The sequence below is a fragment of the Anas acuta genome, chromosome 3 (genome assembly GCF_963932015.1).
Source record: "Anas acuta chromosome 3, bAnaAcu1.1, whole genome shotgun sequence".
In the NCBI taxonomy this organism is placed as follows: domain Eukaryota; kingdom Metazoa; phylum Chordata; class Aves; order Anseriformes; family Anatidae; genus Anas; species Anas acuta.
The window spans coordinates 59,304,772-59,376,860 of record NC_088981.1 but is presented as its reverse complement, the minus strand read 5'-3'; the positions used below and the strand labels follow the sequence as shown (position 1 = coordinate 59,376,860).

General features: G+C 39.2%; 1 long non-coding RNA gene across 1 annotated transcript; it reads right to left on the bottom strand.

Annotated features, from left to right (window-relative positions):
* Positions 1-20,515: 20,515 nt before the first annotated feature.
* On the bottom strand, positions 20,516-64,223 carry LOC137854217 (uncharacterized). Its single transcript, XR_011095020.1, has 4 exons — positions 64,084-64,223; positions 42,785-43,276; positions 22,246-22,322; positions 20,516-21,849 (listed from the first exon to the last, which is right to left on the bottom strand). It is a non-coding gene; the product is annotated as an uncharacterized lncRNA (long non-coding RNA).
* Between the last annotated feature and the right edge of the window lie 7,866 nt (positions 64,224-72,089).

Below are 72,089 nucleotides of genomic sequence, written 5' to 3'. Positions count from 1 at the left end.
ATAACTAACAGAAAACACTAAGGAGAGAACAGCACATCTTTCTTCAGCTCTGCATTAGCTACGATAAATGCTTTATAGTCAGGCTGCATGCTTCCATGTACAGCTACCCACATGAGCTTCAGAGGTGATACTCTCCCTGCTGGTGTTGAAAGAGGCTGAGGCAAAGGCTGGATAAGGAGGCAGAAAGGGAAGGTAACTGCAGAATTAGTAAACACTACTCTTAAGTAAATTTTTGGATGCTGTTCTGTTGTAGGAGCAGATTGGGACTGGCTAGTATGTGACCCACCAGACACAAAGGTATACCTCAAAGGGGAGCAGATATTACAGAGCTTTCTCTCTGCCTGTTTGCTGCAGTTGTAAACCTTGTAATTGTAAGCCACACAATCAAGTGTCTACATTGCTTAAGTGTTACTGTGGTTTGGATCACTGCAACTGGCCTTCCTGAAGATAATTTCCTAGCACAGTTTGAGTGACAGATCACTCAACGGACCACTCTCAAAGCTTTTATGGATCCTCTATGGATTCTCTAGAGTTGGGTCCCTCTGCATTACATAGTCCTCTAATATGCTTCCGTCCCTTTCTATGACTCCACATGACCTCTAGCCTCAAAACACAGCTTGCAATGTACATCCTCAGTTTGAGGACACAAGAAGACCATCTAGGTGGGCTGTAAAGCAATCCTGTCATTATTTCAATAATTTTAAAATTAAATATTTAAAATAATTTAAAATTAAAATTAAAATTATTTAAAATAATTTAAAATAATTTTAAAATTAAAAATTAAATTAAAATTAAACAACAACACAGACAGGATAATCATTATATCATAAAGGCTAAGAGATCCCCATGGGACCCAGAGAGACCCAGGGACAACAGCTACAAAGTATGAATGTAGCCAGCATGCTCTAGAAGCACTAGAACAGGACTGCATGGATGAAGGACATTCTGCCAGCTTTTGTATTTTTGGTTAAGAACCACTTCTTTTAGTCTGCAATAGAGTGGTAGACAAATAGACCCCAGTCTTGACATCACACTGTAGTATGCAGTTCTCATTGTGCTCTGATCATTACTAAATTTGAAAACTGTTGACAAGAAGGGCCAGTATCACAAATGAAAGAAATTAGATAGAAAATGGGTGATGGACTTGCTCAGAATCAAGAACAGAACTTCTGGATTTAATGCTTAGCTAAGTTGTTCTGCTTATGTTGCCTAAGACACTGACAGTAGATATGGACTTCAGGAAGGGAATTTACAGGGAAGAGAGAGACCTGCTTAAAGAGGGAGTTCATGTGTTAGACTGTGCAAGAAATAACAGATTTGTGCAATGTAAATAGAAGGTGGTGAAGTCAAAGGTCAAAGTGTTGACGGTGATGAGACAAAGAAGGTAGGAGCTTTAAGTTAATTTCATCACAGAAATAAAAAAGTTGAGAAGGTTTCCTGAGGTAAAGACAAGAAGCCTGAATTTGATTCAGTAGGTCTCTGTACTGATTTGTATTCCTAAAAATAACCATCATTTCAGAACATAGATTTGGCCTGCTGGGTGAAGCTATTAGTCAATCCTGTCTGGTATTCAGCCTGGGTAGTAACAAGTAGCACGTGGTGATCAAATGGAATTACAGACAAAACGTGCTGTCCTTACCCAATTAGGCATTGCTACACATGGAGTGAAGCATTTTTTTTCCAGCTCTCACTGCTGACAACTTTATGCCTTCAAGTATGAGGCTGAATTAGCCTTATCTCCTGCAAAACTATATACAGTATTTTGTTGTAAAATCTGAAATTAAAGTTTGTGGGTTTTGTTTGGTTGGTTGGTCGGTTGGTTGGCCTTTTTTTTGTTTTGTACTTGTTAATCTTAGTTTGCTTGCAGTGGTTAGGACTACTGGACTTTATAATACTGTGATATTCTAAAAATATCATGGAAAGCCTTGACTGTCCATGTGGAAAGCAACAATCTCTCAGAAACTCTTGGAACAAGGTGTGGAGTTTACTTCCAGGTAACTTATGGTGTCATGATTGCAGCAAGTCAACTGGGAAAAAAGCTGAGCAAATAGAGCTTGTGGGAGATTTATTGATCAGATGAGATGAATGAAAATGTGCCAGACATCCTGCACATCTCTACAGACAGATACTGACATCTCCACTGTGTGTGGTCAAGAGAGTTGTTGCCCTGTGTCATGGGTCAGAGCAAACTGAGAGGCATCAGTGCCAAATATAGACTACAGTTCCCCTTTGTTGTGCCAAATAGATTTCTACCAGAACAGAAAAGCTGGACTCCTGCACTGCTAAATCTGTATTTGTCCTAAGCGAACATCAATAACATACAGTTCTTCCATGTTTTTCCTTGACAACACAAACTGTCCAGAAACAAAGCGAAGTGCCTTGAAGGCAGGAATGGATAGCATTTACTGTGAGGAAACAACACCTTAGTTTATTCCCTGGAACATAATCATCTCTTTAAGATTTCAAATGTTTTTAATGCCCGAGCAGTATAAATAACCTTAGCAGTGGCTGCCAATTGACCGTGTTCCCAAATGGCAACTAGGGAAGGACAATCCATGCAACGTCACAGCTGCTGTGTGTCCAGAATGTGCATCTTAGAAGCAAATGGAAGAGACAGAAAAGAGGCAATAATTCAGACAAAAGAACTTTTTTGCAGTTTATCAACAGAAATGCTGAATAAGGAAGCTACAAGAAATATTGATGTCATCAGAATGCCATTGGGTGGGGAAGAAAGGGAATACACAGCCAAGAAATTGGTAGCTATCAAGCTCATTTGGTCAGTGATTTTCAGCCTTTTTTTTTTTCTTTTTTCTTTTTTTCTCTTTCCTATTTTAACTAAGGATTTCTATCATTTCCATCTTCTCCTATCATCAGCTCTGTGAATCTTCTTAGACTGAAATTACCTTGAAGTTACTTTCAACTTGCAGGCTAGGAACAGCGACAAAAGTACATAAATTTTCTCAGCAAGTCACTTTCCCTGGCAGCCTGGTATGAAGCTACCCATATTTATCACCATCTGACTGAAGAGTTGTACTGCTCCCAAAGGAGCTCTTTGTGTTTTTGTCTGTGTTTTTGTTTTTGTTTTTTTTTTGCAACACAGCTGTCATTCCTTCATTATCCAAAGTGAGCAGCTAATATCACCTGACGGTGGTTCCAGGAGGCCTACATTAATGCCTTTTTCCAGAATTAGGAGAAGGTCTTGCTACTGTAGTTAGCCAAAGAATTCCTTTCCTGGAGTTGCTTCCAAGTTGTTTATTATTATTATTATTACTAATATTTTAATTATTTAGCTTCTTTTTGCCTTTAGTATCACCTTTGGCACCAGGGCTAAAACAGACCACTGTCAGCTACATAGGTCAATGTAGTCTGATACCTAACTGTGAATGTAGACAGACATGGATGGGGGAGTCATCAAAGCACATCATGGTGCAGCTCACAAATCAGTGGGAGTAAAGCACTGCTAGGGGTGCAAAGTTTAGATATTTAACTTCTTCTTAACCCTTATTTTGGTGTTCTTAAATACAATCCCATAAGTCTCAAAAGCTCCAGCCTGCTACCACCTCTAGGAGTGAGCAGCAAATTTCCCCAGGCTATCAGAGAGAGGATCAGAAGCAGCTCCCTTGTGACACAGCTGACAGAACGAAGACATTTTTTCTTGCTGGTACCCTTCCCTTGGCCTTCACACAGCTCAGTTCAGGGATGTAGCATGACCAGACCACTATAAATAAGTAGCCATCATACTAATTATGGTGACATCTTGTACTGGGTCTGGCCACACATCTTAAGCTTTTCATGGTTTTTGTGCATTGCCATTTTATTCTATCCACGTTATTATTTCTGTGCTTCCAAAGACACCTAAATGCAACTAAAAATCTTGTCCCACTAGCAAGTGAGAGATTTCTTTTTCATTTGCACTTGCTTAAAAGCTCAAAATCCACTTCCAACTACAGCTTTGTAATGGATTATAGTATAAAATATGAATTTTATGCAACAATATGTGCAAATTGCAGTCATGGGCTGTCCTAACTACTCTGAAAAAGGACAGCTCTTCCAGCCACAGAATTTTTCACTGTTGTATGTTGTTACAGTATTATAGTTATCTCAAGGTGTACCCAAGAACTAGTGGGTACATCCAAGGCTGTTTGTCAAATCCCTAACTATTAAACTGACCCATCATAGCCAATGAAATGATAATCATTGGCGCTCTTCAGGCTGCTCTGACATAAGTTAAGAAGTACCCATCACAAATTGGATTGTAACAAGGGAACACAGTTATGGATTTATTCTTTTCTCTCTTGTTAAACTGTGCAAACATTTGTAGATCAGACCTATAAGTGAACTGAGGATTTCATTTACGGATACCTAGAGTTTCTCTGTGCCATGCATTTTTTGAGGATATCCCATTTCCTTCATGTCAGCTGTTAATAGTATATCATTCTTTCTGCATGACCATATGGCATACTCCAGGAGCCACAGACGATATATCTGCACTGATTACTGTGCCCATGTGTCACAAGCTATCATCTCCCCTGCCTCCAAAGAAACAGCACAACATCCTTGTGAAAGTGGGTTAATCATAGCCATGGGCCAAATGTGTTCTTGAGGTAGCCACTAAATTAGTGACTTAGTCCAGGCATAGATTTGGCCTTATTTGTCACCAGGTCTTTCAAAAACTCTCTTTCCCTCTGACTGGTGGAGGCTGGTGGAAACATGCCATCAGCAGCTGACTAGCAAGACACTTTGTCCAGAAACAGGGTGAATGAGGTTATCAGGAGATAACTCAGCATCATTGTCACCATCCACTCATCATCTTCCCTGGCTGAGTTGCCATAGAGTTATGGCATATGCTACACAAAATAACAATGTTATTTTAGGAGAACTATGTGATGAACTTCTGTCCTTAGTCCACCAGGTTCCCTACATACTGATTGCCAGGATGCTGACTGGAGCTTGCAGGGTTGCCATTGATGGAAAAGTTGCAATTTTATGTTTTACTAAATGATATGATACACCTCTACAGCACTGGCACAGGACATAGTTATGTATGACAGATATTAGCTGAATGCTCTTAGGCTATATTTGTGGAAAATAAGCATTTCCCTCTGATGTGTTTGACTGACTTCACGTCATTCCTCTGGCAAGGGGGACAGAATTACAAAAGCTTTTTTTTTTTTTCTCTCTCTCTCTCTCTCTCTTTTTTTTTTTTTTTTTTTTTTTTTCCATGTGCCATAGCCAACAATGTTGTACGGTATTAGCCTGTAGCACAATTTCTAAAATTGGAATTTCCATTGCTTGGAAGACAGTCCAAATGCTTGCTTTTTTTGAAAGCCTCTATCTGTTTCTCTCACTGCTGCCTTTCTCTTGTACCCCTTCAAAACATATGTTTTCAATCTTTTTCATTTATATGTAAGAAATCACTGCTGGCAGACATTTTTTTCTTTGCAGTTTATCTCCTACTGACCTCCTGAAGGAAAAAAAAAAAAAAGAGAGAGAGAGAGAGAGAAAAGAAGAGAAGCCAGGCATGGATTTACTGGTATAACGGAAGAGAAAGAGAGGGAAAAAAAAAATAAAGAAGAAATAAATACCTCAGTTCAAATGTGAGCCTGCCAGAGTGAAAATCAAGGCATTACTGAAATCCGGAAATGTTCAGATCATTTTTCCTTTTCCTTTTTTGTGCTTCAAGGTTCCATCTGGGAGCCGTGGTGCCAACCCATTGTGAGAAAGATGGCTGTTCCCAGTATCTTCAGTTGGCACCGGAAGGACCAGTTCTAGGAAGTCTCCCAGGGAAGCTGCTTTTTATACCTCTGCTCTAATTTTAGAGACAAGAGGTTTAGATAATGTGAACATGCATCCACCTTACAAGAGGTTTCTATAAACTGAACTTGACTGGAGCATTTCAAGGGTCATGTTTGTCTCACTGAAGGTCTGGATTTCAAATGAAGGGCTTTATAAATATCAGTCATTCCTGATTTCCCCCATTTAAAGTGGCTGTGACAGAATCAGGGTCCAAATTGCCAGTTATGGGGAAGTTTTTACAAATTAGGAAAGCCTGTGAATATGAACAGAAAAGAAGGACAAGAGTATCTCAGTTTTTCTTTCCACCAAAGCTAGGAGCTGAGTCCCACGTGATTAAGTGACTTGATCGCTCCAAACAGTACTTATTAACTACAACCAACAAAAAATGGCTGCATTTTGTGAATCAGTCTCCACATCTGTAATTACCAAGGACTTTGTTAGCTGGGTCTCCCAGTGTAGCTCCCCTGTGACCAGAAATCTTTGTCATGAGCCTGGCTGGCCTCCCAGCACCACCTACTTCCATCTGAGCTGGATGCCACGAGATCCCACCCAAAGGAGTCCAGCCTCCCTTGGAACAATGAGCAATTCTTGGGAGACGCCACTGGAACGCGGCTGCTGTGGCACAGGAAGGTTGATAACATCTCCCGAGCCACAGCGGCCCTTTGTGTCGGCAGACACAAGTGGGATGTTCCTTCTTAAGCTTTCCAGAGCCAGGAGGAAGTGGGCCTTGAAACACAATGCTCATTGAAATTGGCTTTCATCTGGGGGCTTTCGCGGCGTAAGCGCCGCATGGTGATGTGCTTTCCATCTGCGGCTAAGGTCTCCTGATGCATTTCCTCTGTTTGTTCCAGAGGGATGGATGGCAGCACCTTGAAGCAGACACACATTGTACTAACTGGTGGGCATTATTCTGGACATCGGAAATCAGTAGTCCTGAGCAACAGCAGTATCCTCAGGAGCCTCTGATAAGTGGATGACATTTGGAGGTACCTCCTCCTTCTCCTTCCCTCTCCACATGAATAGTGTGCTTGTTATAGAAGGGTTTAAAAGCATTTCACATCTAACAGTGAACACGGTATGCGCTTTGTTTGTCAGAGTTTCTCTCAATGAGGAAAGGCAACGTACACTTAAAACGCTAGAGTTTAAACTCTGGAAAGCTGTATAGTAAATGGGAACTGTTACACACCAATGCTTCACCATATTTGTTGGATATTGGGTTAAACAAGAAATAGAGTTGAAGACATTGTCACTAAGAGATTGTCACTTCAGCCATGCACTAAGATGCTGTGAAAGCAAGCCACAGAGCCCAACAGTGTCATATGGCTATGAATTGGACTTCTACTTCAGGATGTCTTTTTGCAGGACTCTTTGTGGTTTGAAAAGTCTTGCAATTAACCTGAAGAGAGGCTCTTCAGCAGAGATGTAGGCCAAGGCTGGTTGCAAGTACAAGTATCATATGAGACTGCCGTGTTGGCAAGGAGAAAATTAAGCATGGTATTATGCGGATGAAATGTAGCCTTTTCTGAAGAGTAAATGTTCTCACCAATCCCATAGAATAACTTAACTTTTTTGCTATAAGGTACTTTGGAAAGAGATAGACATGTGGTTTACTTATTTGGCATCTCCATACCAGAAATATTTCAGGAAGGCTCAAATGAGATGAGATTGGTAAGAAGAAACTGGAAATAACCAGTCTTTCACAAACTAATTACTGAGCATTAGGCCTGATCCCAGCTCATAGATCACAAGCATGTTTTGGTACACTACTTAATCTCCCTGAGAGGCTTATAGGGGGAAGAAAAATGCCAGACCAAAAATTCATTGTGTTTATGTGGGGATGGGTGATGTGTTGCATGGGAGGAGGAAATTATTACAAAAAGTAACATCATCACCTCAAAGTCCACTTTGGAAACAAAACCTATCTTTAAATTTTCATATCTACAAGTATTACCACTGGATCCCCTGTGTACCACCTTTAAAAACACTCTAAAAAAAGATCCTTACTCCCATCTGCCTCTAATGAGTAAGTGCCATCCAGTCTGAAAGAAAGAAGAATGCTTTTTTTTTTTTTTCCTCTTGATTGCTTCTCTGTCCAGACTGAAACATCATGAGGCTGAGCTGGGGTGGGGGACATGGCAGACAGGGCAGGCAAAGCAGGCATGCAAGAGGGCAGACTGCCTGCCCCATGATAATATTGAAGAACCACTGGAATCAGAAGTTCAGGCAAAGGCAGACTGAAAGAGAAATCACTTTGAAGAATATAACATGAAAAACTATTGAAAAAGGGTGGAAATTATTTTTTATAATGATCCATATTTTTGTTGTTGTTGTCCTTACTGAAACAGGTCAGGTGTGCTAAACAAAAGGCAGCAGGATATGCACTAGAGCAATGAGAAAAGTGACAATTTATTTCAACATTAATTTACTGTAGCAACTCATCCCCATGATCATGAAATCTTTGATAAAATGCTAGGAAAAAATATGGCCTGTGAGAACATTGGTAATAATGCTGAGGATTACAGTGGTGCCTAAAGACTTCAGTCAAGTTAGGCCTATGCTGTGTTTAATGCTGTACAAGTACATAGTGCCTGTTCAAGAATATAGGCTGTAGAGAAATCTACTATAGAGCACCTTTAAAGCTTCAGCATAACAGTCATCTCAAACAACCGTTTGTTGAACAACTAAACATGATAGCCACTACTAGGTAGACTTACGTATGGTGTCACCTTTACTGTGACATCTATTCAACACATTTTCCTTGTCTGACACTTAGGTACATTGAAGAACAATGACTCACACAGCGAGTTTCAGAATGAACTGATGGACCTGAAAATGGACAGGGTGAATTTGCCTCTTGATCTGTGTTGACTGAAGAGGGATCCTGGCTGAGGCTGAAGCCATTCACCTAACTTAGTTAATTAAAGCTAGGTGAAATAAATTCTAGCCCTAGTGTCTTTCACCTGAACAACAGTCAAATTGGAAATGACATTACAGTTGTGATGAATTGAATATAAGAGAAAACAAACCTTTATCTTGCTAAACTTTTTAGATTAAGACGTCCCTTTGCAAGTTATATGCTGCTGAAATGTACTGCTCCCACACTAGAGAAATCAAGGGAGATAATCAGAAAAAAGTGCACAGTAAAGAGTATGTTAGTATGACTATCTTTTCAAAGTAGTACATCTCTTTAACTTAAGTACTAGTTAGAAAGCAGTCTTGTCACTTCCAGAGATATCTAATTTTTTTTTTCTGTTTCTCAGATTCTCTGTGTTGAAAGAAAGCTCTTTGTATTACAAAGATGAAGAACTCAGAGATATTTAATTTAATAATACTTTGATTCCTGACTCTATACAGGGACTTTTCATTACTTTCAATGCATCTCTGAAGAGATATTTGCTTAAATTCAAATTCCATTCCTCTGGAAGTGAGTGATTGAAAGATTTACACTAGCACTTAAGAGTGTACCTGAAACAGAGGGAGAGTCAGCAGAGTAAGGAGAGATGTCCTGGGAATGATTTAAAGGGAGAACATGGAGGTGCATAATCTCTTATGTCAGTTGTCATATTTATTTATGCAGTTCCAGCTTTAGCCACCCTCCCACAAGCTTGCTGGGACTCAACAGCTGTTTCTACTTGCTTTCACTTAACATGATACTTTAAAGTACGGTGGAAATTAAATCAAGCAACCATCACAAATGAGAGCTGCTTATTAACCAAAAGCCTAAACTGACAAATAGAGTAGCAAAAGAATAAACATGATATCATGACTTCTGGTACTATTTGTATTCTTTCTCTTTTTCCACAGAGAACTGCCTACAGCTTTAGTCAGACAGTATGTTGAGAAAAGTCTCATCAGCCAGGCACTATTATCCCGTGGTCTCTCTTTTCCTTTAGCTGATATCAGTCTGAGTCACTTCATGTAAAATTCAGTGATTAAGGACCACATTTCATCGATATGTATCTCAACCGCTTGCCACACTGTGGTATCTTTAGAAACTGGTGACAGCATCAGAGACCATCAGGTAGCAGAAGGTCTGTAAAGCACTGTGGTGGGGCAGCAGGGTCACAGCATCTCTCACTCACCCTGGGCTGGGCAGGCAGTGTGGAAACAGTATAATACCAAGTGGGGGTGTCTCTAGATGAAGTGTGTCAGCACAACTGTAGATTAAATATTATAAATTTAAAACAGATCAAGTCCCTAGCTGCCTCCACAGGCATGCAAATCCAATATTAAAATCTGAAAAACATTAGCTTTGCTGTTGTTTAAGACTGGAGGTGCCCAAATTTGGCATGATCATTCCTCGTTGGGGCACGAGCCAAAACTGCTGGGCGGTGTGGCTGAGCACAGCAGCACACAGCTGAGCTCCCAGGAGGAGGCAGACACCACACAGCTAGTCTCACTCTCCTCTGCAGCATTTCCAGACAGGTAACTTGACTGTGCAGCTTTGCTGTCCCCCCTGGTTGCCACACTGGAAGAAAGTAGTGGAGGAAACTTCAACCAACATTTCAGTGTCCTCTCCCTTTCTGTCCTTCCCCTTTTACCTCTGCTCTGTGCTCCCACATATCTTTGGAAAGGGACAGTTTTCCTGTCTGATTCAACAAGATTTACAGACACTTCCCACTGGGCTGTTGTGTTTGCGTTTGTCTTTTTATCTCCGTGCCTTCTGAATATATTGGTTTAACAAAATTGATGGTGTGCAACTAAGCCTACAATTTCTGTTACACTCCATGAGGCTGTTTTTATGCTTCATTATGTTCCCTGCATACCTACCCCTGAGTCAGTAAAGGCAGAAGCTTTTCATCACAGTATGCTTTTGTTAAGGAGCTCATCCTCAGATTGACAGCATGTTCCATCTAACATTAATTTAGCATCTAACTCATCAATAAGACCTGACTGCTACAACAAAAGGCTGGAAGGAAAATCAACATTAAAAGCACCTAGAATAAAAACTCTATGTTAAACTGGGATACCTGGGAATAAGCCCACAGAATCAACGAGAAATAAAAAGTCAGACTCTGGGTGCTCCGAAGCTGTTTAGCAGTGAATCTCACCCCAAAAGTGCCTTCTGGGCTGGCCCTGTGGCCTTGAGTCCTGTGTCCCTTGGGAGCTGCAGCGCAGGAACAGAATGGCCCCTCTGGGTCCCTGTCTGCTCGCTCCTGTGACGCACACAGTCGGCAGCAGCAGGCAAAGGGGTGAAGTTGATAGAGTCCAAAGAAGCCTCGGGAGCTTTGCTTTTTGTACAAAAAAAGGACAGAAAAAAATAGAGGCAGGGGTTTGAAGTCCCTAATCAGTAGTGATTGCTTCCTGTGCAGAAGTCAGCTGTTTCCATACAATAGCCAAGCTGTTCAGTCTCTAGGCGCCATCCCAAGGTCATCACTTTTCTATTGTTGTTCCCCACCCCCATGGAAAATTCCTGTGCTCTTTTATGTATATAATGCTTTTTTTTTTTTTTTTTTTTAACCTTGGAAAACTCACGCCTGCCTCTCGCGGTTGTGGAAGTGTTCAGCACTAGGCAATGACCTGAACTTGGCTAACTTGGCTTTTCAGGGCTTTTCCTTCTCTCCACATCATCAGTGCCTGTGCTTGATGTGCATCTTATCTTCACATTTTCTTAAGGCTTTTAAGCCTAATACTGATCTGCACTGTGTTATGTGGAGGATGAAAGCCAAATACAAATATGACATATTTTTTTCCTACTTGCTTTTCTAGGAATTCACATGTCATTGCCCTCTGAGACAGTGAGAAACAAGGCCACGTCAGTTCCTAGATATTGTTCCTTTATGAAATATTTATTTACTGACACACAAACCTTACTCTTTTACAGCTATCTAATGGAAAGGCTATGTAAAGAAGTATTTTGTCTTAAAAAAATTTTTAAGCCATCATTGCATTGGTTTATTTTGAGACCTGCTGAGCAAAATTCCTGAATCTTCGCAATTCAGATATCCTAAATGGGTAAATATTCATTCTGGGCATCTTCTCTGTTTTTCCTAAATTCTTCAAAATCCCTTTTATGGGGCTAGACCTGATCATGGGCAACACTAAATAAATTATAAAACAAAACAAAACAGCTTTTTTCTATTGCAGCTGACATCATTTAGGCAAGGAGGTTTAATGCTTTGTAGGTTTGATGCCACCTATAGCCCAGACTGTAGTTTTCAGCAGCTTCGATGAATTTCATGTGAATCTTTCTGGGATGATGTGGTTTACTGAGTGGAACTGGAAAAAAAGAATGTGGATTTCAGGAAGAGCTTATCCACTATCATGGTGTTCAGGAACATACCAACATCAGGATTCCAGCACATGATGGTGGCCTCTCAATTCACTGGTGACTGTGGTCTCACAACTTTATCTCTGGTGTCACTTACTGTTAATGAAACAGTTGTGATTCTGAAGCAAGCAAGGTTTAGCCAAGCAGTGCCCTCCTCTGTTTTCAGCTTTGGGACTGGGGGGGGGGGGGGGTGAAGGCAGGGGGGCACTTGCCTGGGTATGCAGACTATTTGAATCTTAATTTCTCTCTTGGTGATTTTTGGGTAGCATTTGCTTCTTAAGTTCCCAGGGGCACAGAAATCTGCTGCTCAGCTGCCAGCCAAATTCATGAATATCTGTGCCTCTCAGTATCCTCCTGAAAAACGTATGACCAAACAAGATCCACAGTTCTGTTGGGAATAATCTCTATTAAACCACTTACATGTGAAGGTTTCTTCAAAGTTCTATGGGCTCTGATTCTTTCTTTTCCAGTACATTATTCCTCTGTGATAGTTTCTTTGGGGCTATTTCTAGCTACTGAGTAGATTGTCATTCTACCATTAGGCAAGATACCACAAAAACCCTCTCAGATGACTGTGTCATTTGAAAATCCTGTGTGAGTAACTGCTTAACGTGAAACCAGTGTACTATATATAAGACATAAAGTAAATTATGTTTTGTAGCCTCTGTGAATAGATTTTTATAAGTTTTTAAAAATATATATGTTGTTTTGATTATAAACCCATGATTTGTCATGTTAGCAGAGATTCCAAGTGACGGGTAGAAACTTAAGCACAAAAGGCTTTTACATATGGCATTTGTACACTTTTCTTTTACTCTTTTCCCGGTGGCTGTTGCTACAGCATTATGTGAAGTGCCAATGGGATTGTATCATTATGTTGCTATATTGGCATCTATTTCTACTACACAGAGCATTTAATTAAAGTCCCTTTTTCAGATTTATCCTAAAACTTTAACTACAGAAACCTTTTCCTTTTCAAGGATGATTTTTCATGTCTAATATTTACTGCCACAGCAAGATATCCACACATTTTCTTCGAAATGTGGTATTCTTTTATGTGACCACAGAATATCTGCATGGGTATAGTTTACTTGTTACTGTTTTCCAGAAACTGTTAAGTTCTTGGTTGCCCACAATAAGGTTTAATACAGTTTTCTCTACAGCCCCTGTAGTAATGGCACAGAGCATAATAGTTCTTAATAATGCAGTCCTAGCTTTCAAATAACAATATCACAGCACTACTTTGACATTGATTCTTAATGAGGAGGCAGGGAAAAAAAAAAAAAAAAAAAGTGAATGTACATACTTAAACACTTCAGTGCAAAAGGATTAAAAAACAAACAAACAAAAAAACTAGAAAATTAGCAATACTATAAGAATTGCTACTGTAACTTATTTGCTCTCTTTTACAAATGAGTAAAATTTTAAGAATAAAATGAAAATGCTACTCCTAATTTTTGCAGTCCTATTCTAATTAGGTTTTTAACCCAGACACTTTGCTATACCACTCAGCACTGCCCTGCAGACTGAGCTGCACCTCTCTAAATGTCCTTTTCATCCCTCTGTCCCTCCCTCCCTTTCTTCTCCATGGAAGAAAATGTTATGATATTTATTGTTTAAAACCAAAACAGACCAAAGCAATTAGAGCAGAACAACCTTAGGACAGCTGTAAATTAATTCCTAAGAAACAGAGTCAATATCACCTCTATCCTTTACTGAGAAGGTTTTAAAAATAGTTTCTTTTAATATTATTTCTGTAAGTTCATTTGTTCCAGGAAAATGTGACATTTCAAGCTAATAATATAGCTAATAATATATAATACTGCAGCCCCAAAACTTTATGATCATGCAGGAGATTTGTGCTGTTCACTGAAACATATATAAAGTACCCAAGGAAAGAGGATGAAATGGCAATAATATGAGGTGAAGTAGAAGATTAACTTGGGGGTTTATTTTCCTTAAATATGAAGCTTTCCCTCATACATTATTATATGCTATAATACTGTTTCTGAAAAAGATGGCTTTTAGCTTAGATTGACTTCGTCACCTTCACTGTAAGATATTTCCCAGATGGGTTAATAGCTATATTCTAACCACTTATTGTGTTTGTCTTCTCTTCCTGCATCTCATTTGTATCTTTGAAGATGATTCCTTCCTGCTAGGATTCAATACTTAGTTTATTAAAATTTTGCCTGTTACTTAGATCATCTTTACCCCTAAAATTGCTGCTGTGGAGGTGAAGCCCCTTGGAACATTGAATATAGTATGACATTTAAAAATCCCTTAAGTAGTTAATTATATTCCTGGAGAGTTGGGGTAATGACAAGAATACTTAAGAGTTATCATAAAAATGTAAGAAGATTTTTAGAAGAGTATAAATCAGTCTTTAGATACAGTCTGTTTTGAATTATCAAAGGTAACAGGGAGGAGGAGAAGGGGGGCGGAGAAATGAGATAACTCACGTGAAGCAATAACACAGGAAATACAAAACATATGCAAGTTAAACTATCAAAATACACCAACATATTTGCCTTCAAAAAAAACTTGTAAACACATCTCTATGGAGAGCAGAAATAACCATAAGCAGTGAATGGCCACCTGGGACCTAGAGCATGTGGCTCATGGCTAAGCCAAGGCAGGGTGTTGCCCACACAACACTGGTGGAAACAGTTCACAGGTGATGGAGGTGGCTGTACCAGCAAATCAGCAGGGGGACTTCCAGGCAGGTTTCCCATACCACAGTGTTTTTCCATGCCTGTGCTATAAGGAAGAAATTCTTTACTCTGAGGGTGGTGAGGCCCTGGCACAGGCTGCCCAAAGAAGCTGTGGATGCCCCATCCCTGGAGGTGTTCAAGACCAGGCTGGAGGGAGCTTTGAGCAACCTGGTCTGATGGGAGGTGTCCCTGCCTGTGGCAGGGGCAGTGGAAGTAGACCAGCTTTAAGGTCCCTTCCAACCCAAACCATTCTGTGATTCTATTGAGCCGATGCTCTGCGGTGGGCAGGGTGTTCCCATGCAGCATTTGCCAGCACACAGGAGGTATGGCCCAGTTCTCCCCACTGCAACTGGAATGAGCTTTTGTGACATGGAGCTGCAAATGTAGCTCTGTGCAAACACACAGTTGCTGCAGAGCAGCTGGCCCCTGCATATAAAAGGTAATTGAGTATAAGAACTTTATATGCATTTTAGCATTTAGCATGTGGAGGTACTGAACAGTGACTGGGGTTCTTGTTGCTGTTACCTAAAGGCCATTATTTTTAAGCTTGCAGTAGCTGGGTACCATTTAAGTGAGAACTAGGCTTACTGCTGTCATGAGCTTGTGCAGCAGGTTCTGTGTTCCTTCTCTATTTGTCTTGACATTCAAAAATACTTAGAACATAAAGGAATATTCTGGGTGCCACTTCCTACCCCCTACCTTCTAGGAACCCCAGAGCATGGGTGAGTTCCTTTGAACAGTTTATGCACATTGAGTTTTTTCTTTCTTGGCCTGTGACTACCTTTGATACAAAATAAGTTTTGTTTATCACTACTTAAATAAAGAACACTAACAAAATGCACTCATCAAAGTGATTCATTCATCTGCAGAATGATTTTGGCATGTTGCTACTTTGTATGTGGGAACTATTGCAGAAGGAGAGAGACTGTGAATAGACTTAGTGTTTACGTAGTACCAAAGTATAAGGTTGCTCCTTGTCACCAAAACAGCACTGAACCCTCATGATACACTAACATGTGCGTGGTAGCCAATGACACATCATTGCTGCCTACATTAGCACAGCAAAGATGCTTTGTTCTCTGATGTCATGAGTTTCAAATCCCAGCTGGGGATTTACTGACTAAGCCTCAGTGAGCTGCTGTGAGTTCCCTCCCCAAAGGAGATGAGAAATAAAATAGACAGCCTTTCTCTTTTCCGCTTCACTTCAGAAGCACTGTAAAGCACCATGTGTGATTTCCCTGTTGGTACCGAAATACTACCACAGTTCTTGCTGACAAGATCTACACACACCCATCAGTGGAGAACAGGTTCATTAGCCACCCCAGGACAAGGCATAATAGTGATTCCTCTGAATTTGGATATATAGATCACAAATGAAACCTCATTCACATAAAATTTGAAACTGCAACTCCATCCTACCATACATGTAGCTTGGAGCTGGTAATTACTCAGCATTTCTGTATAGCAGACCACTTGATCCTCTGTGCAAATGCAGACAGAGGACTTCCAATTTTGCTGTCAGGTAGCCACTTCTTAAATTCCTCTTTTGTGTTCCTGCAGGTTTTTTTCTTTTAGTAACTGCACAACATACATTGCCTATGGAAGACACTATAATACAGAAGTTTTGTGTAGACACTCATACAGAAAACTATTTTTTCTGCCTTCTTCACTGAGACATGGGCAGTACAAGTATATCACCAGAGCCCAGGCCAGTGGACTTCTACGTGAGGTTCATCTTGCTGAGTACTGAAACAGAAGGGGACAGTTCGATGTTGACTGTGACCTTACTGGGTGATGATCTCAAAGCACCGCACAATGACTGAAGAATTACTCTCACTGTATTCCGTGAAATTAGGTATTGTTACTTCATTGCTAAAGATGTGTAAACTCAGTCACAGAAAATTTGTAATTTGTTCATGGTCACACAGGAAAGAACCAGAAAGAAGAAAAATGCCTGTTCAGTGACATAAATTCTTCATGTTTTCTTCATTCAGTGCATCATCTCGGGCATTTCCTATGCACCTACTCAGCCCAGAGAAGTGTTTTGATGCTTCATGGGCAGCACGTGAAGATACTTGGGTGAAGCAGATAACTGACAGTTTATCGTTGTTGTTGAGAAATGTGTGCTGAAGTCAGTTGGTATCTAAGTCAAAAACCTGGTGTCCCAGAGGGCTGTCAAGAGACTAAGCGCCAGCTTGGTTTTCCCTCCATCAGCAGCAATGTGCTCCGGAACTGCTTAACCAAAACTGCAAAGAAAGGAATAGTTGTTCCTGGGGAAAGAAAAGGGACTTCAAGTAATGCTTCAGCATGAGAGCATTCAAAATTGCATGAGGTGGGAATCAAAAGAAAAAATCTCCAACCTGGTCTGCAGGAATGGACAGGTCTGAAAAAAATTCTAAAACCAAAGGAAGGTACGAAACAAGAACAAGTGCTGAAATGGGGAGGAATTAGCAGAACAGAGCAGAGTGAATATAGGGACCCCATGACAGTGTGAGAGAGATAAGAAAAGTAATAAGCCAGAATCAAAGAAGGAATAAAATCAGTCCAATGAATTAAAGGTGTCCACAAAAGTCAGTTAGAAAAAGTGACAAGTAATAGTGAAAACCATTTTCTCATCCATAGCTCTAGAAAAAGCAAAGAAAACCCATTTCTTCAGTGTGTGGAGAGAGAGAAGTCCTTTGTAGTTGCACAGAGATTGCAGCACATCAGATGAGGGGGTTATGAAAGTTCAAACACATACAAAATCTGACAGTTTCCCACCTAACACTTCTGGAGCTATGTGCATATCAGGCTAGATGTATAAGCAGGGGTGTTGCAGGAAAAGTAGCTAATAGCTGTATTTAAAATAGCCTTTACCATTCCTATTTTACTGGCATTGGCTTCAGGGACAGGCACACCCACTGAGGCCTGCTCTGTACTTCAAACACTTTACTGGTCCAACTCTTTTGATTAGAGATGAGATTTATTTTTAATTGGAATAACTGTGGCAGTAAAAACATCCAGGTAGAGACCACTGTACAAGAGTATAAATATGACCATGTTCGTGGCTAACCAGCATCCCTTTCAGTTTCCATATGGAATTAGCCAAAATACAATAATGTTATGTTATGCTTCTAACCTGTACCAGTGCACAAGGTACTGTATAATTTTAAGTACACCAAGTGGCAATTAGATTTTTGTGAATTATCAGCTTACATAGGTAGAAATTGCTGCCTAACCTTCACTGAAGATAGGAGGTATGAAATGTGTCTGGACAGACAGTTCAATCAGCAACCAAGCAGGGGTAACCTTGTTTGTTAAAACAGTCCAAACTGAACATTTCTGCTGACTGCCCTCTCCCTCTGGTGACTGTGGGTCAACTGTAGATTCACTCTTTGACAAAATAAGTCAAGGTTAATGACACAATTATAGTGATTCTAATTACACTGTAGACTAAAAAGGCTGACCAGCCTTTATTAACATCATCACAGCCTTGTCAAAACAGGCCTCCACAAGGCTCGTGGAGCACTACACAAAACTTGTGGGGCTCCTTGAAGGCTGGCTCAACACTGACATGATCTGGGTCGGGAGAGGGCAGTGGCACCAGGCAATGCCCGATCCAGGGATTTTCATGTCAGGAGCACAAAGGTGGCACCTCAAGGACAGAGATGAGGCACAGACTATGTGGCTTCTGCCAGAGAAATGGAAGGAGACAAGAGGTGGCAGAAGCAGCACTGCAGCAGAGAGCTGTGGGGAGAGACCTTCTGCCACCAGTGCTGGTGCCTGGGCTGGGAAGTGGTGGTGGCTGCTCTGTCAGGAGGCCCTGGCCCTTCTGCTCTTGCTTTCCCTCAGTGCACACCCTCAACCTCACTTTTCATGTCTCCTGTGTTGAGAAGGGCAGCAGGGCTGAGGTCACTTGCTGAGGAACAGCTTTGGTGGAAGGTGGCCAGCAAGACAAGCACCATGGCACACAGCAACAGCAGTAAAGTGTGTGAAATGAGTCTTAGAAAGGTATGGGAGGAGGTTGGTACTTGATAAAGAGTCTAACATAAAGTGAAGATCTCATCCTTCCCACCCTGACCTATGTGGAGCACAAAAGAGCATAAGCATGCTTGATGTGCAGTGGGAGTGGGCATCAGGGGGTTTCTTCGGGTTTATTATTTTATAAGCTTCTGTGTATCAGCCGTGGATCTGGCCTTAGCCTAACTCACAGCAGTTCAGGGGATGATGTGAGTTACGCTTTCCTGTGTTTAATCCACCTGTGGTTTCAAAGACATTGAGGAAGGTTGTTATAGTTCTCTCTGCTTTCAGCGGTTTCAAACACATCTCCAGCTGAAGGGGATATCTGAATGAGCTTGGTTACTAAACTGAGAGTTAAGCTCATGCTTTAACACTGAAATCAGCTATGTCATCCAGAAGTAAAAATAGAAAGGGGAGAAGAGCAGTTCCAGCTTGCACTGGATCCTGGAAAATGTATTTATGGACTTCTCTGATCCATGAATTATTCTGCAAGCTCAGCAGAACCAATTATTCATTGCATTTATTCTTGCCAGTACAGACATATTATTATTGTTGTTGTTATTATTATTATTATTATTATTATTATTCCTCGTCAGGTCTTTCACTTGCAATGGAAGCACCACACTGGTAGCAGGGATTAATTGACAACCAACATTTGATCCTGTTCATAGTGTAGTCCTGCTCTGAGCAAGTTAAGGTAAGGCTTACATCAAAAAGCTAAAAACCAAGCTGCACATGCACCCTGCAGAAGTCATGTGAGAAAGACATTTAGAGGGGAGGGAAGAGGACTGATACAGAGCTGGTCTCTGCCCAACTCTGAAGATGGATGCTGAGAGGGTTCTTTTTCCATATGTCCCTCCTACTTCATCCTAATGGTTTGGCAGGGAAAAATAACCAGTGCCAGAATGAAAAATATGTTCACATCTCTTTAATCCATTCCCAGCTAAATCCCCATCATTATCTGCAGCCAGCACTACATATAATTAAAGGGTTTATTTCTGTGTTACAAAATCTCTCCATAATTATGGAGTGTTTGCGAAGTGCAGCATTTCTGTGTGCATGTTTGAAGAAGTAAGGACTTACCATTTTCTCTATTTCCCACTATATCACTTACATTTTCATTTCCACCCACAAACCATTAACTTCACCCCTTCTGGCATGCAACTAGCTTTGCTAAGGTAAAATAAAAAATAAAAAAACAATAATAAAAAAAATCAAAGATGAAACTGTTTGTGAAAGCACCCTCAAAGACAAGACACCATTTTTGTTCTGTGACAACTTTCTCATCTGGAAGGTTGGGATACTTTGAAATAAAAAGTATTGACATGAAACTGAGTTCAGAGTGATGAGAAAGCTTTCAAGTGATTTTCTCTTTTGCTGGCAAACTGTTACACAACTGTCAATTAAAATTCCTTTACATCATTATCACAGAGAAACACTGAACTTCAGAGTGATAGAGGAGTCCTGCAGGTTCTCTTCGCTACTCATTCAGGTCCCCCATCTCTAAAGCATGTTGCCAGGAGGATGAATTCATACTACCAAATAAAGAGACTGTTCATACTACCAAATAAAGAGACTGGAGCAGTTGGGAAAACAAACAAACAAACAAACAAAAACAAAACCAAACAAACAAAAAGCAATCAACCAACAAAAAAAATCAATCGGAAAAAAAAACAACAACAACAACAAAAAAAAAAAAAAAAAAAAAACAAAAACAAAACAAAAAAAAAAACACCTACAAAATTTAGAAATTAAAGGACTATCATACGTAAATATCAATAGCTAGCTTGGTACTTACAGGATTCTTAAGAAAATGAAACTTGCATTAAAACAATTTGCAAGATAAATACTAGTGATATTTGGTTTATATTTGCCCAATATGCTTCACAAGCTGTCCATTAAGATTCCTCAGAAGTGATTATTTTATTCCGTCTATTTGTGGAATGTTTAAAATGGGATTTGGATTTAACTATAGTGTTAGCAAAATACAAAAATAAAAGGAGTAACAGTAAAAAAGAGATCGCAATGTTTGAATTGATAATAATGACCTAACTTCTTAACATCTTAAATCTTAAAGAGTAACAAAGTAGAAAAATAAAGATATGCGCATACATATACTCTGATCTTTACAGATATCTGTCTATTTTATTACTCTGTTTTATATGAGCTTACTTTCATTGTAGACTTAACAATGAACTATGAAGTTATAATGAAAACTGTGCACATCACCACTTTTTTTGCTCCTGTCAATTCTGTCAGGAGCTAATGGTACATGAATCACTTGTAATTTTTTATTGAAATGTCGTTACTCCTTTAGCCTGTGTGATTCTCACATCTTGATTCACAGAACATTCATTTTCCTAGTGAGAAGCATTCAAAATTGTCATACCTGTAAACTGGATTGCTCTGTCTACAAAACCTTTTCAAAAAGAATAATTTAAATTTGACCTAGTAAAATATCAAGAGTTTTTTATCTGCCAACAATGGTATTCTTCTTATCAAGTTATGCAGTCATTAGGACAACTCAGAAATAACATGCCTCTATGTTATCTAGTACAATGATAATAATTGCTATTTATTAGTATTGTGGCTATAATGTGGTCTCTGAAGGCTTCCTATAATTGATGTTACCACTTTCAACAGTTTAATCACTTGAAGTTCTTTTGACAAGAAACAATATAATTACCTAATTAACTGGGAAGGGATATAAGTATTTCATATTCCTCTTTGACAAAGACAATAGAAAGTGTCCCTCATTTTAGATATTTTTCTTTGGCAAGAGTAAGGCAGTGGTAAAGGAGCTCCTCTAAAATTAATTATTTCTCCAAACAGACTCTTCATAGAAAGCCAGAATCAGGCACAGAAAACTCATTGCTGGCCTAAAGAGCACTGTTTTTCAGAACATTCCTCTGCTGTTCCTGATGCACATACTTAAGCTGCAGCAAACGTCACTGAAGTAAACTGGGACCCCAGCAAACAGTTATAAGGCAACTATTTCCTGTGCTCATCATTTCTGTGACACAGCTGTAATTTCAAAGCAGGAGAGTTTTCCCAAGCCCTCTTCATTGCCTGAAAAGAAAAACAAGATTAACTATGGAAATGTTGGCTGTTTTCTTGCCAGAACTCTCCCTAATTTTCTGACTTTTTGAAAATGTCTGTTCATAGGCTTTAAGAAGTTTAAGTAAATGGATTAGTTATCGGCAAAATAAATTTCTATAGATGCACTTCTGATGGCATAATTTTAATGGAAGAGTATGCTTGCCCTACACACAGTGCCCATTTTATGCAATATTCTTACATCATGAGTTAAAAGATGTGTGGAGAGCAGTGACATTTACCTAGCCATGGTTTATAAATACTGTACATTGACTGGGGTCACTAAATAACATGATTATGAAACATAATCTTTCAGCTGTGAGTGGAATTAAATTATGTGAGTGAGTACATTTTGTCCCTCTATCCTACCTTTTCAGTCATATTATTTTCTCTTATGAATGCTCTTTTAGGATGACTTTTTCTTGGCTCCTTGAATCAGTATTTTCCTGAATGCAAAGCGGATGGAAAAAATTACCAACTTAGAAAAAAGATATTTACTTTAGTGTTAGCAGTATCACAAGATACAAGATATCAGAGAATCAAGCTTTTCAAACCTTCTTGCTAGATAAAAAGAGCTTACTTTTTAGAGAAAAGCCTGTTTTACCAGCCTAATTACACCTTTTCTCCCTTCTTTCTGCATTATGTCTATTTAAACAAATTGGCTATTGAACAGCACATTGCTGAGCAAAACAAAAAAATCCAACAGGTCAGCAGAGACCCTTGAATATTTCTTGCATCTGAAATTAATTTGCTCTGGCCAAATAAGTATATTTATCCAGTTAGGGAGCAGTAAAAGAACCATGTGCCCTACCTAGGTAAGCAAGTCCAAGGAACACAGTTAACATGCAAAAGATATCAATGAATCTATTCACTGGGATTTTAAAAGCATCCAGAGGCATCAGTCAGGTCTGGGACCCTAATGTACTATCCAAACACTGAGCAAAAAGCACCTTCTACTTGAAAGAGCTCACAGCCTAATTAGACAATAGAGGCATACCAATGTAGAAGACTACACACAAACACAATACTGTGAGTTCAAGTCTCTTGTAATTCATTCCCAGTCTCTGCAGAACAGGATGAGGAAATGTTCTGAGTGTAGACCTTTCTCCCATTATCCTACAGCCAAACATAAAGCTGCAATGAGCTCTGTTACTGAAATAACACAACAACATCAACACTGGTTGAAAATTTGCTTTCAGGACCCTCAAGGTCAAGCTCACATTGTCAATGTACAGTCAATTGCCCAAGCCGCATAAACTACAAGCACTTGTAGAAAATTGGGTCAATATTTTATCACAGGTCCACATTAGCTGATGTGGAGAAACTACCTTTTCTACTCAGCAAAAAGGGATTGAGCCACAACAGACAAACAGATTCCTGAACATACCTAGAGCAAGCTCAAAATCAGTGCCAACCTTACTGAGTGTATTCTTCAGCAACCTACTAAGCATCCTCTCCAGTCAGTTCATATACAACAGTAATAGCTGTGTGGCCTTCCAGTTGTTGACAGGTGTCAAGACAGGTGTTAATTTTACCTGGGGATACTGTAGTACATCACCAAATGAATTTCATGAGCATTGCTAAAACTTGTCATCTTTCTACATTAATAATGATATGCATAGGTGAAATGAGGCAATAAACTTCATACAGACTTGTTACAACATGTAACTACCTATTGCAAAGTTCAACAGATTTTCATAGATAGTTTTAATTAGTACTAATATAGTTTCAGAGCTTTAATGTATCTGCACAGAACTCTTCCAGAGATTTTGCTCAGGCTGGGTACGAAGAACTATGAAGAAGTATGAAGAAGAATACATAAGAGAAAGTTATATCATCCTTTAAATTGCAGTGGCCATTCTAGCTTTTTATAACATACAACAAGTAAATAATCTGTCTTGTTAGTATTATGTTCATGGTTCATAGTCTATACTGTTGTTTCAGACAATATTATTCTCTCAAAACTTTGTTGTATTAAAAAACCTACATGAACGTATCAACATGTAAACACAGAGTTCTACTACAAATGTTTCTGTTAGGACAGCTACCAGCTAGAAAGTACTGCATCTGCCAATGTAGCTCAGCATATATGTATCATGGATTCCAAATTATGGAAAGAGGTCATAGCTCTGAACTTGACTGCCACAGGTGACTGCTACTAAAAAAAGAGGAAGACTATAAGCATGTCCTTTGAAGACTTGGTCAATGAGTTTCTGCTTACCGTGAGCTTACAACCCTCTTGAGCTTTATATATTTTTAAAATCAACAACCACCACACTGAAGTGCCACCTTAAATCTTACATGAGCATAGACATTCTATCACCAAAGCAGAGGAAACTGTCTCTTGGCAATACAGTTCTTGCAGAGCTTAGGCCTTGTTTTTCCAGTGCTTAGGGCAAACATTATACTCTGTTTTAGATCCTTTACACATTACATGGAAGATGCCATGAAATATCAATGTGAGTGTTCACAGGCACAGTGAAGGAAAAAAAATAATGCTTCAGGTGGATCAGACCCCACCACCAGTCTGATTACATGGTACAACAAACACCATTCTGATTGCTTGTCTCTCCAGCACCTTACCACTGAAGGCAAAGCAAAAATCCCACCTTGTTAATTATATCAATAATTCTTCTAGCATAGGAAGTTGAAGAAAGTTTGCACCATGTCCAAAACTTTCATAATGTCCTTGAGTGAATAGCCTGGCAGTGGACCTCCTGGCTGCAGCCGGGTCAGTAAGTTCAGATGTGGTCTGATCCAAAAACCAAAAACCAGCAAACCAGCCAAAAACCAACATACTCTGGAGAGTCCCCTTGTCCTCAAAATGGTTCCAAAGAGCACTGATGTGCAGGATACAAAACAGGGCAGCTTTGACAGAAGAGATTGAGAAAGCTCTGCCACAAAATTACATTTAGCTTGGGAATTGTAATACTCTCTAAAAAAAAGAGACTATGAGGATATAGGGCTAAATCTCTAAATGTTTAGACATGTTCTGTCAAATAATTCAAAAAGTTTTCTGCCTTATCAGTCATGTTCAGAGAATGCAGTCTTTTATAATCCCCTTTACATCATCATGAGGTAAACTGGTTAAAATCAAGAAGCAGCACACTTTGATATTGATGAGAATGTAGATTTGTAAAATGATTCGTGGAATACCCACTGTTCTTTATTTCAGATTATAATTTCCTTTTGAGAACGGAACAAGTATTTTGGCTTTCTCTAAAGTTTCAGACATTTATACCTTTCAGACATTTATACCTTTAATTCTTTTGTACTAAAATGATATTTAAAAATGAATTGCAATGCAGTATAATGTTAAATTATAAAAACTGAAGTTGCCAGATAGCAAAATGTAATATTCTTGTCAAACTGCAAAAAGCACTAGGGCATGTATCAACAAGGGAAATGGCAAACTTGTGACTATGCCTTCATTACAAAGGAACTGTGGAAAATAATTTCAGAAGTTTTTAACCCACAGTAGGAGCTAAGTTAACTGGAAAATCTAGATGTAGCTGTCTCTGGGAGGAAGCTTACATCTGAACTGAGGAAAAAAAAAAGATGAAAAATCTTAGATTTATTCAAGTTCAGGATGGTTTTATTATTTGCTTGAGTAGGCTTTTAACTGCTGACCTTCATTTTGGCACCTGGAAAGTCTGGCTTCAGGACTGGGGTTGGTAAGATCCCAAAAACCTATCCTTGAACTCTTCAGAAAAAGTGGTTATGCAAGACAGGATCTTCATGTCACCTAGGGCTAAAAGACTGTGAAGATCAGCCAAAAATAGATGTTGTAATAGTCTTCAGCACAGTATCATGAAGATTTAGACACCGTTCAAGTAGTTAACGTGAGAAACTAAAGAAAGAAAACTAACCTTTTCTTTATTAGTGTTCCTCAGCATTAGGAGATCACAGCAAAAGTCACTATTTAATTCAGTACCTTACAGCTTTGCCTCTATTTGTGTATTTTTTGTGTATTTTGTGTATTTGTGTAAATTATAATTTGCTGAGCCCACCATGTGAAATCTAGGAGCAAATAACTGTCCCCTTGAAGTTACGGCTCTGACAGCTTGCGTTACAAACAGTTAGGAGTTTGTGCCTTTTGTATCTAAATCTTGAATTTAGCTTTTCAAACAGTGGCTGTGAAAGAATTCATTCCTTACTTCAATATTTTTAAAACTTTCCTCAGATTTACTTGCTCCAAAAAAAAAGAAAACAACAATAAGAGAACTGTAAAAATAACAGCATTTTTAGTATCCAAAAATATTTTAAGTGAAATTAACTGCTAGGGTGATGCATACTCCAGATAATTGTATTCAATGCTCTGCTGTAAAATCTACTCAGTGAATGAAGGAAAATGATGAGAACCTCTATTTGGACTGTTTGGTTCAGTTGCATTATGTAGGCATTTAAAAAACAAACAACAAAAAAAGTAGTCACTGTCCTGAAATAAATACAATAAATTGCCCTTTGCATCAACCGTCAAAGTATTCTTCTGTCACCTATCAGTCAGCTGTACAGCTGAGGAACAACACTGAGGGTATGCCTACGGCACTCACCTTGCAAAACTGCAATTGCACAACAAATGATGGTCACCAAAGGAGGACGTGGGAAAGGGCAACAGGTTCATTTGGCTACTTATCAAGGCCTTAGTGTAATTATACAGTAGGATCTTGCTGTGTTAATATGCCTTAATTAAACTAAGTTTGTTTTGTGCTGTTGGACCTACCACAAATTGACATGCATAACTGCAGAATTAAACTATAAAATTAAATTATGTGAAAACAAATATATTTTTTTATTATCATTGTTACTACTGCTGAACTCAGGACCTTGCTGTTTGTTGCCTGAATTCCTTGCTGCTTAAACTGTATAGAACTTTCTCAAAGTCTTCTTATACAGTGTTTATACTGTACTCTTAAGGAGAAAGAGATACAAACTCACCGCCTCTGTGAATAGGGTGTAAATTCTCAAAATACAACTTCTGTCTTTCTGAAGGGCATGACTAATTATTATAGACTAAGATGCTGAAATGGCACTAATTGTGTGGCTGAGGCTTGCTGGGTTTTGATGACAGTGTCACATGCTGCCAAGATGTTTCAAAACAGTCATTTACACAGTAGCAGCAGTTATGATGTGAATCCCAGATTAGATGACTTGCTGTTTTGAGGGATTTTTCTTCAGGGAATGACATCTGAATGCCTGATATGAAAAAAAAAAAATAATAATAAAAATAAACAAACAAACAACAACCAAAAATAAAACATGTTGTGGAGAAAAGTGTGGGAAATGTGTTTCAAGTCTTCAGTATTGCAGATGAAGTACATAAAGATCATAACAGAAATTAAGATCAGAATATCCAGATTCGATCCTGGTTAGAAAAGTTACAAAGAAAAACTTGTTTTATGTAGGCATTATAAAGTTTATTTTAGTACATAAAGTGTCTAATAATATTGCATTTGTGTATACAATGTCTAGTTTTGCTTCCAGCTATAAAGGAAAAGCCGTTTTACCTATAATGATAAAATATTGTACTTTACAAGTAAACTAGGTACATGGTACCTACTAGAAAGTTTGGAATTATACCAGTTCTACTATCAGACCTTAAGACTGAGTTGTGCTAACTATACTTTCCAAACATTTTTCTAAAAATATGTTTCTTCTCTATGTTACAGTATTGGGTGCTTACTTTCATGCCGATTATGAATACTATGGCTATATTTTTCTTTTACAGTTATAAATGTACAATATTAATGCTTTCCACTGTTAACACTTAAATTTTCCTGTTTTCAAAGATATGCTGGTATCTTGCACTCTATATGCACTCTACTAATGCATATATTTGCCTTTATTCAGTATAAAAGTATTTAAACATTTTTATACATTTAAGGCCTAAGCAAAATTTTCTACTTAATAACTAAGCTGCACTTAGGAAATTTCTTAATCTTAAGTAAATGAAGCTTTGATTATTTGACTTGCTATTAAAAAAAAAAAAAAAAACCAACTTCGTATTTATATACATATGGAACTAAGGGAGAGAAAATATATGGTGCAGCTCCTTCAGGACACTTAGTTACCTAAAGTCATTGATCTGGATCAAGCTAGTTCAAGGAAGATAGCTCCTTTAATGAAGGAGAGATCTTCTGAAACAAGCTCTGAAAAATGTCTTTGCTCCCTTACTGCTACATAAAAGAGGGCGAAAGCTTAATCCATCTATGATGCATCTTGAAAGGGGAGCCAAGATGTTGAGCTGGCCAGAACATGCAGATCTTTTTTGGAGCATATGTACTGGGGTAACATGAAGACACTCTCTGCCCTATGGTCTCTGCTTGGCTTGTAAGTATTGTCAGATTCACAAAGTCATGCTAACTGAGAGAATAAACAAATGTGGCTGACATTGCTGTTTAAAAAGGGCCACAAAATAACTGCTCAACTCTAGGATTTTCCAAGTAGACATGTCAAGATGAAGCCTAGACTTGCTGTAGGACAGATTGAGACAACAAAAATATTCACAACTATTTACCAAGATTTGGTCTTCAAGGACAGGTTATTATTTTAGTTGGGAGGTGAAATTAAAAGCAGCTGACACAGTAGCAGAAAAACAAAAATGAACAACTGAAGGATTTGGGTGAAAATATAGTGACGGGTATAACTAAACAGCTCAAATAGAAGGCTGGGAAACCGAATTTCCTCAAGAAACAAACAAACAAACAAAAACAAAAAACACATCCAACCAACCAACCAACCATAAACACCAATCCCCATGGTGTCTTGTTCAGCACTGAAAAAATTGTAGAAAATGTTATATATATTACAAAAAAAAAAAAAAGAATAACAAAGCATGGCACACATACTTTGTAGAGATTTCTCTTTTTCTCCAGGCACCATGTTAATGAGGGAAAATGAGAAGGCTAACTCTCACTAGCTCGTGTTGTCTCTGCTTCAGAGGGCTACAGCTTTCATAATTCACCTCTTCTCGCAGGCATCCTAAGAAAGCTCTACAAGAAAAACCTCATCAAGTACCAAGAGGAATAAAATTATTTGACAGTGAGTTCTCTTATGTAGTAGTCAAAGTGAGTGGCATAGGAAATATGACTCCCATGTTCCTCTACACACTTCTGTGTTAGTGGGACACGTCAGTGTCTGTGGACCCTGGTGTCCCTCATATCTTGTGACATGCCCACCCAATGCCACATTATACCCACTAGGTGCACCTTCATGCCATATTAGAGCAGAGCGGCACCTCTTTCAAAAAGAACCAACTTGCAGCTGGATTGTCCCCATCATAGTCTGCAAGAGCTTTTAAAGGGAAAATTGGCAGCTTGTCTTTCTCAACTTACTGTCATGACACATTTCCCCGGGATCTTTCAAGGCAGGGACACAATGAGGACCAGAGCTTGTGTTTGCAGTGATGCAGTCATACCTGGTGGATTCACTAGACTATGGATGGCTGTAAACACTGCGATAGTTGTATACTTTTTTACAAAACAGGGCCCTGGTTTTAAATAGGGTTTTAAATGAGAGCAATTAATAACAGGTAGCAAAACTAATCAAGTGGCAGACTGTGAGACCAGTGAAAAGATGATATAATAATTAAAAAATGTTAATTTTATGTGGTGATAGACACCCAAGATATGTGCACATTTTGAAGTATGTTTAGATTCCTTATAATCTCAGGTTTCTGAGTCCAAAATTTTATAATCTCAGGTTTCTGAGTTAAAATCTGCCTGTGTCACTAAATTGAAGGGAGAAAAGATGGATGATACACCAGAGTAAGGGAAAAATTAAGCAATGAACCACATAATTTGGGACATCACAGGGGAGAGTGACAGGAGAAAACAGAAGGAGAAAACATAAAATTATGAGTGATATAATAGGAAAGGGAGGGACCGTCAGGACACATGACCACAGAAGGATGCTGAGAGCAATACTTTTCACACTTGCAGAAACATGAAATGACAAAGCCACCATCATTGATGTAGGATCACTGTAAGACTTGGAGCAAAAGGGTTCCTTATGGAGCTGTGTAGGCCACCGCTGACCTGCTGGAGAGACATGTTCCTGTCTTTCCTCTCAAACACTGCTGCCTGGGAAGCACAGCACGGTAGTACTGTGCTGAGGGAGGCTAGGCTTAGAGATGATCCTACTGATAATAAACAGCATGAGGGAATGTGGCAGGCCAAGCTAACCCTGAAGCTCTGGTCTGAGACTGCCAGTGTTACTGCAGGTTCATGTAGGGTGAACAGAGGGCTAGGGAAAAGATGAAGAGATTGCATCTACAGAATTATTTATTATACTCCAGAGTTATAAACAAACATGTGAGAGCAAGTACATTCCAAACTGAATCATTCATCATTACTGTTAGCAATAATAATTAAAATAATTCTTGGTGTTTCCAATAGGAATGCAAAACTCAGAGGGAAAAAAAAAAAAAAAAAGAATCCTGAAAACATGAGAATATTATAATGGATTTATCTTCACAAAAATCCTGTGAAGTAGGTACCCTTATCTGCACATTACAGAGAAGGAAACTTTGGCATGGAGAGATTGTGATTTGCCCAGGGTCAGGCAGGAAGTCCAGGGAACAGCTGAATAGAGAACCAACCTCATGAATTCCAGCCCTGTGTTTCAGTCACAAGACCAGTTTTCCTTTCCTTCATTTGAGAATTTCTCATATAATTAAGTTAGGCAAATCCATAATTATGGATTTGAAAGTACCCTTTATACCATCTCCCAATCCAAGGTATTCAAAATTACATGGGAACGGAAGTCTGATAAAGGAGCTTTTCTGTGCTTTCTGTATATACCAGGAGGAATCTTAAACATTAAACCAAATAGTCTTTAGTGGCACATCCACTATCAAGACTTAGAAAGAGTTTCTGGCACAGAGATTAAATCCAAAACATTTTGAGATGCATTTTCAGCTCCAAGCATGTACATTTTCATTCTCTCCCTGGATAGATGCATGTTTAATTACACCTGAGAAGCTGCACAGCTTTTCACAGGGGAGCTGGGGAGCCCTGCCCCAGAACACATCACCACTTTGTACTTGAGGCAATTGTCTGGAGGCTGGATAAAGTCCAGGATCCTTTCCACCAAGACAAGACTTGAAGATTGCTCATTCTAATGAGTGGAGGCTTTCAGCATTAAGGAATTTCTCAACAGGTGGAAATAGTCACTGTCTTCCTTGTTTTGCCTGCAGCCTAATCTGGTAATAATTTTCAGGAAATTTTTACTAGTTAAGATCTCATGGACAAGCAAAGGCAAGAAAGATTCATTTTGCTTGTGAAAGCCCTTCTTCATGGGGTTGAGATGGGCACCCAGCTGCACAGAACTGCAAAGGCTCTTGTAAGCTCTGCTCAGCGCCCACAGCAGACACATAGGTTGCATATGTCTAAACTATCTGGCACAATTTTCTGGACCATCTGCAGGTTACTAACCTTGATGGTGCAGCAGCATGCCTTGGCAATTTTGTCTGCCTGCAATATCATGCCAGCAAGCCCTTTGCAGCTTCTAGGATCTGGGCTGGTAGTTCTGCACAGCACCATGATGTGGTATGTGTGTGTGTCAATCATCTGAAGCCAGGCTGGAGATCTTTTACCTATGACTGCATTGCACATACAGTAAGCTTGGACAGCCAAGTGGTGTTACAGATGGAAGCGTAAGGGCCAAAGGACTTCCTCTTTACAAGGCTAAGAACAGCAACAACATGTTTTGAGGATGTAATTTTAGATTTAATGGCCAACAGTACCAGTCAGGGATCTGAGTCTTCTTGCAGCTGTGACTTGAAGCCTTTCATAGACCACCATCAGAGCTGTACCAAAAGTAGAAGAAAGACTGTTGTGGAGTATTTATTTTTCTTTTACACTTTTTACCTAAATACATAATTTCATATATGTTTTTCTTCCTTTAAAGCTCTTTACTCTTTTGATCCAATGATATCTTATTTGTATGCCTCTGCACTTGATGTGTCTTGTAGCAGCTTCACATTGAGCCATGGCTGAATGATGCTGCTATCACAACTTGCTAATAACTAGGCAGAATAATCTTCTTTATGATAGTGCATATTCATCTCAGGAGAGCCTTGCTTGTTGCAAGTCCTGTTCTCATATAACACCACTGCTAACTGCATGCTGTATCACACACATCATCTAGTTTATCATTCATCTTTTTTATCTTGTTTGACAAATAATGCTCCTCCAGTGTCTCTTTAAGCTACCAATGTGCTTCTGTAACCATAGGATCTCTCAAATACAGATAAACAGCATGTGCTTCCTTTCCCATATCCTCCACATCTTTCACTGAAACAAACTGTCAAGCTGGTCTGGCAGAGACTCAAATCCAAGATCTAGACCCCTTGATCTCTAAGATCAGGAGCCAAACTCTACCCTTGTGAAATACCACTGAGGCTAGCAACATCCCTACGAGAGGAATTTGGCACAAGATTTTTCTTTTTTACACCTGAAATTAAAATTTGACTTAGCACAAGACAACATACAACATTCACAGAAAGTTGAGAACAATGAAAAGAGGCAAAACAAAGATGTTTCTCTGAAGAGTCACTCTACCATATGTTAGTCTCCTTACCAGCTCCGGGCAGCATCATGGAGTGAACCACGTATCACACCAGTTCTGGGGAGCAGGCAGCCACTTTAGCCCAGGGACAAGTGACACACCAAAGGGATAACTTGCAGCATGCAGGGGGATGTGCTGGTATCACAAAGATAACATGCAGAGCAGCACGCAGTGCTACTGCCTCACATGACCTACTGTAGCCTTAGATCAGCTGATGACATCTTTGGTCAACAGAGAGGCTATCTTTAATCTTTCCTCCTCTGGGATCATATATTAACCATGTGAGCATGGCCCTCAGCATCCCAAGCAGGAAAGCACGTCTACAGCTTTCACTTAGCTAAATTCTTGTTTTCCCAGTAGTGGCAAGGATTCCTCATGTGACATCAGGAAAATCGGTTCATCTCTCTAGTTGTCAGTTATCCCATCTGAAGCAAGAATATTAGTAATTCTTGATCTCACATCAGTGTGTAGGATTTACTTACATCTGCACTCCTCAGATGATTGGCAGTTTCTAATCTAATTGTTGTCTCTAGATGTTTTACATTCTCCATGAAGACAGACAAGTAGAGATCAGAAAATCAGCAAATCCATGAAGAGAGGAAAAACAATCCTTTAACCTCAGAGAAAAAGGACCTACCACAACAGCCTGTTCCAGGAACAGCCAAGGCCTGAAACTCTTACAAAGAGTAATGGTTTATTCTTTGAACAGTTCATAGTAGCTACAGGGACTACTCAATGAATTAAATGCCAGCCCATGTAAACGTATTTAGCTTGGTCCTAGGAGAACAGCCCTGGATCATTTGATCTGCTTCATGAAAGGCCTGTGCTGGGTGTCTTTTGCAGGGAAGGCAATGGTGATGAATGCTGATGAAGCTGCTGTGACTGCTGCTGTGGGGAACATCATTTTTCATCTCCTCAGCCCCACCCTGGGCTGCACAGGGAAGATGGGCTGGAGCTGTCTCCCTCTGGTCATGATGGATGCAAGGGCCGTGGCACTGTCTGCCGTGGCAAACAAAGCAGAGCAAGAAAAACTATCCTAAGGATAAAACCAGCCAGCCTGCAGAAGTGGCGGCCCTGCTGAGCCGAAGGAAAACCAGGACAAGGCATCTTGTCTGCTTAGCTCTTGTCTTGTTGCCATCCCCCATAGCCTTTAGGCTTCTTTTGCTCTAGAAGGTTCATGTTGTTGGAGAACCACACTGCAGCACTTGAGCAAAGCTGGCTGTGGTTCCCCATGCCCAAGCTGCAGGGAGAGCTTCTACCCCCACCAAGGACAGTGCCAGCGCTGCTGGCAGGCCCTCCCGCACAGGTGAGTCATGTCTGAGTCACTTGTCCCTGCGCCAGGAACAGCCAGCCTTTTCTCAGGAAGCAGAGCACACTTTCTCGCTGACACAAGGCTAAGCAAAAAGGACAGGTGAGGCGTCAGCATGCATGTGTTCCCAGCCAGGTATCCCAGGTGTTAAAACATCAGTGCTTAGCAACGCTTTGGAGACCAGTGTAAATTAGCTGCTTCCCCACCCTCATTGACTTCATTTTCCTTTCTCCACAGCCAAAGCCTGGAGAAGCCCTGACGGAAGATTAGAGGCATCTGTTGTCAGTTCCGAGGACTTCTTCTGCTGGATCAAAGTGCTCAAGTCATGCAACATTAATAATGCCCTCCAGGAAGTCACGAGGGAGCACCTATCTCCAGAATAACAAACAGGTCAGCTCACGCTCTTTGTTGGTCTTCTTCAACTAGGTTTGTAAAACCCCAGACCATTCTCCATGAAATTTCTTGCTGAAATACCCACTTACACAGGCCACTGACTTCGCAAAAGAAAACCTGTTCACTTTCTCTATTTGACAGATATCTACCAGGATGGGCTGAGTGTGACTTTCTTAATGTTTGAAGAAATTCTGAGCAATTCTGGATGATTGGCCCAGTAAGGCACTATTTCGAGGTGACTAGTAGAGATGAGGTCTTAAGGTCTCATATTCTACTCTTGATAAATAACCCCCAAATGACCCTTTAAAGATGGCATTACTCTAAATTGTCTGCAGAGGAATGTCAACCTGGTACATCTAGGGACATTCATTCCAACTTTCTTTTGGGAATAAAGGTGAGGTATTCTGAATATATCTGGTTTCCTTTTGTATGTCTCCTTTCTCACAGAGAAGTTTAGAATGTGTCCTCATTCACATTTCAGTAGCCCTTTAGCCACAGATACCTGGTATATTTCTAACAAAAAGAAATACAGATAGGAAGTGAATCCTGGTTTGCTTCAACTTGATGACCAACATAGAAGAGAATGCCAAAGAATACAAAATTTGGCAAGTGGAACTAAGAGGCCATTCTTGCACAAAGCAATGCTGATGTAAAACCCTGTGATTTGAGCATCTGAGAAGAAATGAGTGACTTGAAAAGCAGAATCCTACGAATGTGTTTCTCCTCAGAGGAAGCATTTCAGGGCAAGAAGCCTGTATGGGATCTTCAGAGTGTCCTTCACCAGGTCAGTGGTGTTTCTGCTGTCTGGAAGAACAGCCCCTCCTCTCTCTGCAAAAGAAATATCTTTCAACTTCTCCCTTTGAATTTGTCATTACCAGCACACTCAGAGAAGTCTACAAATCACCTCCAGTTCTCACTTGGAACCCTTAATTGACAAAAACAAACAAATAAACAAAACCCAACAAAAACAACAAAGTCACAATAAATGTTCCAATGCTTTACCAATAGATAGGAATTGCTGTCATGATACAGAGCAGAATGGGCCAAGATCCCCTTTAAGACATTCTCATCCATGCAAGGGGCTAAAGGGCTCCATCACCAGCAGTTATGCTGCATATCAGTGAAACTGAGTGACACTGATTTTCTCTTCAGAAGTAATTGCCTCACTTTTAGCTACCCGAATATGTTGCCATCACTAGTTTATTATTGTGAAGTTAAGAAAGATTATAAACTTGATTTTGTAAATGCAAAACAAGGACAGAAGGATCTCACTTAACCTTCTTCATATGGTGCTACAACACAAGCAAGAATGTCACTCTTAACTTGTAATTCTAGTTCTCTGCTTTAGTTAGGGGATCATACTTATTATAGCACACTGCTCCCTCTGCCCCAGTGATAACTCTGGAAACCAAGTTGTTCTAAAGCACGTACTGCAGAAGTGCTTACTCTATGAAGCAATCTTATCTTCAGGAACAACATCTTCAGTGCAAAGAGAAGCATTATTTACCACAAAGCAGAGGAATAAGATACTACTTATTTTGTGCTCTACATCAAGACAAAAATTATAATTCATCTTCCACCCTTTTGAGCACTCTCAATAAGAGAAGGGAGAACTGCTCTAGAAAACTCACCTTGTAAACTTACAGTATAATAACAGTGAAGTTCACAATATAACTGGCCTGAATAATGCTCAGTTCTGCATTTACTACTAATCAAGCTATAAATATAACATACTTGATGATTTTACGTAAGCTGCCCAAGTCAAATAGATTACATCACAGGGTCATTCAGGGAAGCTGCTGCTCAGGCTGTGGCATTCAGACTTAACTAGGCTTGTATTCATTTCTGGTCACCTGGAAACACTAGCAAAACATGTGATTGCAGCTTAAAACAAACACTGTGGCATCACTCTCCTCCCCCCTACCCCCCTTTTTTTAAGGGAAGAAAGTTAAATTTTTGTTTTAACATGAACTGTCTACTGATAACGAAAGATGGAAAGCTAGATAGTGTGCTGAATGCTTCCTCTGTCTGGTTAGTAAGCATTTACCCCACACCCATCCAAGTGGAGACATAAACATGGTGAATCATGCTCAGCTATGAAAATGTTAAAACTGAGCCTTTGATGAGGTCTCTTCATATTTTTCCCTCTGGGAAAGTTCCCTAGACTCCTTCTTCAGGAAATAATGCACTATAAATCAGTTAAGTTTCCTTCCATGCATTGCGCAGTCTGTCTCTGCAGGGATTCTCACTTGGGACTCAAGCCCACAGCTGCTGTGCGCTGGAGATGAGCTACCCACACAGCCTAAGGACCACCTAACCTGACACATTGCTAAGGCAAGGCTGCAGTTATGCTTCAAGTTGGGCATGCTCTGCTACTGGAGAAGGAGGAGTTGGGAGATTTCCCTACCAGGCATATCTCATCCCATCCCTAACCCCTATTTTGAGGAGGTTCTCTTAGCTCCACACATTGCAGAAAGCATTGATAATAGTTATGCTAAGTTTGTGAATCACTACCATTGCAGGGTATGTGGGACTTTTAAAGAGCAACATCCTGCTGCCAGCAGCCATCTATTGTGTTTTAACAGTTAAGAGGACCTGCAATGGATTACTGAGACAAATGAGTTTAAATACTCTTAGAAATATACGTCTGATGTCTTCTCCAGGTAGCTCTGCCAATGTACTCTGATGAGAAAATAAAATGTCCCTTTCCTAAATACATGAGACTAATAGTCTAAGACTTTTCTGAAATGAAATAAATAAATAAGTAAAAAATATCCGATGGGTATTGTATAACACAAGATAAATATTTAGTAACAATTGAGTTTACCAAACTGGAAGATATCAGTGTTTTACTGCCTACTCATTTTCATTTGTCAGACTATGGAAACAATGTTAACAGCTGAACCAAGGCTCTGGGTAGAGTAAGATCAACCAGCAATAGGAAAAATGGCCTTTGTAGTACCTGTTTTCAACCACAAAGCAATACACTGTACTATCCAAGACCAGCTGTTGAGGTGGTAACCTTTCTGGTATGAAGATATAACGAGGCCTGAGTGTTAGCTGGCACTCAGCTGATGAAAGTGAGCTGAGTTTGCATGGGCTAGGAAGTAAGTGCATGTGTTTTAGCTTAGATGCCCATCCTGTGAGCCAGATAACCTGCTACTTTGGGAGTGCAGCAGAGGGCGGTTGTTGTTTAGCATAGAATGTAAAGAAACAAGCAAATTCTAATGAAAAGGTATTGGCTTTTGCCAATAATTTAAGTGATGTTTTTTTCAGGCAACCCCACAATTGCCTTATGTGTGCTTTCTTGAATTGTCATGCAGTAACCTTTGGATTGCAAAATCCCCATTTCCCTGCTTTCCCTGGCTCCAAGACCATAATGAATGTATCACCTGTTTGTCCCACACTGGTTTCTCCACTTCAGACTGCAAAGGAGAACTGTCACCAGGTCATGGTATTGTCATGAAAGCAGCAGCTGAATGTGTTCAAACGTTGGACTTATTGATTCTCCAAGCTTTAAAACCCAACAATAGAAAAAAAAGTTGGAGCTTTACTCAGTGAAGGGATTTGCTTTCTCAAGCCCATCAATTTTTAAATATTTAATCATTTAATCATATTTAATCATTTAATTAATTCACATTAATTAATTCTCCCATGTGAATTGTTTTTATTGAAAACAACAGAGTCTGGTTTCCAAGTAAGACAATGGCTTAGAACACTGAATGCCATGTCACAGGGTCTCTGGTGAAAAAGTGTGGGCAATGACAATTTAAATAGAGTTTTACAGTGATGGGGCAAGGTAAAAAGCAATAGATAGGACAAAGAGTCCTATTTCTTGGCCAGTGGGTTACACCTGTCAAACAGCAGGAAAAAGACTAAGAAGGAAATGTGGTTATAGGTATAGCTAAGTCCTACATAAGTGTGATAAAGATCACATGAGCACATATGCCCTCAGATCCATGTTTTTTATGCCCATATCCACATCAGATTCTGAGATTAGCTGTGAGGTGACACAGCTCAACTGGTGCTAATTACAGCTTCTGTTGTGAGGCTGACACTTTCTATATCAGCAGCCCTGACCACTGTGGTGGGATTGCACTGCTTGCTTTGTATCAGGAAGTGTTGGCTTTGCATTAGGCACTAAACTCTATTCTACCTCCCAAAGTCAGTGCATTCACCTCAGTTTGAGAATTGTATAAGGAGGGCAGACTGTGTCACTCAGTCTCAGACTTGCTTGCATCCTGCCGCCCATGCACTGTGAAAATACTCTTTCACATGTGATTTTGGGATCGGGATTAGCAAAATGATCATGAGGCAGAGCTGCAATTCAGAGCAGTTATCCAAGCAGATACAGCACTCTGAAACAGCTCAAAAAGTTCGCTGTAAGCTCTGTGACCCTGGTTTGGGGGAGGCATTGGGGTTGGCAGGGTATGCTTGTCATGTCATCCCTGTAGGCATTCTTCCCATCCACAGGTAATCTCCAGAGCTGTTATTGAGGTTTGCCAAGTTAAATAAGACCTACCTCATGTGGAGGTAACCCACTCCAAAATAGATTTCTCCAAGAAGGCTTTGCCCTAAGTGCTTGAGTGATTACATACCTATAAATAGCTCAAAGAGATGAGATGCAGATAAGCGATGACCTCTCCTCAGGAGACAGTGTCCCACTAACTTGATTCTCATTTGTTGCCTATTAGGCCTGGTAATGAGGTAGAGCATACGGTCATTTTAAATTTGTTATGTGATGTAACCTCCCTTTTTGGGACACCTCAGCATGTGTAGAAGAGATACATGTCATCTCTTGTATAGGACAGTCTTTCAAGGCAGCACCATTAGCAATGCAGAAAATTGTTTGTCAGATTGCTTTCTTAAAAAGAAAATAAACTTGTTGCCCATGAGGAGTCCTTTGAAGTGTGGAACTCAGGCTCTTGGCTGACATCCCTTTCCTGGCCGACTCGCTTTGTGCATGACTGCAGTAGCACATTGCAGTCCCACGGGACCTGCTTTTTACTCCCTGGTAAACTTTCCCCCTTTGACATGGGAAAACAGATTCACAGTGATAGAAGGCCAGGACATTCTGCATACTTAAAATCATAAGGCTTTTTAAATTATTTTTTTCTTTCAGTCAAATGCCAAAAGACTCATGTTAACCCATGATTATAAAACTTGTCTTTGATGGCTTGTGTATTTGCCTTGTAGCACCTCCAAGTCAAATATTGTTTAAATCCCCATCAGTTAGCCAAGATATATGGAAGAGACAAGGTTCAGGAGGCCAGCAGTGAGCTAACCGAATTAGCTGCAAAATAACTGGCTGTCACGTTGCCAGGGCTGATGCACATGGATGAGGGGAGCTGTCAGGGGACTCAGCTTCTGCATCCCACTGTGTCATTTGGGTCCCCTCTGCCATGCCCTGCAGCGTGCAGGCCTTTGGTCTCTGACCACAAGCCACCTGCTGCTGCCTGCTCTTGTGGCCTCGGGCTCTGGGGAAGCACTCACTGCCTTGCAAATGGAAGGGGAGAATGGACAGACCTCGGTGCATGACCGGGAGGCCACACAAGGAAGCTAGGGAAAGGAATTTAATTACTCATTGTTGCTGGCAGGTGGATTTTTAAGTGGCATCATATTTATGACCTAAGACGACAAACTAGTCTGACCTTCATAATGAATTATGAAGTGTTTTCATCGTGATGTATCCGCTGTGCTAGGTTTAAAAAACTCCTGGAATTCCTTTTCTACCTTTTCCATCTCAGGCAGGTAGTCTGACAGAGGTGATAGTTCATTTTTCTCCTGGCTCTTTTACTCCTTTTTTTTTTTTCTTCCTTTTTTTTTTTTTCCTGCGAAAACTGACTTTCTATGTACACTGACTATAGTGTACAAGTGACACTGACATTACGTTGAAGTGATGTCACAGTGAATCAGATGCCTTTTAGAAACACTTGAATTTTAAGAGAACAGAAAGAGTAGATGTAACAAAATACATACACACACACACACATAAAAGAATAACATATGAAAAACAAAACTAGAAGAATCTAACATCAAAGGGAATATCATCTATTTATGTCTGTTTCAATGCAGACCTCAGGCCTGGGGTTCAAACACCCTGAAATAACAAAAGGTAAAAGTTATAAAATGTGTAATGTAAAGTTGTTGAACTTTATCAGTAGCTTAACTATCTCTTGCATGTCTTTGAATCAAGAACTGGAGAGAATGGTGCTCTGGAGTAGATGTGTGACCCAGTGACAGATATGGGACTAGAAGAGATCTGTATGATACAGGCAAATCCCAGTTCTCACCAAGTCCTGCTCAGGCAGTAAACATTTAGAGGAGCCCTCAACTCACTTGCTGCCATTTACCACAAAGTAAAGAATTCTTTCTAACCTACAATAAGAAAGTTTGGACCTACAACAAAACAAACAAACAAAAAAAGAAATAAAAATATCTCTGGTGCAACAGAAGAGAGCAACAGGGACTGAGGATCTCACCAGTACTCTGCAGACACACAACTACATTGAATTTATGAGGGATTTATTTATGTATTTATTCACTTTTTTTGTTAAGTCCCCATTTATGAAATAAAATAAATATAATATTATAAGAATATTAATTTAATAACAGCATAGAATACTGTGATAAATGTTATGATATATAACACCTTATATATTAGATATGTGCAATATTTGCTTCTTCTTCAACCATCTTGAAGAAACCCAAAATGCACTTAGGACTACATATACCATACAGGATCATACACCATACAAAAGTATCCTTTTTATATATATTGGAAGAAACAAAAAGCATACTTGTAAGTGAACAAAACAAGGTAACATACCCTGGGCTGAATATCAGGGTGAGAATCACCAAGTGAAGCTTCACTGAATTCCTTAAATGAGCAAATGCAATAATGAAAGGTAGTATTTCACTACAAAACATTATTCTAATGAACATAAGAAGCAACATGGTCTTCACAATCACACTTATTTAGTTTAAAAGAATTATGATAACCAAGAAAAAGGTAAAATATTTCAGCAGTTTGGTATGTCAGAATAAGTTCAAAGAATCCTATAAATTGTTTTGTGGGTGTGTGAGTGTCTATGTGTAATCCCAGATAAATGTATGCACTTTGTCACCCAGGCGTTCTGAACATCATGTACTACTCAGGAATCAGAAATGTACAGTACAGTCAGAGAGGGTATAATAAGAATGTTGTTCAAGGTAAATAAATACTGAAATTTTTATGAGTGAACTTTTCTGAACCAGTATATGGGAGCTTGAGAGGAGCTCATAAAAGGAGGGCAAAAGCCAGAGAACAGATGAGGATGAGAAAATGATATGAGGCATGTGGCACAGAAAGAAATATGAAAACAAGCACACCTTTTATTTGACATATATTCAGAAGAACATCCATTAAAGACATGTATCTATTTTAAGATTCAGGAAACTAAAGCTCTGCTCTTGTGTTTATAGTTATTCTCACTATCTGTCCCTTGAGTTACAGCCTCATTAAAATTGAAATTATATTATTGTGTTCCAGGTGTTCTTTGTAAATTCTTAGATACAGAGTAGTATAGATTACACTGATTTATTTCTATATGATATTGTTACTAGGGTACATCCAGTACTCTACATATGCATGAAGCTTCTGCATGTAAATGTTTTACAATTAAAAAAAAAAAAAAGATGATTGGAAAAATTAGTGAATGCAAATAGGGCCTTAGAAAACACTACACATGCACAACTTCAGGTGGAAATTAATAGAATATTGCAGTTTAGATTCAAATTTAAACAAGCTCATATTAATGACCAAAAAGTCAGACTCCACAATAAAAATCTCAGCAGTCCATATCTACTGGTCAAGCAGCCATTCAAAAGCAATACAATTATTATAATAACACAGAATATAAAGTGTGACAGGACTCCCAAATCACTTATCCAAAAAACAACTTATGTCATTCCTGAGGTGTCCCAGCTGTTCACAGAGCTGCCAGGGATGGAGATTCAGCAGTCTTTCTTGGTCAGCAGGAACACCAAAGCACATCATGGAGATTGTTAATGTTTTCAAGCTCTGAAATGGACCCGTATTTTGAACCTCTCCAATAATAACAGTAATAACAGGCCTGTTGGTTGTTTTTGCAGCTTGTAAGCAGAGCAACACAACAACTCTGGCCTCATAACAAACATGCTCCAGCAGTCACCAGCTCCAATGCTGCTTCCTTGCACAGTGCCCCCCATCTGCTCCAAGTCACACAACGCGCATGTGCATCTCTAGTTTCTTCTCAGCAACACCAAAAACTGTGGAAGCAGTTTATGAACTCACATGCCAAACTATTCTTGGGCTACTAAAACCAGTCCTATATCAGAATATTCCTCTGCTGAGGTCCTGTACTGCAGAAGTTATAGCCAAGATTCTTACTATGCCTCCTGCTACCAGTAGCAGGGGAATCTTCCACCCTGCCTTCTGTGACCTTTTTTTTCCCAGCATTTTTGTGGATGACAGTGCCCAACAAATGGTGGGAAAGGTGGGAAGTAAATTATAAAACTGAAACTACCACTGGAGGATGGCATTGCAACATGCAAAACGTTGGAAAAATGAAAGACCACAGGGGAGGATTATCAGGAATGATGTTAGGAGCCACTCACCAGACTGACTGACCAAGCATAGGGCAGACTTCTCCTGCACTGTCCTGCAGGGGTGTAGGACGCACTGGGATGTAGAGTCCTGATCTGGCCTACATTCCTGGCCTCCACTGATGGTGCTTTTGGGGAGGAGTCACCATGGTAGGTTTGCTCAGGTGAGCACCCTAATGAAAGAGATATCTTCCATTACTTGGCAGGGTGGAGAGGATCTGGCCCATGGTTTTATTTCTATCAGAGTCTCATGGAGCTGGAGGTATTCCAGTGACCTCCTGGTGTGCTCCAAGTTTAAGGGTTTTCTTAAATTTCATCTGCCAGGTGTCTGCAAACAAACAGGGGCAGATCCAGGTGATGCCACTCAGAGCTGTGGCTCTTGGCACCTACCATTCAGTTTGTCAACATTTTTCTGTGGGTGCAGGTTCTGTCATTTTTTATGAAATAAGTTGGAAATACTAATCCTGAGCTGTGAGGGGCTGTAAACAGGTCACTCCACTCCATCTGGAGAAAAAAAAAAAAAAAGAGGAAAAAGATTGGACAGAGAATACTTTTATATTTCATGCCATAAAACAATCAGGATAGCACTTCCAAGCTCAATAAACAGCAGAATAGAAGCTGTTCAGGGTTGTGCTAATGAGCAGAGATAAAGCAAAGTACTGCACAAGGAAAGCAGAGGTGTCAGGCTACACCACCCTCATCTCCTGGGTTTGCTGTTTCAGTGTCAGGCAGGACTAAATGTCAGCTTAGAATGGAAACTATATCACAGTGTTGCTAACCATCTTATAAACCATGCTTGTGGGTGGTCTTTAACCAACCACTGTTTTTTATCTTGTTTAGTAATATTCAAGGCAAAAGATGTTTTTTCTTTTTTTTTTTTTCTTTTTTTTTCCCAACAAAAGCTGAACTGAAAGCCTCACAAATTACAAGTGTAATGACCTCCTATGAGTGTTTCTGCCGCAATTGCTGCCTGAGTGGCTAAATCTTGGCTAAGTTACCATGATACTACAAACATGACATGCAGTAACCCCTAGCCTTTCAAATCCCAGGCCACTGTAGGCTTGGGAGGTCATCCAGGCACAGCCAGAACCAGTGACCCCAATCCTCCCCAGTGGGATGGCTCCAATCCACTCCTCCGGTTGCTGGCAGCATGAGAGGGCAGCGTGCTTGAATGCTGGCTGCTCTCAGAGCACCTTTAGAACCTGGCACCCCACCCCGCTGACGGACGATGCTAGTTGCTCCAAGTGTCGACACAAGGTGAACCCACAAACTGCAAAGCCCAAAATGTCAATCAGAGAAACCTCTCTGACCCACAGAATTTGCAAATGGTTAATAGCATTTGATGGATACAATTTTATTATTATTATTTTCATAATTCATTGCAAATGTTAAAATGGTAAGGCTTTTATAAGGCTTTTATTAACCTGTGTGAGTTTGGCTTGGTAAGGTCTGTAGGCTTGGATTTTTTTACATAGCTCTTACATTTTACAAATCATTTTTATCTTTGTGTTTTCTCTTCTGCTCTTACTCATCACTGAGAAGGTGATTGACATTACTGCTGTGGGCTTCTTTTTTACGAAATGGGCTCTCAATGACACACTGTGAAAATAAGGCACCAACCTTCATTTGGAGAGACTCTGTTTTATTCCGTTAGTATCACGCCACACCATTGTGATCAATCTTTGCACAGAAGGAATGACAAATGTGAGGGGAAGGTGGGGATTGGGAAGGAGTCCCCAGTTTCTGCATGGAAGACACAGGCTGGCTTTTTCTGATTCCATCCTGATAATACACTTCACTGGTCATCATAGAAATGCCTGTCTTCCAGGGAGATCATTAGTAATAGAGAGAGAGTTAGTAATAACACTTTCTGATGCTGTCAGGCCACTCTGCAGTGTTAAATTGTCTCCAGTCATCTCGTTTGGGAAGGCTTTTTTTTTTTTTTGAATTACTGTCTCTGGAATAATGAAGTATTTATTTCTTATCCCAAATAAGCATACAGGGAAAGGGAAGAAGAAGGCAGAAATGTTTTCATAGATCCGGAAGGGAAATGAAGGGCTATCTGGGAACTTGAGGTCAGGTGGATACAGACTAAGAAGCTCAATGAATCAATCTGCAGCCTTGCTGACACTGGAGATCTCTTGAACATCTTTTACCACCGCTTCTATTTCACATATGCAGTGATATTTACACTTCTCAAAGAGCAGAAATCTTTCTGGTACTCTATGACATTATATTCTATTTCAAAATGCTCTAAGGCAATATTAATAAGAAGTTTAGTCTCCAGCCAGGTTATCCCATCACTTTTTTTTTTTCTACATTCTCCTTCTGAGACGTTTGATAGCAAACACTAGATGGAAGAGAGAGATAAATACATAAAAGAACAGTCTGTTGCAAGCCTACACTCCCCTCTTTTCAGGAAATTAAATGGAATGTAATTTAAATGTTTGCATTAAATATTAATTATTTTAATCAGTAATGAACATGTTCAGACTCTTATAGTGAATGGTCAAATGGAATTTTAGAAATATAGAAAAGCAGAAAAAAAAATCTTGGTACAGCATTCTTTCACATTGTTTTCTGTCCAAAAGATAATTCTCTTTTAAGAGTAACCATAAATGGCAATAAATACCACAGGTCATACCTTAATCACTCTATGGTAAAAATCACCATTCAAACATTAGGGATAAATAGCATTTACATGATGGCTTTTTGGAAGCCATAACCCAAACAAATGGAAAATTGGTATGCAAGTTATGTGAGCTAATTTGGAAGTAAATTTGCAAACAAACATAGCTACATGCTGGTATACTTTTTACTGCTGCTTGCAGGGATAGACTTCTTAGCAGCCCACTGTGAAATATCTCTGTTCCACTGAGTTAACCTTGGATGATGACCAGAAGATGGCTAGTGCTTCGTGTTTATGAAGTTAACATGTAAAAACAAATGTGGTCTTTTTACTTGGTCAGGATACATGTTGAAGAACTGCTGCCTTCATGTCTAATGACTAAATATGGGTGGACTTAAAATAAGCAGCTGAATGAGGGTAAACAAAATATTCAGGTGATTCAAATCTGTTACAGATGGACTGTAAGCTCTAAACAATTTGGACATTTGTTTGTGAGAGTGTTGTAGAGCTATTGAAAATGACCATATAGCTTTGACTTAAAAGTTCAATAGTATATTCACTTAGTCACTCATTGAAGCAATCCCATGCCAGTATAATTAAAACATATGCTGTATCTTCACTCCATAATATTTTTCTGAGATGTTTAATCAGTGATATATCTGTAACCTACTTGACTAATTACCAGTATCCATCCCCTGCAACTACTAGTAAAGAATAAAACCTAGAGGCAATTGAAAAAGAAATGCAGTAAAATATGAAAGTAGCTGTTATAATTAAATGATATTTTTTTTCTTAGTCTTTTGGAAAAACAAAACAAAACAAAATACCACCAAAAAAAAATCACAGATATTGTAGTTAAATTCCACTCAAAGTAAAAAAAAATGTTTTAATAATGACACTAAACTTACTGATACGCCAGTTCCTTCCCATCGCTAGAAAATATAAATTACTTTTGTGTCTAATTATTTTCCAACTCTGAAAGGGGAATCCAATGTTTTGAAACCAGCTGATCAGCCGGCCTAGCTATGTTCTTTACAACAGCTGACCTGTGGCCTCCCTCTCAACTTCTTCCACTCACATCTTTTAACATCTTTTGGAGTTTTATAGTTTGTGACATTCTCTCTGCCCTATTTCATTAGTGAATCTCTCTAAATTCAAGTGGAGGCTGGTGTAGTCCAAGGCTGAAGCATGCTGAGACTTGAAGCTCTCTTGCATGTTCAGCTGAAGGGGCATGATAAAACAGATCAGTGTTAGTATAAGGATGCAGTGGTAACTGTAAGAAGAACAAAAATGGAAAATGCCCAACTAAAGAAAGGGGAAAGCAGAACTTGCCAGTACTAGCAGGCACATTTCTAACAGCAGAGATCAGAAATGTTTATTTCCTGAGGCATGCGTATTACAAGGACCTTTCTTGGTAATACTTTTGTGGGTGGATAAGAGTTGGAAAATACCTTCTTCTGTTGCAACAACATCCTCTGAAGTAATACAGTGCTACAGCACGTGGGTCAATCCATAGAGAAGAATTAATAAAAACAAGCCTAATTTATTTGTGGAAATAAAAGGCATAGGTCCTCCCTGCCCCCTGCTCCTGACTGACACTGCCAAGTCTTTGCACTGCTCCGTCTCATCCTTAAGTCTTGGAAGTAAACTCAGGGATGAAAAGCTTGCCTTTGTTCCCTGAATTATCAAAGGAACTATGATGTTTCTTTCTCATACCAATCATTATATAACAATCATTAAGTCAGCACAATAAGCAATAAGTGCTGGGCTTTCATGTCTTTGGGTTTATGGCACATACACAAAATATTATTGTTATTATTACTATTTTTAAGCATGCTTTGTTAAGACTACAACAACCGTATGAAAATAACAGGCACTCAGTCAACGGCTGTAACTACTGAAAGCTTTGTCTTTGGAATCTTCTGTATAGCACCATGTGAGAAAGGTAACACAAGGAAGAAGGACAAGGTGATAACCCTCAGCATGGAAAGAAGAAGCCAGAAGCTTTGTTCTGGTCCTGCTTTCACTGGGTTTGTGTTATATTGTAGCTCTGTTGGTTTTGATGTGACTAGTATCAAGCACCCATGAATCACCTTAGGGAGTATGCTGGAATTTAGCATACTTGGTACTAAATTTTACTCAGAAAAAAGAACTGGCAGATGTAGCTTTATTTTATGTATATTTAGCTATTGTAATTGAAAAGAAAATGCTGTAAATAAGATTACCAAAACATACAGTCTCTTTCTCAGGTGTTTTGTAAAAGCAGAGGCAGATTTCTTCAGGGCTCTTCCCTAGTGGCAAACAGAAAAGCTTATCTCAACTGGATTTTGATTTAATCTGATTTTATTTTTCTTTGTGTTTTTACTATTGTCATGAATGGAATTGCGGATCTGGAACCTTTAAAGTCTTATGGAATGTGTTAAGTTTGATGCTACATGCTAATGATTATTCCTGTCAGTACACAGACATCCTTACAGATAACCAACCCAACATAACAGTAACTATAAAAGCTATGGTATCAGGTGCCTGTTCCATTCGTTTGCATTTGTCTTATTTTACAAATGAATAAACTGTGGCCAAGAGTGTCAAAAAGATACCGACAGTTGCAAAAGAAGTCAACAAGGAATTGAAATTGCTGTTTTACATTCCAGCTTGAAACGTAATGCTTCCCTTTAAGCAGACAAACAAAAAAATTAGCTTGTGAAAACCAAGAGATCACAAAGTTCAAATGGCTGTGTTCCACGTTAGTAATATAAGCCCTGCAGTTCCCACACATTCATGATTACACTTGATATATCAAACTAGTGAGTTCAGTACATTGAAATATCTTGGTTGATCCCATATTTTAGTTCCCAAAAGTCTGACCTTGCAAATCCTCTTTTGACATCAATGTGTAATCCCCGAGGGATAACAAAACAATGGAAGCAGGTATTCAAATATACCTTGATAAAATCAAGGCTTTGAGGTTAAGCGAAAGTCAACAGAAGTATGACAAAAAGCAAGACAGAGAGGTTTCCCTAGAAATTCATGACTGGAAGACCCGAATGAAGTATCTTAGAAACTTTTCTCATGGTCCTTACTGGAAGTTTGGCGCAGGCCTGAGGAATCCATCCCTGTTTTTTAAATAAACCTCAATGCTTGTTGTTACAGGAGCCCATGTGTGTATGTGGTCATTGCCATAGATGTTTAGAAATTCAAGCAGGGTGGTTGAACTGAGGCAAATTATTTGCTCTTTGTGTTCATCATTAAGTACTACTGTATTAATCTGAGGTAACTAGCAGTCTGTGATACAGCATGTAGTTTGACCAAATATTTTTTTCACCTCCCCATGTACATCAGACAGTTCTATTATTTCCTTACTCCACTTTATTTTATACTGGTTTGGTAAGTATTCATTGGCTGAACATAACAGAACAGTGGTGTCTGCCAAGAATAACATCCCAGACTAGAAATGAAGACAACACTCAGCTATCACTGTTAACTCATAAATCAGTTGATATGAGTTTGTAATAGTGAAATGGTCAAATTTACAAGAGCTTTTCTTCATGTAGTGTAAATTATTTGGGTATGGTAAAGTGATTTTGATTTAGAAAATAAAGCTAATTTACTGTTGATTCTTTAAAAATTACCTACACAGGACATGTTAAACCACAAAACTCTACCATGACTGGCAGCTCTTTCTGGACAAATTGCAGGAAAAACAAAAAAAAATCAAACAAATAATAATAAAAACAAATAAACAAACAAAAAACAATGCAACCATATGATATATTATTGCGAACACTGAGGCAGCAGCATAAGGTTTAGGTAGTTGTGTGGTCATCCATTTAATCCATCACATCCATTTATAATGTCATCTAACAGCTACTCAGGTTGATAAATACCACAGATAACATTTTAGAAGAGCATTGTCAGACCAGGGCAATCTCACACACTGAATGCTAGGTTCTCATAATTAGTTCTCTTCATGCTCTCCTTCAGTCTTTTCATTGTCTTATGTATTTGAAATACAATTACGTAGATTCTTTTTTTTTCCTTCTGAAGACCTTTCTAGGTCTTACTAAGAGAAGTTGTATCTTAGTGTTACACAGTACCCATATAACCTTACATAAACCTTTTCTTGTCTGATCACTTGACATAGTACAGACACAGAGCAGCACAAAAGTAAATTAATTAAGCCTGAAGGTTTCTCAGAAAGAAAAACAAATTGTTCATCACTTTTTAGCTGTGACTAGCCACCTTGCTGAAAGCAGCAGCAAGATTTAGGACAAAAGGTTCCTGATGAATGGTAGCAGGTGCCATTTTTTTTAACATACCAGATGACACCTAACAGACACATCTTGCATAACAGAAAACGTAGAACTGAGTTGTCCCAGAATTTGCATGGAGTTTGCATGTTTGGCCATTCATTTGACAGCTTCATATCAATGCTCCCTGCAAAGTAGCTAGTATTCACAAGTCAGTACAAAGAGAGCTATAGACACTGGGTGAAGACTTTTAGAGATACAGAGATGCTCACTGGCAGAGGCTGCTCTAGAACCAGCATTGGTAGAAATTGCAGGCAGGCAAAATGAGATCCCCTACTTACACCCTTATATAACCAAGTCTTGTCCCCAGTCCTACAAGGACATTCTTAATAAACTATTCTGTTCAACCTAAGCAGGAATTTTCCCATTTCAATCTCCTTTGCTCCTCCCTGCTTCTGCCCAATCAAGTGAAACGATACATAAAAGTCATGACTTGTCATTGAATGATACATTTTAGCTTAACTTTTCCTGTGGATTGATGGAATGATTACAGATATGCCTATGTATCTTCAATGCCCAAACAGCTCCTTCTACACAGTTCCTTACAGATACCCTTTCTGAAGTGTGGTTCAAGAATGCCTGTGTTTCCTACTTCACAGGCAGCACAGGGAAACTAAAGCCTAGGTTCCCTAGGGTATGGAGATACGTCACCTTTATAGATTTTCTTTGAGTCATTCAGGAGGTTGTTGTTAAAACAAGGGTCCAGAATCCAGGCTAGGAACTGCTGTCATCTTGCAGTTAATCCAATTATCCTTCCAATATATACATTTTTTTTCAAGTGATTCCATACAGGAAACATTAGAATGCAATTTTGTGAGTAGAGCAACCAAATACTAAGATATATCCATATTCATGGAGAACTATCAAGCTATTAAAGTGTTCTTTTTGAAACTGTACACTGTTCTAGAAAAGGCTGCACTGTAATCTCCATGCAATGTCAGAACAGATTGATTAAGAGGAGAGTTCAGTATACTGGCCCACTGTGAGGGACAAGGGAATAAACAATTGTCCTTCATCACTAATCAGCCACCCCTCAACAGGCAGCTGGCAATGTGAGCAGGATACCTAGGGGCAATCTGTAAAAACATCATTTACTATTAATGAAGTTCAGTAGCCTCTAAGGTAACCAAGTGCTCCTCAGACAAAGACTCTGGAGCCAGGCCCCATGCTTCCATTTGGAACTCATTAAGTAAAGAAATAATCCAGTGATAAAGGCTGCTTACACAAAACCAAAACAGTGTCCTTGCTCTGAGACAGATTTTATAATGCAGAGAGATATTTTCCATGTCTGTATGTGATTTATTGCAGCATGCTGGCACTAACCAAGGGGTTTTGATGCAGTGTATATCTGATCCAAATTCTTCTCATAGAAATGACTTTTAATCTGTCATGTCTGTCTTCAAGTTCAGAGGTCCCTGTGATAATGACTTAACAAAAATATAAGTAATATCCCTCCTCTTGTAAACTATTTTGCATGTAGAAAGCCCCACACTTGTTCACAGATCTCTAGTGTCATACCTACTTTGAAAAGCTGCTTAAGCACTACTTTTTACTAATTAGCAGTATGTTCAATAAAAGGTACAATTTGTCAGCTGACAGGCAGCATTAATTTGATAACACCATGAGAATATTTACAAAATTAAATTAGTCTCAGCACTGGTGGAAGTAAAAAAATATATATATATATATATATAGCCATGGAGTAGACAATGTGCATGTGGGAGATGTTTTCTTCAAATTTTCTCAAGAAAAGAATCCTACAGCAGTGCAAGAAGCTATCCCTACTCTCTTTGGGCTAAATGAAATGCAAATATAATTATGGGATGAAGGTTACAAGGCAGGATTTTGATATTTTTACTGGGAGTGATGCTTAACAGCCCAGTAAAGCTATAATAACATACAAAGACATTAATCTTTGGGCTTCTGAGACAAAAATAGTCCAGACACAGTCACAATGAGGGTGTTATCTGGTGAACATCCAGTAAGACAAAAGTTGGATGTGTTCCAGTCACTTCTAAATGAGCCCTGCATATAAAACTAGTAGTTATAAAACTATTCTCAGTTTCCATCCAGAAAGGTAACAAGGTGAAAGAGAAGTTCAAAGATCTCATCTGGGGTAAGACCCAGCAGGGGCTGCAGAGAAAACTGGCAGTGGAAGTGGTGAATTTGGGCAGGGAGGACCAGTAACAGTGAGGGTACAGGAGCACCCAAGACAAAGAAAAGGCATAATAGGATACAGTAATTATTTTTCTCAGATCCCACACAGACAAAATGCAGATGCTTCATGCTGCACTGCAAACCTGACTCTTGAGCCAGGGATTCAGACCTGCTCTTTGCAGTTGATATATAAAGAGACATAATGCCCCAGAACAAGCATGAGTACTGTCTGGTAAGACCATGCAGCAAGTTGTACAAGCAACTGCAAAAAGGTACACACAATTTAAGGGGATATGGCAAAACAAGGACCTTCATACAAGCCATTTATTTTACACTTTTAATGAGAAGTTAAAATCCTGCAAGAATAACACTAACAATAAAACTTACTCTTTTGACATTAAAACTTACTCTTTCTTTTCCAGGCTGTTTACTAGCAGGGGTATTGTAGCTACAACCAGACTAGTCTGTTTACCCAGAGAAAACACCATCAGAAAAGTGTTTCTCCAACTACTGTACTAAATTTTCCTGCAACAGCTATACAGTATGTCTTTTCCCTTGCCATTGGCGCACAAATTAACACAAGCAGCCCAAGGAACAGGAGGGATTTATTGTGTAGCTGTTAGAACTTGCCTCTCACATGAAGGAGATAATCCCCCAAGATTTACTCCTGTGATGGGGTATTCCAATCATTCCAAGGATTTTAGGATTAGTGATATCTGAGGTACAATTTTTGTAGCTGTTTTGAAATGTCAGGGGTGAGAGTTCTCAGAATTAACTGCTTGTGGGGCCACTTCTGAAAGACTTGAACTCAGCCAATGCTTTCCCATGTTTTTGTGCAACACAGAACAACTAGGCATCCCTTTTTCAAGTTGGAAGCATCACTAGAAAAGTGCTAGGGTAGAGGGGATCAACTGGGATTTTTGCAGTGCATTTTCAGGCCTTACTGAACATCCACATGGAAAATCTAGCACTTTCTTCAGCAAAGGCATATGATTTGGATATCCTTTTAAATTTCTTTGTCCCTTTCAAACATAAAGGTCCCTTTGTCTGAGGGTGCTGTGTACTTCAGTTTCCTGTCATTTCATGGAGGGCTGGCTGAAGAGGCAGGATGAAGCGCTTTCCTTTTGCCTCCAAGAACTTTGTGTTCACATCCTGGGTATTGTCTGAAGTGACATAAGGCCTAAGTGATTTTCTATGGGCATATATGTTCTATGTACCAAATTAGTGAACAAAAAGAAAAACAACAAACAAACCAACATAACATGACCAAGCCAATAGACTGCATCATTTTTGTAAAATAACAGGCAGTAACTAACCCAAGTAATTAATCTATAAATTTGACTGAAACTGCTCACAGACTTCTAATTAGGCATTTCACAGTAAAATATAAGAAACTGAGCAGCTTGATCCTCACCTCAACAGATTTTGCACCCAAGCAGTTTCATTGTCCTCAGCCTCAGATATGATGCAAATCTAACATCTAACACACAGTTCATCTCCTAAGCTAAGTTGAAGGAGATAGTGGAGCAAAAGAAAGGAGGAAAAAGAGAAAAAGATCTAAAATCCTCAAAACAAAGTACTCAAAAGTTTGTTTTTTGTTTTTTTTTTTTGTTTGTTTTTAATGAATATGTAAGTTATAAAATGTCAGCGGCTGAAATGTCTAGAGAGGTTTAATTCACAGTCTTCAAACAAAGAACCTGTCTTTAGACTGACAGACATGCCCAGGAGGCTTAACTCCCCTGCACCTATTTACATGGGAAGCTGTGTCAAGGAGTGACCCCATGGGTTCAGGGAGAGGTTTGATTTTACTGGAATGATTCATGATATTACAGTGCTATGTTCTCTTTGGATGCTAGATACTCACGGTGATGTAATTTTCTTGTTTTGAAGTGTCATGTCTTTTGTTTTTCCTTCTACCTGAGTGCTTTTGGTGTAAGCATCAGACAAGGAACAAATTTGTCTAAAGTACTCGGAGCTCTCATAAAATGATACTGTAACTGTCCAGGCACTTGTACAGCCCAGCCCTGTTTATAATAACCTCAGGAACAACCTCTGTGCCAGAAATAGTTTATTAGGGAAACTGAAAGTGCTTCAGCCATTCTATAACTTGCATGAGGTCAATGTAAACGTTCCACCTGGACAAACAGCAAGGGACGATGTGTCACTACTAACCTGGAAAAAGTGGCACAAGTACAAAAACTGCACCCAGGACAGAAAGGTGAGGCAGACTCCAAAGATGTCTAAAACTGTGTTAAAGAAGAAATCCTAGAGTCCAGACTGTCAGATCTCATTGACTGAAAGAACACCCTCTTTTTTATGCCCAGCCTTGACATTCTAGCTCTGCATCCCCAGCACTTTTTGCATAGCACCACTTTCTCTCCTGCAGCTGGGCCTGCACTGCCTGGTTTGGGTCTCTGGCAGGTGTGTTATCATGGGCTGTGACAGAGAAGTCCAAGGCTGCAGGAGAAGCCAGGGGGGTTAGTCCCCCTAGAGGATGTATTTCTCAAAGACAGTGCTTCTTCCATAGTCTTTTGCTATGACTACATCTGCACCACGTCTGATGCTCTCAGAGACAGCAAAACCTCAGCTTTTTAAAGTGCTTGTCCAGTTCACATATCCATGCAACCAAAACAGTGCATTAACCCAGACCAATCCTCAGGTTCTGCACAACCATAGATGGAAAGCAATCTTCTTCAGTCACTTTCATAGATTGCATTTGTTTCAAAAAAAAATTTGTATGGTATTTGAAACATGTGGGTGATCTTGTTACAAACCCTGGGTCTGCAAAGCTTTCCTTTTGGGCCTCTTTAGATCAGGAGATGCAAAGTTGCCTTCTTATACATGTATTCTAGATCTCTTAGACTCTCTCTTCTCTCTAACTTAGTGAGTGCCAATATTGCCTTGCAAAGTGTTTTGACATGGGCAAAATGACATGTGCTGACAAAATTATCAATTCATAATTTATGCATAAATATTACAGCCAACCTTTCATCTTCAGCCAAGGCAAAGAAATGGACAAACATATTCAGGCTTCAGTTTTCAAGCACTTTATTTGTACTTGGAATTGACCATACTTGACTACTCTGAAAACATTCAAACCCACTGTTTATGGCAAGTGCAGCAGTTCTGGATTACTGCAACACAGAATTAGGAATAAATCAGGAATATCCTCAGAGAAAGGGACCACATTTTTTCCTTTCATGACCTCCTTTAGCTCATCTCCACCTTTCCATATTTCTTTCTGGTATATAATGCAGAAAAACAAAAGGAACTTCTTTTAGAAACAGATGCACCTAGTCTTAACATCTTGGGTTAGCTGCCCTCACATGTACTGATTTTGTACCAAGGGTCTGGTAGACAGGCCTAAAAACAAAAGTGTCAAAAACATCAGACCAATTTTTTTGCCTTGTTAACTTCTGCCTGTTGTTTGCCTCTTTTACAAGTATGTCACATGCTTCCTACAGTGAAAGTAGTAGACTCCTGGACACTGAGGCTTCAAAAGGTATGTGCATTTTGTGTCCAAGTATTGTTTATCTAACAATGGGACTATTCAACGGAAGCAGCAGCCACCTCTGTCTCCCTAGCCTTTGTAGAACAAAGCACCAGGCTCCTCAGGAGTAAACTTTGTTTTGCTGTTGTGTAAGGAGCTGTCATCCGGCCATAGGCGCCAGTGGCCATAGCCTCCCTTACTGGAGCAAATAGTTCAACACCAGGGGCTAGGTCTCTGAAGTTTAATTTGATGTGCCAAACATTTTTACTGCAAGCATTCTTGCAACATTTTCTGTTAACTCTCAAAAACCAGTATGCATCACATTTAGCCAGGACATAGTGAGGTACAGCGAACATCTCTGGAAGCAGCTCTCACTTGCTCTGACAGAAACCATAATTTTCAGGGTCAGCATGTAAAGTACCAAGAAAATACTTCAGTAATAAGCACCATGCTGTAATACTGAGCTTCTATGAATATTACATGGGATTACAAGAAATACAGTCTATGCCACTTAACTGGCAATCTGGTCTCTGCCCCTACTCTATATCCTTGGTAGTCACCTACTAGGAGAGAAAAAAGTATTTGCAGATAAGTAATCTGTGACCAAATTAGGCCAGATATGAGTTAAATTTACAGTAATTGGGATGATTTTCTGCTCTGTTCTCCAAGTGGTTGTTTATCTCCTGTCAGGTCTCTTGGGAATATTATGACATTGCATCCCATGCAGTAAATGCTAAAAAGAATTCCATCCACCAGAGATAATATATGGCAAATATTAATGTGTTTAATGATCTTAGCATAGCACAAGCTACTGTCCAGAAGCATATTCTTCAAAGAATCAGAGCAAAAAGAAAAAAAAATGGAGCCATAACCAACAGTAACTGCTGACAGTTGGATCAACCACTTCAGAGACCTGTCAGTGCTTTCTGATACTATGTCTATTGCACTGCAGTCATGGTAATGAGTGATTCTGATATATTGCTGATTAAATCCAAGAACGATGGCATTCTTCATACTAATGATAGGCAGATGGGCAGAATGATTTAAAATGTAGTCTGTTTGCTCCTGTATCTTACAATACTTGTATGCATTTTGATTCACAGCTTAAAGCTCCCAGCTACAGCTTATCCTTTCAGAAAGAAAACTGACACATCAGGCAATAATAGGCTATGTAGAAATGAAATATCTTTTCTTTTCATAGAATCATAGAAAATCCGGAGTTGGAATGCACCCACAAGGATCATCAAGTCCAGCTCCTGGGTCCCCAAAGGAACACCCAAAAAATCAGACCATGTGTCTGAGAGCACTGTCATGATGCTTCTTGAACTCCAGCAGGCTCGGTGCCGTGACCACTGTCCTGGGGAGCCTGTCCCAGTGCCTGACCACTGCTCAGTGAAGAGCTAACACCCAGCCTAAACTGTCCCTGTTCAGGGGGACAGCTTCAAAACATTTCTTCAGGTCCTATCGCTGTCAACAGGGAGAAGAGATCAGCACCTGCCCCTCTGCTACCCTTTGTGAGGCTCATTTTCCATGAACCTATTGACTCATTCATCTTTTGTGTTCCTTTTCCAAACATGTTTTTTAAGGCAAACCCTCCACCACTAACATTCATGCATGAACTGTCTATTATAACTACCAAAAAGAAAGAAACAAAAGTAAGTTGCTTGTTTCTACAGGAGTGAGAATGGTCTTGTGGTTAAGATGCTTTGCCTGTGACTCAAGACATATGGATTCGCTTCTTTATGCTGAGACATGATTTCCTTGTAAGTTTGTGTGATCTTTTACCTCACCTCTTGTCTCAATTCTCCTTCCCCTCAACAGAGCATTATGATAATAGGGCTTCCAACCTCCCCTGGGACAATGCATCTTTTGCTTAATTTTGACAGTGGAAAGCACATTCACAAGTTATAGTTACACATATAAGTAATTAGGTTACCCTAAAGTGTGCTAAATTGTAATTATCCATCCACACCAGCCTTCTTAACCACACTTTCTTTAAAACCTGTATCTATGCTAAGAGTGTTGGGCAAGCAAACACCAGATGAGCAAGGAGACCAAGCCTTGTTATGGTAAATAGATAGACACCACCCAAGGAAGGTAGCCCAAGGCAATGGGCAGCTGGATAAAAAACAAAGAAAATTCCTTCTTCATAAATGAACTCCTCCCCAGCAGCACCCAAACACGCCTCGACTAGCTCACCACTGTTCAAAAAGAAAAAATAAAAATAAATATATGAATCCAGCCTTCCAATCCTTTCTACCTAGCAACAGGTTCCCTTACAGGGACTAAGTGCTCAAATACAAACACATATCACAGTCTGCACTGTGCGGTTCCCCTACTTTTCTTCAAAAGACAGAGGCAAAAATCCTTAGTGAGCATGTAAAATGTATGCCTCATACATCATTATATTGCCTTCTAAGAGCACCACGTTGTTACCAGAGTACTGTCTAATCAGTTCCGTAATAAAATATATCCTTACCAGTAGTGAGCGGAAAACATGCACGCCTTCTGATGAGCAAACTCTTGGAAATCTTTCCAGCAAATATTTTTTGCCTAACCTGATAAGCCTCCACAAAACAGTACCTTTGTGACAAAATGGTGTTTGTTGCTGTAAAAAGAAAGGGAAGAGAAAGAGGTTTGAGATCTCTACCCTCTGTTTTCACATACTCAAACTGCACTGCTTGCCCTTCTGCTTCTTGCAGTTCCATGGCCATGAGCGCCCCTATACATGGTTGTGAGCACTTGACCTGACCCCACTTTATTTCTTAAAAGGTAAGCAAAACACTCATCAGAGAGCTGCTCTATCTGCTTATCATAACACCAATCTCACCCACCATATTTTTAATCACTCTGATGTCTGCATCCATGTGGTGCATGCCCCTGGGCCCAGAAACCTTATCGCACTGGGGATCTGTACAGAGCCATGCACACTCTATCTATAAATAACAAAGTAATTATTACTAGTAAATAATATATACTAGCTCATTTAAAATGAATCATGTTCTCCAGTCACACTGGAGAATGAAGAAAATAGGCAAAGCTACAAGGCATCACTTTAAAATATTTCTTATATAATTATTATGAAATTACATTAAGCTATGAGTCATTCCTGAAAATGCAGGGTTCATTGAGGGTAATTAAAATAAGTCACTATCTCTTCAAGGCAGTGACTCATAGGCTGCTGCCCATATCAGAGTGCAGTGAAGTCAGAAGCTCCTTTCTTCCTGCTGAAAAAGCAATAGCAGTTTATTAAAGCAGCAGACAGAGCTCAGTTTGCCCTTCCCTTAACTCCATTTAGCCAGTGGGTTTGTTTTTTGAAGTTCTAGTCAAGAAATTAAATCAACTACATCTTACCAGAGGTGTCTTACTAGGACTGTAGGGAAAATGAAGGGGCCTCAACACAACTGGGATCTACCCAAGTAGCATTTACCTAAATAATTCAAACCCACAGAAAATATGATCTAAAATGCTGTTGACTGCGTGTAGTTATATAGCAGTCATCTAATCAAAAGTTGCTGACAGTAAGGTGCTGTACTTAGTAAGTATATATGGGTCATTTCATGACAGAAGGTGAGATTAATTAAGAGTGCCCGATAGCAAACAAGAAGAATTGAAGAGTATCACATCCATCTGATACTATCAGAGGAATTGTAGCAAGACAGCCTCTGCACCCATGTGTATCCACACAGTAGCAGTGGACGAGAAAGTTGGAGTTTATTTTCTCAGACATTTTTTATATACACCCCTTAGCCAAGCCAGGTCAGAATAATTAGTATAGTTTAGGGAATTGCTCACCAAAATACAAAGTCACTAAAAAAAAGTGAGTACAATAGAAGGTAGAATTTAACTGTACCACTCTCCCACACTACAGCAATAATGACAGCTCATAAGCAGCCCTTTGTTTATCTCTACCACTGTTTTTCATGCTCTGCAGTTAGTGTTCTGTGTTTTCTAGTATGCTCTGCTTTGCTAAATCCATTTTATTTTTTCTAAGTCTGCTCTTTTCATAGGCTTTTCAGCTCTTTTGATGTGGGAAAAGCCAGACATCAAATACATTTCTCATTGATATTCTTGACAGTATCTCATATCAGAAGACTGCTGTCCACATGATGAGAATTAACTTAGGGAAAGAATATGCTTTCAATGTATAAATTAATCCCAAATCTACCAATGCAGGAAAATGTATTTCTTGGGAATATATGATTAAGCCAATAGCATATTAAGAGAATGCTTTCTCATTATAAATCCCTTTGCAATAACATGGATCATAATTGTAGGAATCTGTGACAGTTCAATATTAATTAACTGGTTTCTTTCCCCTAAAGCTTAGCAGGGAAGCTTGCAAAAGGTTGTGCAATATCAATAATGTAGCACATGCAGAGTTTAACCTGTTTTATGAGTCTAATCAGAATGAGTTTGTTAATGAAGCTGCCAGAAATACTGAAAGAGGTACAGAGTTCATGATGTCCTACCAGGTTAACTTAAGGCAGTGCTTTAAGCAGTTACCTTCTTTTTCAGGCTTCCTAAGCATTTTCCAACTATTGAGTGGTAGTTTAATCAATTTCTTTATACTACGGGGGACATTAACATGCAATCTTCACAAGCTCAATTTGAATATAAAGCATAATATTGTATATTGGTACCAGGGCCAAAAGGGAGGGTGGAATTCATCTAGCTTTTTTTTTTTTTTAATTGCCAACTTATTTATTTTCTTTGTTGGGAACTGAGATTGTGACTGATAAAAGCAATCTGCTTTGGAATTTGTATCCAGATTTGCAAATATGCTTGGTACATCTCTGGTTAGAAGCCCACTTGTGTAAAGAAAGTGTAAACATTTTAATAATATTCAATGACTTTTCCCTCCTACACTTTGAAATATCAGTTCAGGTAGGAAGAACTGGAAGGCCTTATGTAGCTCATCACTGCATCAGTCTGTTCTTCGTGCCTCATTTGTATAGTTCTTTATTCTTGTGGTTCAGGACTTCATGTGATACAAGCTATAAGCTCCTGCCATTCATTAGCTGTTGCACTGATCTATTAAATGTAAACTTTGCACATTATCTTTCTGTCAGACCAATTTGCATTATGGCTCCTCTTAAGAAATGAGCCTTTCGTTTCAAAACAGTGAGTCATGGACACACAGCAGCACTCTAAAAATCAGCATCACAAGTAACCAGACCCAGTGAATAAATCTTGTTGACTGTTTCAGCAAAGAATTGCTCTTTTTGTGACACAGAAGTCCAGAAGATCACACTAAAATTCTTAGCTGACCTCTTCTGTCAATTGTAATGACTTTTATTTATTAGTGTTCTGACATCTCTCTCCAACTCCTCCTTCATATAAAATTATTCCACTCCCTTTTCTCCTCAGAAATGTTTTAATTGCAAATTGGACAGAGCAAAGAAGCTTACTAAAAATATTTCCTGTTCTGTCCCCTTTTCATGGGCACGTGGCCAAGCCCTCTGGAAAACAATCCAACATTTTTCACTAAAATGTCTTCTACATACAAAGGAATCAGTCACCTCACAAACAGGAAACATTTAAAATGTGTTCTGTGTTTCTAGAATAGTCTGAATCCAAAATTCAATATTCTCAAATATGCTGGACTTCCCTCATCTCATTCTTGTCCATCCTAAAACACCCTTTGCTTAGTCTCACCAGTGGAGTTTCATTAGAAAAAAAAGAACCACCAAAGCCATTATTGCAGGACCAGGAACAATGGTGTATGAATTATATATGCTTGTGAAATAACTCTATGAGATTGCTTTTATTATAACCATTACCCTGTTTTTTCCAGTCCTCCATTCCTATTTATGCTTCTGATTCATCTGAATATAAACTCCAAAGGATAGAGTGTCTCTGTGATATCTATAGTGCTAATAGATGGCACTAAAACAACCTTGACTCCAGGCTTATAATGCTCATCCAGAAGACCTGGCAGCAAATCAAACTGTACTCATCATAGGCACAAAATTAGTTAGGATAGATGTATGCAAAAGTTAAATAACTTTTATCAGTACATCACTTTTATTGAAGAAAACTGGACACTCAGCTACCTGAATTGTGTCTCTTTGTGTTAGCTAGTGCTACAGTAAATACTAGGGCACTTCTGTCAATCTCTGTGTGTCAGCTTCCAAGACAAAACTTTTTGCTTCCAGCAGCAAAAGAAGAATCAAGGCTAGATCCTGACCAAATCACCACAAATGCAATTTATGGAAGAGTATAGGCTTTGAATTGTTTGTTGTAGTACTTTAGGATAAACTGAAGCCAAAACCTGGAAGCTACTCTTGATTAAATATGCATTATTTAATTCAATGAGTTAAAGTAAGAACTTGTTCCCACTGTGAATTTGTATACATTCAGAAAACAGTGTGCTGGCTTTTGGTGGGCATCAGGCTTTTTTCCCCCTAGCTGTGATCAGATAGCATGGACAATGCTTTAATTTTTGCCATTGTGAATGCTGATTATATCTTCAGTGTTGTATCACAGATATTACTACACCACAGAGACTCTGGAAGACATTCACAAACTCATTGGTTCATTTATTTAAAAGTTGAGCTTTAAATTGTTTCTATGTTACAGAAAAAATTTACAGCTGCATTTACAAATAGGAATGTCTGAAAGGGAGGCACATGGGTACTGAGACACATAATTCGGTTTGCTCCTAGAGATTTCCTGTAGTAATGTGTGCAATCCTCATTGTCACTGAGAAACACATGCTGAGGTCCATATGAGGCCAAAGTTACTTATCACTTCTCTCTTTCTCTCACTCTCTGTGCCCTGTTTTTTTTAATAATGAGAAAGATTCAAAGAGGCGCAACAAGCATTTTCTAAAATACTTCTTTAGCCCCCTTAGTAACTGCTTTAATATTTTTGTGCTATAACTTCTTAGGACTGGATTTTCGAAGAACCAAGACAAAGGCCACCACTCCACTTAACTGGCTGTCAAGGTTCTCACAAAACCATTGGACAGCTTCAGCCAGACCTGTCAGAGCAGACCTTTCTAAAATAAGTAACAGTATAGAAGATTTTTGAAAATTAGTGACAAAAAGTAGAAACAGATCCAAATTATTGACATTGCAGAGGAAAAGACGTCAGCATTCATCCATCAGACATCAGAGAAACCATAAAGAAGAACCAAAGGAAGAAACTTTGGATAAATTCTGGAACTCATTTCTTCCGGTAGAAATTGTACACTGAAATATTTCATGGGACAGAGGTGAAGGGAACAGTATTTCAAAAATTTCAATTTGACTTTATCAATCTTGTTAATTCTTAACCTTCATATTGATCTATTTTCCTTGGCATAATTGCACGATGGCCTATGACTAAGATGTTATAAATAAACTCCAGCTATAAATGACTCATAGCTCTCCAATATAATATTAAATTATGGAAGTAGTACATACACAATGTATTAATATTGCAGCAGCTTCCAGATAATTGCTGGGTTTTCAGTATGTATAAAAATACTCAGATCTGACCACAATACCCATTCCCATTTTAATAGTGTAAAATGGCATGAAGAACTTCAAAAAATTCCTATTGTCAGCTGCATGTGGAACTTCTGAATATGGTGCATCTGTCTTGGCCTACAAATTCTCCTTTTGCAAAGAAAGCAGAAACCTTTCTCTCTGCTGCCATGTTCAGGATATTGCTGGTTACCTAATACCTACTTTGTTTTCCTTCATATAACTCAGAATTTTACTTTAAAAAGTGCTTTGGGATATTTCAAATATGAAGAGAGCAATTTAAATCCAGTTTTTATTCTCCATCATGCCAAGGGGCAAAACTAATAGCCTTATGCAATGTTGCATCACGTTGCATAGGCTGATGTGGATTTCATAATATTCACTAGGTACTGAAGGAACAAGTGTTTTCAACATACACACAAAAGGCCCTTAACACAGGGGTCCTTTCTGTGTCCTGAATGGGCACAAAAATATAGATACTGCAAGCAACAAATCTGGCTTTCAGCTGAACTCATTCAGATAGACAGGTATGACCAGGATTGCTCTCACTTTGTCCCAAAGCAGCCAGGAAATGTTCTGTTAAATCTCCCAGCAAAAGCAACAGGATCTTGCGCTATAATATTGGTGACCATACACCCTTTGATGTCTGTTTGAATCTTCTATTTCTATTTCAGTCAAAAACCTTGAATCAAAATTTAAATTCAAATTTTATCTACTCTCCCATGGAAAATTAAGGGATGATCAAGAAGCAAACTGTAATCTCTAAGAATAAAGGGTGTAGAATATTAATTCAAAAACAATAGTGAAATAGAGCTGATTTATGAGACTGTATTTTTTTACACCAAATAAATTTTTAAATTATTTTTAATTATTTTAGTTTAAAATCTTGAGGCAAACAGAAACTTTAAAACAAAATTCTCAGTTAACCACCCTGAGTTACAGTAGTAAAGACGTTGAATTAAAAGAAAGCCATACTAAATGTACATAACCAAGAGCAGCATTATTGTTCAAAATCTGGTCTGCTTACACACTTCAGTGTTAAGCGACATCATAAGTATTTTGCAATTAAGTGGTTAAATAAAAACTTATCTCAGGTTCATCAAAGTTCACACACTTTGGTAAAGTTAGATGTCAGTGTCCACCAGCTCTCACTGGTAGCTCAGTTAATGGTTTCACTTGTAAACCATTAAAAATTTGCTTGTGCACTATTTTATACTGAAACAAGGACAAACCAACAGTGTCACAACATAATGTACCTGAGAGTGATGGGCTCAGTCTGATGGATGCTTCAAATTCAACAAAATGCATATGTAAGATACCACTTCAAGTTGAACCACTGATTAACAACAGCTTTCTCTTTCTCATCCATGGGAATCTGAGAATTCATCTGAACTCCAGATCCCAGAGCAGAGATAGGAGAAATGTGGAGTCAAATCATGGAAAAACAGATTGGAAGGAAGCTGACAACATTACCAGCCCTTCCTACTTCCCCAGTACATAGTTCCTTCCCCAGAACATTTGCCTAGGGGACTTTCAGGGACCTGCTGGCATTTCCAGCAGTTCCCTGACCAGTCTGCTCCAGCATTTTGCCATCATTTTGAAAAAAGATGTGTTTCTCCCCACAGAGAACAGCTGCTAGTTTCACAGAGCTTCTTATATTCTCGGTGTCTGTGGATAAGTTGCACCAACACAGTCACAGTTTTACAGGTTAAGTTAAAAAACATTACCTATTCTTTCCAAAGGAAAGGGAAATGAATCCTGAAGCATTTCTAGGCAAAACTTGTCTCACTGGCCATCACCAGTATGTCACAGAGAAGAGAAAAATGATCTCAGTAAAAGTAGTGTATCAGTGCATCCAGGACCAAAGACTGTGTTAATGTGATTCTGAATGGGAGAAATGCTTATGCCCAAGGAGTCTCTACCCAGCCTTCTGGTTCAGAAAAAGAAGATAAAACTGCTCTGAGCAGAGGTCATCCTCTGCAGAAAGAATAGTTACCCTTAATAAATAGCAAAATGCTGGTAGCACAAGGGAAGAAATATTGTGAAGTGATGAGAAAAAGAGGAACACGGGACTGGAGAGAAGCACCTGGGAAGTGACACTTCCAGTTCCACACTAATAAGGGCAAAAATATTGTATAAATGAGGGTAGAAATTTATCACATTCCCTCTTGTTACCATTTGCTTTCCTGATTATCTTTAGTTATAGGCTACATGAATTATGTAGGTCCCCAGCCAGGCTGTACAATTATAGCTGCAAAGATAAAAGCCGTGACAAAAAAGCTTGCTATCTTTTGTCATTTATTATTTCCATCTTACTCTCCATTTATTGTAATAAATGTGATATCTGAATTCAATACAAAATAAGGCTGAAATTCCCCCAACACAAAGGCAAGACAAGCCCTGATCCAACAAGGCAGTTACTTATGGGCCTGACTCTAAGCACACCAATCATCCCATGGAAGCTGGAGACACTGCTTGAATGATGATGTTAGTGCTAGGGCCTTCATAGGACATGAGATGTGTCTTCACAGTTACCAGAGGACAAACAGTAAATCATACCCAGTGCTATCTGTATCCATGCTGTATTATTTTAGTGCACTGAAAATAGCTTGGCCACACACAGTGCTTGCTAACAAAATGATGAGCATATCACTGAAGACATCAGAGGCCTGCTAAACCGAGATATACCACTACCTCCCCTACAAGCCAGTGATGGAGAGCATTCATTTCAGTCCCATCCTGTTTTGTGTCTATTGTAGCAGGAGCCATTCCACTGTTCTGGATGATAAAGGGACTACAGACACCATATCACAGTAATTAAAGATTTATAGTAGAGTAAATAATTAACACACCCCCTTTTCCACTGAACACAAAAGCCAGGCTTAGATGAACACAAAAGCATCAGTAAGCTCATACCAGGCAACTGAAACCAATTTATCTATTATAATCTCAGAAGCCTCACACCCTCTCTTAAAAGAACATTTTTGATAGATCAGGATATATTGGATATAAAGAACTATAAAGAATATTATATATTCAGTTCTCTTTTCAAAAGAATGAAAATGCCCCTTTTTCAGCACTGGTCAATAAAACCTCCCTGCCCTGTACATGTATAGTGAATTTGAGCTCAGCAAAAAAAATTTTCTGAGCTCTTCAAGTACTGGAGACTATACCACTCCTCTAGTCCCGACACCAGCAATCATGTTGCCATCTGGAAACTTCATAACAGAAGAACTTATTTTTTTCCTTTTGGAATTTTAGGTGCTGCTATATTAGGCACCACTGGTTTTTCCAATCATTTTTCCACCTGTAATCACAATCATGAGTTTTGGGTACAGACCCTTGAGTAATACTTACCACAAATGCATACCTTAATTTAGAGTGCCTCTGTTATGTCCCTACTTTTTGCTTTAATTTTCTCATCCTCATGGAACACTTTAAATCCCTCTGTATTATACTTTCAAAGTACTGCTTCAAAAGCACAATACAAGCCTGAAAATGGTTAAGATTGCAAAGACCAGTGCTCAAAAAGGATAAAAGACCACCATATTTAAGGAGAACCTTGTCAGTTTAATGTAGATTTATTTTGCATATGCTTTATGATAAAGTCATTATCTACTTTCTCACTTACTCTTTAGTTACAGATCTTTTCCTTCAGTTATTGCAGAGAATGTTCTGGTATGAATGAAATATGCAACAACAAAGGTTATTCTCTGCAGTTCTTCTGCGTCATCTGCTGCAGAAACTGGAGAATGAAAGGTGAACAAAGTTGCCCAAACTCAAATTTCTCCCTCCTAGGGAATTTCAATATTCCCTTTCAGGTGCTTCAACTTATAATGAAAAATGAAAATAACAATATTTCATGCAAGAAGCAAATTCTGATGAGTTTTTTTCCATAAAAGAAAAAAATCCAGGCAATTTATTTCAGAAACATGTTTGAAGCCGGCAGGCTTCTGGTTCCTTGAAGGGAAAAAAAAAAAAAAAAGAGAGAGAGAGAGAGAGAGAGATTGCCTTGAAGCTCATTGCACACCAGTGTTGGGAAGACACACTCTATGGGAGAGTAAGCTTGCAGCCTGTCAGCTACCACTGTCCTATACCAAGTCCAGCCTGGAGCAATTTGCTACCAAAATGTTGTTTGGTTTTTGTTTTGTTTTGTTTTAATTATTATTATTTTTAGATTGCAGCTGGGAAATTCAAAGGAAAGTCAAGCAATTTCTCTTAGTTTCATCCATAGGAAAGCCTGATTTGGGCTGATGTCCTCATCTCCAATACCATTACTGAAAGGAAGACACACTACCTTGAACAACAGCTCTCAAGTACTGCATACATCCAGCAACTACAAGGAGGACTACTGGAACCAGGGGACAGGTGTCCTCCACACTTAAGCAGCCTTGGGTCACGTCCTTGCTCCAGCTGCAAATTGAGGTTTGATGAGGAGACCTATCCAGCCTGTCCTGTACTTGACACTTGGCAAGAGGAAAGATGACTTCATATATCTGCATTTCTGTGGGGCCAAAGACAAAAAAAAAAAAAAAAAAAAAAAAAGCCCTGTCCCTGGAGTCAACTTGAGAACATATGCCTGGGGCTTAAGGAAGTAGCTCTGACAGGCAGTGGTTATTGGACACAGTGCCTGCCCAAGGCTGGCATTTCTTTCAAGTCAGGTGTGGGTAATTCTTGTACCTGGGCCAGGACTTCTATGCCAAAACCTGCCTAATAAATAAACCTCCAGGCCCTCCCTCTATACCAGTTTCATGTCACAATAATTTCTTACAGACAGGGAAACAGCATTTTTGTGAGAGTACACTTGTAAGATGTCTTTGTTTCTCTGTCTCCCTCTACGTCCTTTTTATTTTGCAGAAGTGCAGCCTCACCTTGTGCTGCTGGTAGTCCCATGTCCAGCAGTGGGACCCTGCAGGCACTAGACGGGGTTCCAAGTTCAAGGGTTGTGGTCATCTCTCTTAAGAGTTTCTTGAACACATGGGAACCTGCAATGTGAAACCAGTTACTAAATAACAAAGATAAAAAGATTCAAAGATTGCTGTTACCGTTTCTCATCAGGCTGCAGCTAGGCAGAAGAGAGACGATACTGCATGCTGCAGAGGACACTGAGCCTGCAAGTGCCATGAAAAGGCTCATTATTCATCAAGATTTCAAGCTGAAAAGCTAAACTCATATGCTATCTTTGGCTGATCTTGGTTCTCTCTATTGTACCACTGAATAAGGTTAAACACTCTCTTTGCCCCATGATTCCACTTAAACATATTAATGGCATTAGAAAGCCCAGATGTTAATCTGTATCATGACTTTGTGAGTGCTTTGATGTTGGAAGAGGGCCAGGATAAAACAACAGTTAAGGAGAGGCTTTCCTTGTTTCCCTGAGACAAGGAGAGGAGCCCATCTTTAGTTAGGTGCATGCAAACGATTCTTATTTCTAAATGTAAGTGATGTTTTCTTTCAGAAAAGTCACAGTGCAAGACATGTCAAAAAAATTCCAGCCAGCTGGAGAGACAGCAAAAGTTTCTCTCTTTTTAATGAATAGTGAATAAAAACAAACAAACAAACAAACAAATAAAAAACAAACCAAACCAAACAAAAACAAACAAACAACAAAATAATAACAACAACCAAACAAGCAGGTATATCTTCTTTCCTCAGGACTGTAATTCTTTTCTTTTATTCAAGAAACCTCCAGGGCAATACACAAATTTTTTAAAAGTTTTCATTGCATTAAAATGCCCTCAGACTACAGCATGTTCTCAAGAATATCCTTCTGCAAAATGTTCAAATATTCATATAACAAGGAAAAATATCTATAAACATGCTTTAGACATCTGCAGTGGAAGTTCAGGGTTCTTAAATGCTTTGCTTGTTTTTCAGACACACATTCACTGAATCTCTGCCTTTAAGCATAGCAGGTGATCTCAGTATTTCTTGTAAGTATGTCAAAAAGCTTTACAAACAATCAGATTGATCACAGAGTTTTTCCTTAGTGTCAGAGGATGAAACTTAGGAACATGCAGAAGACCAAAGGACCTGCAGCTTTGCATTTTAGGCTTGTAGAGCACATATAAAAAAGCAGCTGTGCCAGAGAACCTGGGAAACTCACTCCTAGGGTTTTGCAGAGGTCCCCTGGGTTTACCCAGTAAGTGCTACCAGCCTGCAGTGTGCTCTGAATCAGCTCCAACCATGCAGAGCCCCAGAAAATAGCAGGCAGGCCTCTTCAGCTAATTGCTTTTTACTTGCCCCCTTACATTCATGTCTCTTCAGAAACTTATCCTCCTGATGTGTAGTGCTGCCTACATCCTGTGCTTTGGATGGCAAGGAAGCAGCTTTGAAAGGATACGGAAACAGGAGCTATGGGCTGTGACCAGGACCTGGTTGTTCTGGTACACATCTTTAATCTCAGACACCGTATTCATTGCAAAACATGAAAGCTTGTTGGAGAACTGTGTGTGATACCTAGGATTGTGGTTTTCCCCAGAAGTTTTGTTGATTCATTTTGTACCTAACTGAAGCAGGTAAGAGGAAAAGCACCTTACAGAAATTTTAATACATGTAAAATAAACATTGAGAGCCCAGAACTCTTTTTGAAAAATCTATCTCCACCTGTCAATATCAAAAGGAAATTTTTTACTTACATTGCATTTTCATAGCAATCCTTAAATAGAATAAGGGGTATCAGAAATTATGCAAAAAGTCTGTTGGTGATTCTGAGGTTAAGTCTGCACATTGAGGATGTCTGAATAGTTTGAATAACTTGTGGTTTAGATTTCACATTCTGGCTTCATGTATTATTAACTCAGGCCAACCTCTGAATTTTCCCTTTTACCCAACGCAACCAACAATACCTCCAAGGTAGTCAAACATACTTTCAGGGAAAATTAAAACAAAACAAAACATAACAAAACAAAAGTACTGTGTCTCCCCTTTTTCTGTGTGCTGGATAATATGTAAGGCAACAGAGATATTTAAATGTAAGGATTATAACAGCCTGAAATTTTTCCATATGAATTAGTACTACGTGTATTGCCAGAAATTCCCTCAAAAGAACCATAGGTGCTGATGGCAAGGACTGAGAGAAATCTTAATGACTGGGCTGGTTTTCAATTGCTGTCCATGTGTGTCTGAAGTTCCCATCTGACTGGCAGTTTTCTCTGGCTCACTGATCAGGAAAACAGAACTGGGTAGTGAAGGATTAGGACTTCATCCTGCAGGCACCGATCATCCTCTTCCTTCACTCCCATTCATTTCACAGATTCATTGCCTTACCAGCAGTTACGGGAGATCTATAGACAAGCAGCTCTCCTGCATCACCGTTGTGTTGTTTAACCATTACTGCTGCAGGAGACTTCAGAGCACTTTGAAATAACAGAAAAGAAAGTTCAAGGAGGCTACCACATATGCATGCATGATTGACAACCCCTTCCTGCCTCACTTCATGCTCTTTTGCTTGAGAACACAATGATCCTATGATCCCTCCTGGGTCTTGGTTAAGGACACGGCACTGGTACATCATTCCTGAGAATTATTTGCCAGTCTCTTGTACCATCTTCATTCTCTTAACAATTGGAAAGAATCTTCAGACATGAAGCTAGGAAAATGTTTCTTCCCATCATCACAATCAAGTTATCATATGAGTTTTAACCTTTTCAAACCGGCAAGGATTCCAGTGAATGCAGTTGCCTCTCTCCTATTTCATAGCCTACCAGTAAGTCAGAATCTGTCTCTACTAAAAGCTGCTTTTGGTCTCTTAAAAGCACACCTCTCTATCTACCTCAGCTTTCTCTAGAAGATATTCTAATGTCCCCTTCTCTCTTCTTTAATTTCAAAATATATTTGTGAGCAACCTCAAACATAGCTCCTTAACTGAAACTAATTGCTGTCATAACATCTATATCCTTTGTTATGGAAAAGACATTGCTCAGGGTGAATTTCACCCAACTTCAATGCTTCTTTTTACAAATGGCAAAGATTACAGAAGTACACATCGTCTAACCTTGACTACAGCAGTGTGCTGAGACCAAAGCAGTGATGTGCCATATTTCAAATACAAAACAGGCCTTTTATGTTCAAACTGCTTCTGTTGATACTTGGAGCTGTACCAGTTGGGCTGTTTCTGATTTGGGCAATAGCAAGCGTAGAGGATTATTGAATGCAGCCACATGGTCTACATTTTCCTTCTGACACCTTTTCCTATATGACCCTAGCCCCCTCCCCAGAGGCAGAATATGATGCTTCCATTAGATAAGGAAGAAAAAGATCTTCTAGTATTAATAGCCAGCACATTTCTCTTACATGAAATAGAGACTATACCTTGGATTTGATACAAGTGTAACTAGGTCATTAAACAACCTGGCAACCTACCCAAAGAACACAGAGGCATCTGTACGGGGAAATTTTTAGGTAAATATATCTTTTTAGTAGTGAACAGCTCTTATTAGTCCTTTAACATGCACTTTACATAATCATCTGAAAATGCCCAGCCTTCTCTCCTGCTTTTGTTTTTGTTTATTTGTTTATTTGTTTGTTTTTAACCCCCCTAGTCATGTATTATCCTCTTGGTGTATTTCTGAATTGCCACTCAGCATTTAAGTTGTGTAACCTCCAGACAGATTGCCCTATTTTGCAAACTGATCACTGTAAGCTAACAAGCGTCTGCTAAATTAAATTTGTAATAAAGCCACATCCACTGCAGATCACCTTGGCTTTTCACTGTTGAAGAATGAGAACTTTACAAATGCTTTGTGTTTTTTTTTTCTTTTTTCCCTCTGCCAAGACATTCAGTGTAGCAGCACTTATGTATCAAATGTATTACAGCATTGGGACAGCCTGGCCTCTGCTTTATTATTTTAATCATTATTCTGCTTTGAATTTTTGGCTGTGTTTTATTCTCTGTAGCATGAGATTCTAGTAGGTTCTAGTGATGAGAGGTCAAACTAAATAAAAATGACCCTGCTGGTTCTGTCAACTAAATTCAGAAATTACTATGAAGCTTTATAGCAATAATACCTTTCGTGCTACTATATTCTGTAAGCAATTCCAGTGGAATCTCTGTTCTGAGTGGTTTATTATAGCTCAACCATAAAAATGTGCTTTGGGCTGAAAGTGGATTTATAAGATTTCTGCCCAGGAGCATATGCTTTGTAAAATTTAATTTAAATCAGCTTAGCTTTTTTTTTTCTTCTTTTTTTTTTTATGACTGAAGAATAAAAACAAAAATAGATTATTAGGCTTTTTTTTTTTTTTGGTAGAAAAAAAAAAA